The sequence below is a fragment of the Rosa rugosa genome, chromosome 2, assembly GCF_958449725.1.
Source record: "Rosa rugosa chromosome 2, drRosRugo1.1, whole genome shotgun sequence".
Lineage (NCBI taxonomy): Eukaryota > Viridiplantae > Streptophyta > Magnoliopsida > Rosales > Rosaceae > Rosa > Rosa rugosa.
The window spans coordinates 10992527-11064615 of record NC_084821.1 but is presented as its reverse complement, the minus strand read 5'-3'; the positions used below and the strand labels follow the sequence as shown (position 1 = coordinate 11064615).

At 39.3% G+C, this 72089-nt stretch overlaps 3 protein-coding genes and 2 non-coding genes across 5 annotated transcripts; 3 read left to right on the top strand and 2 right to left on the bottom strand.

Annotated features, from left to right (window-relative positions):
- The first annotated feature begins 10079 nt into the window (after positions 1-10079).
- On the top strand, positions 10080-17705 carry LOC133733544 (uncharacterized). Its single transcript, XM_062161171.1, has 10 exons — positions 10080-10626; positions 11439-13835; positions 14032-14161; positions 15129-15217; positions 15778-16022; positions 16146-16232; positions 16319-16418; positions 16541-16748; positions 16862-16982; positions 17269-17705. Exons 1-10 carry the CDS (start codon positions 10519-10521, stop codon positions 17369-17371), a joined length of 3588 nt encoding a protein of 1195 aa, XP_062017155.1. The 5' UTR covers positions 10080-10518; the 3' UTR covers positions 17372-17705.
- A 29820-nt stretch (positions 17706-47525) lies between these two features.
- On the top strand, positions 47526-50598 carry LOC133731932 (protein PMR5-like). Its single transcript, XM_062159382.1, has 5 exons — positions 47526-47952; positions 48055-48226; positions 48562-48740; positions 49049-49207; positions 50054-50598. Exons 1-5 carry the CDS (start codon positions 47645-47647, stop codon positions 50394-50396), a joined length of 1161 nt encoding a protein of 386 aa, XP_062015366.1. The 5' UTR covers positions 47526-47644; the 3' UTR covers positions 50397-50598.
- Positions 50599-50697: 99 nt separating this feature from the next.
- On the bottom strand, positions 50698-50769 carry TRNAH-GUG (transfer RNA histidin (anticodon GUG)). The gene has a single exon. It is a non-coding gene; the product is annotated as a tRNA-His (tRNA).
- A 209-nt stretch (positions 50770-50978) lies between these two features.
- TRNAH-GUG (transfer RNA histidin (anticodon GUG)) lies at positions 50979-51050 on the top strand. The gene has a single exon. It is a non-coding gene; the product is annotated as a tRNA-His (tRNA).
- A 642-nt stretch (positions 51051-51692) lies between these two features.
- LOC133731792 (asparagine synthetase [glutamine-hydrolyzing]) lies at positions 51693-55717 on the bottom strand. Its single transcript, XM_062159200.1, has 13 exons — positions 55387-55717; positions 54855-54993; positions 54649-54744; positions 54235-54376; positions 53926-54116; positions 53647-53808; positions 53476-53556; positions 53156-53377; positions 52912-53046; positions 52742-52822; positions 52552-52638; positions 52328-52435; positions 51693-52230 (listed from the first exon to the last, which is right to left on the bottom strand). Exons 1-13 carry the CDS (start codon positions 55464-55466, stop codon positions 51994-51996), a joined length of 1761 nt encoding a protein of 586 aa, XP_062015184.1. The 5' UTR covers positions 55467-55717; the 3' UTR covers positions 51693-51993.
- Positions 55718-72089: the final 16372 nt, after the last annotated feature.

The window sequence follows — 72089 nt, the reverse complement described above, 5'->3', positions numbered from 1 at the left end:
GAAAACTCAAATGATGATAGCATCTACATAAAAAATAAAATAAAATAAATAACAATTTTTCGACTAGGCAAAATAAAACTACAACACAAAACCCTTAATACAACCACAACCCAAATTATCAAAATGGAAGGCTTGGCTAGCTGACATGATGACCAGATTTGGCTATAGCATCCGCAAGAAAGTTTGCTTCACGTTTGACATGCTTGAATGTGACATTCCCAACTCTATCCGCCAAAATTCTCATATCCTGTAAAAGAGATTGTAACTTCCAAAGGGTTTGATGACAAGCACCCGAAATACTGTCCAGTAGAATTTTAATAAAATAAAATAAATAACAATTACATTTAGGAGAAACTACACCTACCCCCTTGACCAAACTCCAAAACACAAAAAACTCCACTACATTTGTTTTTAGACACTTAAGGACATTTTGTCTTTTCTTCTTATTTGTTATTTACCTTTTCTTCAGTAAAAATTAAAATTGACGGAGCGTAGTGGGCCCATACTTTTGAATTTGTTTGTTTAAACATATTGCAGGTATAAATCTATCCTCTATACTCAAAGGTAAACAGTTATTTTTACTATTCATAATTTCGATTGTCGACAGACTTGAGTTAAATGCTATATGCAGAAATACTATCAAAGAATTGAGAAAAGAAAGAGAAAAGTTGAGAAAATTAAAAGATTTCAGAGAAAATCTTAAAAGAGAAACTCTCGATTACTGGGATATAATTTTTAGGCTTCAAACAAGAATCTATAAAATAGAAAAAGATATTGAAAATCTCTTATATATACTCAAAGAGGAACAAAAACCTCTTGATTATATGAGCATTGGTTAGATCCGCAAATCACTGGTATCAGAGCTTGTAAAATAGCTCAGCAGGGGAATCCCCTATGGGGACAATGTCTGATTTAATAATAGAGAGACTGAATTCTCTATTAAAATCTTCTGATGAAAAATATCAGATCCTGCAGAAAGAGATTTCTAGATATCAAGAACATCTAGAAAAAATTCCTGTTATAATCCACCAATTGGAAAAATTGGAAAACAAACTGGATTATATCAAAGATCTTCCAAAAACGGAAGAAGAAAAGCTAACAAGTGTTAGTAGAAAAATCAATGAACAGCAAAAAACGCTGGATTCTATGAAAAATATACTGAAGGACAAGAAAGTGTCTACAGTAAAACCAAAGAAGGCTAATGGATTCAAACCATTAGAAAGAACAGAAAAGAATCCTGTTCCAAACATGATTTTTCTGGATCCCTCAACTAGTTCTACTAGTATTCGGTATGAAAAGCCGAAAGAAACTCGAGATGTCAATATGATGAGCATCTTTGGGAAAAAGAAAGGAGTACAACTCCTAAATGCTGAAGAATTTGAATACAATGAAATCGAGCATGAGGTAAAAAACGCCTCAATTCCAAAGCTAGATTTCAAACAAATTTACAAAAGGGGAACGTTCGACCTGATGGACAGCCATCATTTCAAATTACTGGAATTTACAACCCCCTCTACAACAGGAGAAACAGATCTACTACTGATCACTCCTGCAGAAGTTGCCCGAGCAAAAGCAAAAAATTATCAATTTATGCATATTGGAGCAGTCCAAGTAGGCATAAAACTTTTAGCTCGAGAAGGTATAAACTGTTCAGTTCTATGTGTCTTACAAGACAATAGACTAACAGATTTTCAAGCTAGTCTTTTGGGAACCCTTGAAGCATCTCTATGCAACCAAGTGGCATATTTCAACTGCTTCCCCAACTTCTCAACAAGCTTGAAAGATGCAGCCCACTGTCTCCGACTGAGAGTCAAGACAGATGGCATATCTATGAAAAATGATATGCAAGAATTGGTAATAGTATACAGGATATACTATAAACTGATGAGTACTACAGTAGAGCCAAAGACAAGGATATCAAACATCCCTGGTCTTACTACTGGATTCCTCACCAGCCAAAAGAACCATTCACAGCAGATCCACAAGGTTACTTGGAATGAAGTAACGTTTCCTATTGAATGGAAATTATCTGGTCCAAAGCTACCAGCAGAAAGTGCAAAAGCTAAAATTTATGAAAGTAGAAAGACTGGAGAAATCAGTCTAAATTTTGACAATCACAGAAAAAGTGATGTCTGTCCTGAGAATATCAGGATAAACAAAAATCTTCTCAGAAGAAATTACAGCACTAGAGAAACTAGTGTTAGTGGTACAAAATACTCTGAAGAACCATCAGAGTCTATCACTGAAGAAGAACTAGAAACTGATCTAAACAGACCAGTCAATATGTTTAGAGCGCAAAAGCTCTATGATCTTTATGAAGAAGCAGAATTCTGCGAAAATCCTGAAAGATTAGAAAAACTAATCGAAGAAATGAAAAACTTCAATCCAGGAAAGGAAAGAAAACTCCTTCCCTACCAAGATATTGAAATGGAAGAAGGAGAAAGCTCCAAAACTTCAATCACCAGAGAAAAGGGAAAAGTGAAACTCCCTATACAGAAGGCCCCTACGGGCAGAAATGGAGAAAGAAATTCTCAAAGGTTTGTCCCAGAGGACAAGATACCCAGAGTACCAATTTCCAACTATGGTATCTGGCTAGATTTAGATAAAGCTCTAGACAAGAGAAAAACTCTTGACCAATGGGTAGACAGCCTGATGATGGCATCTGCACTAACCCTTGGAAAATTTGAAGCTCCTGATCTTCAGATGTACTTTGAAACTACTCTCACAGGAGTAGCTAAGAAGTATTACTATTCTTTCAAAGAAACAGCCAGAGGAAAAGAATGGCTAGAAGAAATCAAAACTTCAAAATCTCCGTATGATTTTGCAGCACCACTGTACGATCAGTTCTGTGGAGATCTTGCAAATATGAGTGAAAAGGCTAGAGAAACGGCCAAATCAAATATTTATGCTCTCAAAATTTGTGACATGAGATATTTTGAAGAATACTTGAATGAATTTCAAGAATATTACTGTACAATTGGTGAACTAGAAAATACTGATCTAGTCAACCTGTTGCACAGGAAACTCCCTGAACCATGGAGAACAGCTGTGCGAGAAAGCATAGCAGAAAAATCAATTGAAAGATTTTCAGTTGGAGGAATTGCCGACAGAATCCGGCAACTATTGAAGGAACAATGCAAAGCCAATCTTAGAGCTAAGATGGCCAAGAAACAACTCAAAGGAGTTGAAAATTTCTGTTATGGAATACTGGATATGCCAACCAACTGGGGATGTCATGAATCCAAGTCCTACAGAAAAAAGAAAGAAAAATATTACTCTAAAAAATTCAAAAAGAGTAATCAAAGAAAGAATTGGAAATTCAAGAGAAGTTCCAATTACAAGAAACCACAGGAAGAAAATCCTAAAAAGAAATTCTTCAAGAAAAAGAAGAATACTCATCAGCATAAACAACAACCCAGCAAGGAAGCTTGCAGATGTTGGTTATGTAAAGCTGAAGGGCACTATGCCAATGAATGCCCAGAAAAGGGTAAAAGATCTACTAAAGCTCTGTTAGCTCTGTTCGAGGAATACGAGCCTATAGTAGAAATAGCTAACATGAAGGGCTACGAAGTAGCCTATTCTGATGATGAAGAAGACGACAGGTCAGTTTACTCTGCCTGGTCAGAAGAAGAAGATTCATCTGAGTCTGAGACAGATTCTGAAGTAGAGTACTTCGAATCCAGACAAATGAATGTTTTGAAAATCAAAAACTGGGATGAGAGCAAGACAGAATCCTTAATGTCTTCTTATCAGGTGAACCCTGGTACATTCGTTTGTGACTACTGCTTATGTCACGAAAAGAATGGTCTCCCTATGTTTTGTGAAGAGTCAAAAAAGACTTATCACAAAGAATGCTTCATAGCTGAAGCAAGAAGAAAAACCAAGAATGGTCTTGTCAGCCAACTGGTTGAACAAGAATATGAAGAATATTTCTCTGAACAAAAGGAGAAAGAAGTAGAAACTCTGTTCCAAGAAATTATGGAACCATCTTCCTTAAAAATAAAGGAAGAAATCATCAAAGAAGAAAAAATCGATGAAGACATTGAATTGGTTGAAATACCAGAAAACGTAGAAATGGTGAAACCACCAGAAACTGTTCAAGAATGTAAACCATTCATTCCAAAAGAACAAGCTCCAGAAAATGAGCTTCAGCAATCGAAAGTCGTCTCTACAAGTAGATACAGCAACTACATAGAGATTGGACTAACGGATCAGGATTTACAGTTGCAAAGAGATTTGCAATTCCAGAAAAACTCTGGAAAGAAGAAAAGAAAATAGCTACTGGTGTTACTTTTGATAGAAGCCATCTCACCATGAATAAAGTAGCAAAAAATGTTCATATCACCATTGGTGGAGGAACATTTACCATCCATAACGTTTGGCAATCTGAAGGCCAAGGCGCAGATTTCTTGTTGGGTAATGATTTCATTCTCCAACAGAGATTTATTCAGGATGAAGAAGCAATAGGCTTCAGAAAAGGAGAACGGGTGTTCTGGGCTGATAGGCTTATTCAGGCCAAAAGTATTGTAGGTCCAAACTTTACTACCCAATATCAGAGGTCGCAACAGAATAGTGGTGATCTTACCCCCTACAAACCCAAATTTGAACCCATACTCCAAATCAAACAACAAGAAGAATTACTTGTTGAAGAATCTTCTGAAGAAGAAGAAGAAGCAGAAATTAGTGAAGAAGAAGAAGCTAGTTTCATTCATGAGCATAACCTCAAGCACTTTCAGAATAAGCTTGAGTCTCAAAAAATTCACACTCTTGAAAAAATCAAGAAACTACTTGAGTAGAACACAGATGTAGACCCTCAGAAGTTTTGGGAAAAAGACCCAATGGTCTGTGAATTAAGATTGCATGACATGAATGCCATCTGTCATGTCAAAGCCATTCCTCAATACAAAGAGGAAGACCAAAAAGAATTCAGAAAAGATATTGAAGATCTCCTGAACAAGAGATTAATTCAACCTTCCACTAGCCCTCATCATGCTCCAGCATTCTACGTGAGAAATCATGCAGAAAATCTAAGAGGAAAAGCTAGAATGGTGATTGACTACAGAGATGTCAACAAAAAGACTGTCAAAGACGGTTATCAAATTGCTCAAGTAAGAGTACTGATCAACCAGCTCAGAGGAGCTAAAGTCTTTTCAAAATTCGATGCAAAGTCGGGTTTTTGGCAGGTCAAGATGCATCCTGAGAGTGTACCTCTCACTGCATTTGGAACACCTCAAGGACATTACGAATAGTTAGTAATGCCTTTTGGTCTAAAGCAAGCTCCCTCCATCTTCCAGAGAAAAATGGATAATATCTTCAAACATGTTGCGGAGTTCTGCGTCGTCTACATAGATGACATTCTGGTCTTCTCCAAAAACAGAGAAGAACACATGAAACACCTCCATGAGGTTGTAAAGCTGATAGTTCAGCATGGAATTATCCTAGGTGAAAAGAAAATCTTCTTTATCCTTGATGAAGTTGATTTCCTAGGAATAAATATCAAGAATTGAGTGATAAAACTCCAACCTCATATCCTTGAGAAAATCTGGAAATTCCCAGATAAAATTCTTGATGCCAAAAGTCTAGAGAGATTCCTTGGTGTCATAAATTATGGGAGAGATTTCATCCCCAAGATCTCAGGGTTAACAGCAATGTTATCTCCTAAAACGAGTTCCAAAAGAAAATGGAACTTCACAGAAGATGATGAAAAAACTGTGAAGCAGATAAAAAATCTCTGCAAAAACCTCCATCCTCTTCAACAACCAGAAGAGAATGATGAGATTATCCTCCAAACAGATGCGAGTGATAATTACTGGTCCGGTGTAGTTCTGGCGAAAGCGCCTGGAACTAACATTGAAAAGATCTGCAAATTTTGTAGTGGCAAGTTCAGCCCTGCAGAACTAAATTATCCCACAGGGGAAAAAGAAATTTTGGCTGTTAAGAAAACAATTTTAAATTCTCCAGCTTTCCTTGGAAAACCCTTTACTGTCCGCACCGATTGTGCCAGAGTAAAGAATTTCAAAAATTTCAAACTTGATAAAGCTGCTGACAGAGGAAGACTAGCAAACTGGCAATTATTCCTTAACCAATACGATTATGTTGTTGAATTAATTGCAGGAAACAAGAACTATCTTCCAGACGCCTTAACAAGAGAATTAGCCATGTTCAGCAAAAGAAATGATGACGACGACGAAGGTCGCAATCCCAGAAGCAGAAGAGCTGGGAAAGAACATGAAACCAATGAGGATCCCAAAGAAAAAATCCTCAAGAGATTCCTGCTAAGTCCGAAAGGCTTAGCCACAACTGATCAATCCCAGGGTAAAGGATTGACTAGCCCATCTCAAACGGCAGACGGTAAAGGCTCATCAAGACCGTTGACGGCTGTTGCTTTGCCAAAAAGCAAACCCACTCCAACTGGAGTAATAAATGTTTTCAATTATGAACTTCGAACTTTCGATACTCCTGTGTTCAGAACTGGCAGGAGATTAGCTTACCACCAGAAAGCAATTCTGGATAATCTTTTATTTGCCTTTCAGGAAAGAAGCAGTGGTCTAATGTTTCCAGCCCTATTTGCATTAGCTGAAGAACTATACGAGAATGCTAGACCACAGTTCGAAGAATTACAGCAGAGTGCTGTCAAGAAAGAAAAAATTCACTTTCTAGAAGATCCTGAAAGTGCTAGGGTCCCTATCATAGCACTCAAAGAATCAGACTGGCATGAATTCCACTGTCTGATAGGAAGTCATAATTCTGAAGATCGTATTCCTCCAACCCTCTTCATCATAGCAGGACCTTATGTTGGAAGATACCTGGTAAATGTTCAGAGTGAACATCCACAAGAACACAAGCTTTGGCTTGTTGAAAATGGTTTTGTCCATAATCTGTGGACTAAGACCAATGATGATCTTAAAGGCTTGCCTCCAATCCTTGTCAACACAGTCAAGAACATAAGAAAAAATGACTGTACTCTTCGTTTGAATTTCAGATCCACCCCCCCAGAATGGATCAAAAAGGCAAATGGTGAGGTTGAATATATTCCTCCATATCATTATGTGAGAATTATTCAAAGACAATAGCTTCAACCTGCCTGTGTTGGGTACAATGGCCAACCAAACTCAAGTATCCCTTGGATGAAAGCCATGGCCCTAGAGTATATCAAGAAGATCATCTCTGAAGATATCAACAATACCTTCCTGGCAGCAGGAGAAAAAACTATTATCACTGCTTACGATCATCCTGACGTAGTCAGCAGTGACCTGTTCCTATCTCTCACCAGAAAAGAGATAGACTCGACAATGGCATGCATGCAATGGGTGGAAAAACTTGAAATTGACAACCACTACAAGATGTATGTTGATACAGATGTCGAGGACAACGCAACAACCGGCAGAATGGCCCAAGCAGACAACAACTCCTTTGTCTTTGGCCAGCATTCAGAAACAGACGAGAATATGTAAAGTCACGGGTGAGAATAGTATCAAAAGTTGCAACTGTTGTCTTTAAGACTTTTGCTTAAAGTCACCTTTTGCTTTTCATAAAGGGAAGTAAAAAACACTTCACCTCTCACCTACTAAAGCTTTTGCTTTTCCCTGTCCGACCTCCATCATCAGGAGCACTCAGAAAAGCGAAAGATCACGGAGTTGTGCTGTATATTTTTGTATTTTGAATTCCAGTTTGAGTTCCGCTCTCTATATAAAGAGCTTTAGTTTTCATTTGTAAGGCATTCGAAAAACGGAAACATCAGTCCGATATTCGAAAAATTTCCATATCAGTTTTAGATTCTAAAATTGAGAAAGACTCAGAGTCTCTCAAACAAGAAAGCCATAGTAGCAGTGTGCTCTTCCCTTCCTGTTTAGTGTGAAGCAGTGTGCTTTCATTACAAGTAAGTATCTGTAATCACTCTTATGGATAGCTAAACAGCTTTTTAGCTGTTTACCCAAGAGTGAGGCTCTGGATTCTGTATCTAAAGTTTATGTTTGAATAAATAAATTCAGTTTGTGCCCAGTACCCTATCACAAAAATATTTTGCTGTTTTTACATTTATGTGTTTAACAGTAGCAGTTAGTAAGCAGTAGCAGTCATTCTATTTTGCTATAAAAAACTGAACCCTTTATCATCCTAAGGCAGCAGTGATTCCACCCTGTTAGTAGCCGCTTAGACAGGAAGTCGTTAGGCGAAATTGTGGCATGTTGAAGGCTAGTTCTTAGGCTGATACTGTGTTTAGTCTGGAAAAGTAAAACATGAGCTGATACTGTGTAGGAGCTAATACTGTGTAAAAAGTTAAAAAGATAAAAGGAGAATAGTGTGTGTCCTTAATTGTATAAGGGAAAAGGTTGTGGACTTTGTTGTCAAAAAACTTGTTGTCTGGTAGTACTTTGTAGTTAACCCTTACATTTACGGGCTTTCATAAAACAGAATTAAAGACTAAACTTATTTGGATTTTCTGAAAATGGGCTCAAATTTGGTCATTTGGACTATGGGTCATCAAGTGATTTTACATACATGTCCAATACCCACATTCCTATCCTATACGAGGCGAGGTGGTCCGCCATCGTCTTCCAAGACAAAGTTAGCAAAATGATACCAGAATGAAGGAGATTTCTTTATCTTCGCAAATGCCGCAGGACAATCCTGCCAGGTTAGCAAAATTAGCTGAGCTTTAATCATGTGCCCTATGTCCTGGTGGTGGTAGTGGTATTCCAGTGATATGAACTGTGATGATGAAATGGACTGAAGGTTGGTGTTTACGGTTATGAGAATGATTAGTGGTGATTTTTGAAGGGAGCATAAAAGTGGGTTTTGGTTGGTTTTGACTTAATTTGGTGGAGCGTTCTGAAGCTAATAAACTGTGATCTTTTCTCTGATATATTTGAAGAAATATTTGCGTATGAAAAGACATGTTATATTCAAGCTTTAGGGTTGGCTAGCTCTAGTGGTTAGGATTAAGATACGGCAGTCCTCCATTAAAACGTAAGATATGTTATATGTACTTTGAAGAGTACTACATACTTAATTCGCCCTAACTCTTGTACGATTCAATGCATTATGTATATGATTTTCTTTGGTCATATTAAGAGAAGGAGTTGATTAGTTTGAAACGGAAAACGATCGACTTGGTTGATAACTTGGTACGTATAACCTAAAAATGTGAGCAAATTAAGAACTTTCTCCATATACAGTTGCTTGATAATTAGATAAGTTAATTTGCATATTATAGTGAAGGCCGGCCTGCAGTCATAGGGCAAATAGGACATGTTGGCCTGTAGTCATCAAGGTCCATATATTCATTAAAAGCACAGCCTTTTTAATTAAGTCGTTGATAAGGTTTTAGCTCTAGCTAATTCCTATCTTTCTTTTTCTTTTTGGTCAAGTAGCTACCTAGTCCTTACATAATTTCTTTTCGGTTACTAATTTAAGAGAAGCCCCATTTGATAAAAAATAAAAATAATAATAAAACTAAGAACAAGCCCAAATAATAGGATTATAGATAAGATTACAACGGATGTTTCTACAACTATTGCCAGGTGACTGATTCAACAGTTCAAAGCTTATTTGGCAGCAAATTATAATATCAATTTCTACTACAGGATTAGGGTATTAATTTTGGACTGGTAAAAATCGTTTTAACATGACTACCAAGAGGAGTTACTTGTTCAAGATGGTTGGAATGTGCAGCAGTTCATGCCAATTGTGTCTATACACGAATGAAACAGAAGGCATAACTTTTTTTTTGGTCCGAGGATAAATTTCTCCTCTTCCTTTTATGCACCCTCATCAAATAACTTTAAAGCACATTTAGAGAAGAAAGAAAGTAATTCAGTCACACGTAAAAAGAAAGAGAAAGTCACACAACTTTCATATTGTTTAGAAATAATATATTTATGAATTGAGATAAAACATGATAATTGTGATTATAGAATTGAAGCTATGAAATTGAAAAAGATTTTCCCCACACTAGAATATTAAACAGAGTGATACAACAATTATTATACACCTTTAGTTTAGGAAACGTTTTCCCCCAAAAATTGATTCTTCCATTAAACTCGCAATGACCTCTTAGAAACTTTCCCATTCAACACCTCCCTTTCTGTTTCTCTGTACTTCATCCAATCACCATTCAAGACGGAATCAACGGCCCAAAATCCACCGCGAGAATCCCACATCCCAAACCCAACCTGAAACTTGGACGACACGCCGAATCAAACAGAGGATCAGAAACAGAGGGAAACAGAATGGGACGAAAGTATGCTGTTTGCGGATAGTGTCAGTCTCTGGGTCTGTTTGATGAGACCTTGAGAGTCTGTTTCTTGACACCAAAGTCATTCAAAAAATTTGAAACCCTTTTTTTATGTCCTTTTAATATTTTGTTGGATAAATAAAAGCTATTTGAACTTTTTATAAGCCCAACAGAGAGAGAGAGAGAGAGAGAGTCAATTACTTCCCTTCCATACCGCTCACATCCCAAATTAATTCCCTAAAACCTCAAACGTCACAGCTCTCTGAGACTCTGGCTGGATTTCAATGGCGGTGGCCATGGCCCTTGAAGAAGAACAGGGCCGGCGTGTTAATAAGAGAAACCATAATTTGAGAAAAAATCAAGGGAAGTTACTTTTTGGTGCCAAAGTTGAGGTAATGCAGCTTTCTCTCTGTGTTTTTCATTCTGTTTTTGTCAGAAAGGTTGAATCTTTGGCCTGTGATTGTTGGGAATTTTGGATTTTCTGTAGGGGGTTTTGTGATTTTTGGTTCCAGAATGTTGGGTTTTGTTTGAATTGAATATAGTTGCTTACTTTAGTGTGTCAATATACATCACTCCTGTAAATCATGCGTGAGAATTTTATAGCAGCTGAAGTTTTGATAGTATAAAATCTATTCATAGCGCATTGGCTGGGAAGAGTGATTGAAAATGGCTGTTGTATACTTCTGTACTTGCTTTACAAAACAAGTTCTTTCATTCCTATATTGAAATTATTGAGAACTTATTTTCACGGTTTGGCAGTATATCTGAGAGCATTTTGTCACTTCTGTGCTGTCATATCATCTGTGTTTTTATCGGAAATTTACATCGTCCGGTACAATTGGTAATCGGATTTTAGATAAATAATATATATGTGGTTTAAGTGTGTGCAGCTGGGTTTGTCTTTTTTGTTATTAAACTTGGGTTGTTTTACTTTTTTCCAATTTAGCTTCTTCTGTGATCATGGTTTATTATTCTGTTTCTTTCTGTGTTTCAAGTTACAGGCTTTAATGATCTCTGGGTTCAAATTTGACAATTTTGTTATGGGGTTAATGTAAAACTAGCCTTTGCGGTTTCGAACGTGCGAAAAGTCGTTTCTACTGCACATGTACTAAATTAACTGTCTGCATTTGACCACAAACAATGAATGCAGTGAAGAAGAAGGTTTTTATGTTCATTAGGAAATTAAAGTTCTTAATTTTTGCAGGTGAGGAGTAAAGAAGAAGGGTTTCAGGGCTCGTGGCACCCTGGGACTGTCACTGCATGCACCAAAGGTTGTCGTAAAGTAGAATACGATCATATTCTTTGTGATGATGAGTCTGCTAATCTTGTGGATGCTGTTTATGTTTCTCCCATATTGGATGGCATTGATTCTGTAACTGATGAGCAGAGTAATTACCATCGCGGAAGTATAAGGCCAAAGCCGCCTAAGATTGAGGTAGGGGCATGGGGTCTTCCCTATGGAATCTGTGTGGATGTGTATCATCAGGATGCATGGTGGGAAGGTGTGGTTTTTGATCATGAAGATGGTTTAGAAAAGAGGAAGATCTTCTTTCCGGATTTGGGAGATGAACTAACAACTGGAATTGACACTTTAAGAATTACTCAGGACTGGGATGAGGTTACAGAGAATTGGCAGCGACGTGGGACTTGGATATTTCTTGAGTTGATTGAACAATATGAGCAAGAGAGGTACATTGCTGTCTCTGTGAAGCAAGTTTGGTATGATGTTCGATTAAAAGAGGGCTTTGAGAAGGTCAGGCAGTGGACTTCTCCAATGAGATATCTATGGGAGGAGCTGGTGTTGGAGGTCATTGATGATAACTTAAGCATCACCGCGGATGAACTTTTTCAGGTGTTAGAAGTGTCAGGATGCTTGTCAAGAGGATTCCAGGTAGAGTTTGAGTCAGCTCAATGTGTCTTAGATGCTGATATGAATTCTAAATCATATACCACACACTCTCTTGCTATTGTACCTGTTGGCAACACATTGGATAGTAATTTGTTAGTTGATCATGATGATTTTATGAAGAATGTATTGGACTGTAGGGCTGGGATTGCTGATGAACAAAGTGAAGGTTTGTCGATCATTGAAAGGACCTCCCGACAAAACTTCAATGGAACTTCTTCTGCCAAATCTGATATTAGCAGTGATGGAATTTGTGTTACTAAATCCAAAGGCAGAAGAACAGCAAATTGGCTACCTGTGGAACTTCATAAAGAGTCTTGCCCTAGTGCTGTTGATAAGTACTTGGGTAAGGGACGGCTGCCTTCAGGGGAGTTACAAACAGCTGTTAGGAAGCATCTTTTATATTTGGGTTGGAAAGTAGAGTATATGATAGATAAGGGCAGAATGAGATACCGGTACTTGTCGCCTGATGGAGAACCCGAATACTCTCTTATTAAAGTGTGCAGTAACTTGAGAAAGTCCTCGAAAGATTCACAATTTGCAATCTCTCAAGATGCACCTCAGTGTTTGCATGGTTCACCTGGACAGCTTCTTGTCACTGAAGAACCACAAGAGATTCAGCATCCTAATTATTGTCCTCAACAGGTAGCGTCTCCTTTTTCCAATTCCAAGTTACATCCTGAGGTATTTATTTACAAACCCGAATATTGCCCTCAAGCAGTTGTGGCATATGTAGACTCTCCCATAAGGGGACCCAGAAGTTTGAGAGTAAAAACAATGCGGTCTAAAGCAAAGAAGCACCTCTCTGCTGTGGGGTGGGAGTTCTACTACTCAGAAATAAGATCATCAAATAGCTTGCGCTTCAAATCTCCCAAAGGAAATGTATACAACTCACTTCTGGATGCCTGCAAAGTCTGTATGGATGAAGAAAATTCTGAAAGAAGACCTGCTGAATGCAGGTATGTCATTGACGAAGACGAGGCCCACTTAATTAAGAAAAAAATATTTTCTGTAGCAAATAGAAAATGCAAAAGGAATAGAATTCGTAGCTTGTTAAACAGTGGACCTCACTTGCTTCACGAATGCCCAAAGGATCAATGTGCTAACCCTCCAAAGTTGAAAAGGCGAAAGGCATCTGCATCTTCCTCTGGGTTTAGAAATGGTTCTGGTGTTAGTCAGCCAACTCGTGTGCTCAGGTCAAGCAAACGAGTCCAGGAAGTGGTTACTCCTACTTCCACACACCAGAATCCCCGCACTGTCTTATCTTGGTTGATAGACAATAATGTGGTTTTGCCAAGGGAAAAAGTACATTATTGTAGCAGAAAGGGTGGTCCTTCAATGGCAGAAGGGAAAATAAGTAGAGAGGGGATCAAGTGCAGCTGTTGCCAAAAGGTGTTTACTCTTAGCTGCTTTGAGAGTCATGCTGGCTTCAATGAGACTCATGCTGGCTGCAGTAACCACAGACCTGCTTCCAATATTTTTCTGGATGATGGTAGGTCTCTCTTGGATTGCCAGATGCAAATTATACTTGAAAGAAGGAAGAGGACTTGTAGAACAGAACCACGCCATAGGATGAAGGGAAATCGAGTTCGAGGCGAGAGTGATTACATATGTACTGTGTGTCACTATGGTGGTGATTTAATCTTATGTGACGAATGTCCGTCATCATTTCACAAGAGTTGCGTTGGGTTGAAGGTAGCTTGTTTGTCTTTGAGTCTGCCTAGTATACTTCTCTGTTCTTTGATTTTTCTTCTTCCTTTTTTTTTTCCCTATATCAATCCTTATTTTTCTTATATTTCTTTTCTCATTCCTCAGAACTTATTATACTTTTGACTATCACAAGTTTGAGATTCTTTACTTCACTTCATCTCAATTTGTCTTTCCTCTACAGGATGTTCCAGATGGTGAGTGGTTCTGTCCATCTTGCTGTTGTGGATTATGTGGCCAAAGAAAACTCAAAGAAGACAAAGAACCTATTATGCATTCTGATTTTCTCACATGTGGTCAATGCGAGCACAAATGTAGGTTCCTTTTCATCTGTTCTATTCATACCAAAGTTTATAAGGTTTTTTTTTTCTTTCTCTTTTTTCTTGTAAATTCTGCTAGCTAGTGTTACGTCAACCTATTGCTGTCTTTTTAGACTAGAATTATATTATCTTTTAGTATAAGAAAGGATAATACTTTTGCTTATATAATATTTTTGCACGCGTCCCGTGGACACAGCTTAGAAAGCCACAAAACATAGGTATATACAGACGAAACCAGAAGAAAGAAATGCTAGGTTCCCATCTTTTTATTTTTTGGTACGCAAGGTTGATTTTACCATTAATTTGTTTAACTTTTGACCTCAAGGAATGTTGAAATTGTTTAATCTTTGAATTGCATTTAGTTTTCAATCTATTTGTTAAGTTGGTTACTCGCTATGGAACATTTGCAAATCTAAGAAATTTAAGCCTTCGATTAAAGAGTTTGTTTTGTCAGATTGAACATTGAAGTTAGAATTCTAGTTTGGAGTTCCAGAGTTGTTTTGTTCATAAGTTACTAGTTATATGATATATATTGAGTTGCACACTAAGAGTTCAATGACTTTTTGCATGCATTTGTGTGTTATGAATAGATACTGACGGGGTTAGTTGACCTTCTATTCTTCAAAGTTTGTTTAGAGATCTATTTGTTATGCAGTGAATAACGTCAAATTATTGTCGACATTTTGAATCAATTGCAAATGAAGAGATATGATTTTGATATGATTACATAGCTGAGAACTCATGGTTAATGCTGAGAGAGCATCAAATTTGCTACATTTTAGAATTCTTTAGCCAAAGGGAGTAGTGTAGGTAATGTGCACATTTATTTTGAATGATGTGACCATGATTAGTGACACAATTATCTGGCATGCGGTTGGCGGCTAATAATAACACAAAAAACTCATTGTAAGTGGGTAATTTATAGAGTTTCTAATTTTTTTTTTTTTTCCAAATGGTGTAGATCACACTGGGTGCTTGAGAAAAGGAGGTGTGGATATGTCGGAAAGTGATTCAAAAGGAAATTGGTTTTGCAGCAAGAATTGTAAAAAGGTATGCCAAACATGTCATTAATATCTGATAGTTTACTGTGGAATTTATTTCCTTTTGTCTCAGCTTAATTTGCAAAATGAAAATTCCTGAAGCATAATCAAGAGAGTGGAAACTCTATTGGAAACTGCTGTTACAATGGTTGATAATTTCTGAAAAATCTGGATATAATATATTGACAATATCAGAAGCACAATGTAACTTTATGAAAACAAAATATATCACCTAATAAACATAGGCCAAATCAGATCGTGGCATAATTTTTGTAAGTGGCAGGTTGATGCTGTCGCATCCAGCACACATAATCCTCCTACGTATATGATATGACCTAAGCATAATCAAGAGATAGTAACTGCATGTTGGCATTCTAAAAATGTACAGCTAGCAGCTAAAAGATTGATGGTCGTATATATGCATAATTATATATGATATCTGTCAGATTTTTTGCTGTGAGGGATCTTTTCTTTCCTAAATTATAAATTAGCTTCTTGTCTATTCCTTTTTTCTTTTCTTTTTTCTCCTTCATGTTGATGATGTTGGATATGACTGTTTCAAACTTTCAGATATCTTTGGGCCTCCACAAGCTTTTAGGGAAACAATTTCCAGCGGGTGTTGGCAATTTAACTTGGTCACTTCTGAAGTCCATGAAATCTGATAGTGATGATGCTACTGAACCTGACAATGATGCCATAACGGAGAGTTTTAGCAGGCTTAGTATTGCCCTTGATGTGATGCACGAGTGTTTTGAGCCTGTTAAGGAACCTCTTACCAGGAGAGATCTTGCAGAAGATATCATCTTCAGTAGAGGGTAAGAAATGCATACCATCATTTCACTTCTTTGCGAGCATTACTAGTTAAAATGCTGCTGTTGGGTTTGAGGATCTATTTAATTATTAATTACTCTCTAAGACCGAGTTCTGAAATGTTGCAGGTCAAATCTCAATCGCTTGAACTTTCAAGGGTTCTATACCGTGCTATTGGAAAGAAATGATGAGCTAATCACTGTGGCTACTGTAAGGTGAGCTTTATTCAGCTTCTTTTGGAAACTGATGAGAACTGTATACCAAATATTTTGTTTCTTAGTTGCTATTTTGTTGTTTAAAGGATCTACGGAAAGAAGGTGGCCGAAGTACCTCTTGTTGCTACCAGATTTCAATATCGTCGACTTGGAATGTGTCGTGTGTTGATGAATTTACTTGAAAAGGTAATGTACCAAGTGTTCCTGCTATTTGTTGCCACTCTTGGATCTGTTACATACTTACATCCGTAACTTACATTCTTGATTACATTGTCGATTCTTATTATTGTCTACATATCTTCTTGCAGATGCTTATGGATTTAGGTGTGGAGAGATTGGTTTTGCCCGCTGTCCCCAGTGTGCTAAACACATGGACTACCGCATTTGGGTTTTCAAGAATGACAGAGTCTGAGAGGCTACAGTTTCTGGATCATACTTTCCTGGATTTTCAGGATACCATTATGTGTCAGAAACTTTTAATGAAGATCTCTCCAGCTGAACCAAGCCTGTTGAAAGGTATCTTATGTTCGTGAACTTTTTTCCCTTTCTTTTTGGCACTCTTTTTGGCATGTAGTGGTAGAAGATAAGCTGTACACTAACTATGCTAACTGTAACATGTGATTTTGCAGGAACACAGCCTAATATTTCTGGAAGTGGTGATAATATTGATCTTGATGGGTCCAGTTCTGTCTCTGAAGTGTGTCAACTGGAAAAAACAGAGGATAGCCAAACCGTATTCCAGGGACTTGAGTATGTCTCACTTCTTCCTACTATAAATTTAGAAGATGGAAATGAATACAAGAACCCTCATTGCATTAATCATCATGACCAAAATTCATTAGAGTAGCTCAGATGGGTGGTCAGACAGAAAAATTTATGCATTCAGTTTGAAATTAAAGCAGTTAGGAGAAATTACTATACACTGAAAAGAAACTGGAAAATCACCCTATAAAATACCCTATCATTATATGTAGTTTACTTTCCAACTTTAAGTTACGCGCCTAAGTTCGGCCATAATTTTGTTGTTCCACTACAGAAGTGCTGCAGGGAAAAGGAGAGCATGCGTTGATAAGAACTGTCCAGAGTTCAAGCAGTACAAGCGAATGAGGAAATCAAATTTGGCTGCCATAGTTATTTAGACAGTAAACATTTAGAAGACAGGAGAGCTCATTTGCTGTAGTTACCTATGGCTGCCTGTATTCATTTTTCTTAAGTTAGCTCATAATTTAGAAGGGGAAGGTGTAAGATGTATGTTTCATGCATAAAGGGGTCCTTTGTCAATGAAATGTTGGGTAATGCAGTTGGGATCAGTCTTCAGAAAGTTGGAAGAAAATTTGCAAGCCATTTGTGTTTCAAATTCAAGTAAAGCAGTACAATTAGAAAGAGTATGAAGATATACTCCGGCTATAATTCAAATAAACTTGGCAGTACGAACAGTACAAAGAGCAATAGCATGAAGATATACTGTGCATATGATCATGATGCCTATTTTGGTTATAACATCTGGGAGGAAGACAAAGAAGGGAAGAGTGAACTAGATACGAAGAGAAAGTTAGTTTCAAATAATAAATGGAATTTAACTTCATGGAATAATCTAACATCATCTTGTGCATGAAATGTTAAAAATTGGACTAAAATTTAAATAAAATCTATTTGTTCAATCATATTTTGAAATTCTCAATACTCATTTTCCAAAAATCAGTTGATCTAGAACTTTCATTCAGTTTGCAAAACAATGCATTTTGAGCAAAGAAACTGACGAGGTAGATTCAAAATTTTGAGGCATTTAATAGTGAAAAGTAAGCTATGCCATGTATAGTCCATTAATTCAAAAGTTTGATCCACTAAAAACTTCTTATTTGAGTTAGTTAGATTAAAATTTTTAGAGAAGTTAACGCTCCAATCACGCTTGTTACTACACTTCTAAAATAGCAAAATCATTACAAGTAAATACATCCAAAGAGACAGAAAGTAGCTCCTAATGACGTCTACAGTTTTAGTGCATTAAATAATCTAATAAACTATCTTCACGTTACAATTTATTTTTATTTTTTAATTACATATTCATTTAAAAAAATAAAAAATTATAGATCTAAAAAATATGCATTATTTTTTTAGCGGAATACTATAAAACGAAGTAAACAAATAATGACCTATCCCTAAAGGCACGACATAAATAAGTCACTGACATAGCAAATCTCACCTGCTCATTCCGATGAAGGCACAACTGTAAAAATAGAGGATCACGATCCCTATAAAAGATAAAACAGAGAACTCAGAACTTCAAATCTAGTTGCTCACCTAATGCTCAAACTTGGAGGTGGGAGCTGGGGTTCTCCAACTCCAGCCACCTTAGCTACATGCCTACAAGAAGAACCATAATTAGAAAAACGTTTCGGACCCAAAAGTTCTCCACCAAAATGGGTACAGACTTAAGGAGGAGTTATAGGCCCATCATCAAAAGAAATTGACTTAGCATCCTTGGGTGGACTATCCCTCAAATTCCTTGGAGACACGTCTAAATCCAACCCAACCGAAGAATTTCTAATCGAATCAGGAAAGGGAGGAGAAACAAAAGTAGCTCCTACAAGGTTAAAAGCTTTTTTTTTTTTTTTTGAGTGAAAGAAACAGAAATTTCATTGCATGCAAAGATAAAAAAAAAAAAATAGAGCTATATCCCTCAACTTTACACCAAAAGTCATTTGTGCTTTTGAATTTCTAATTTGATCACATTTGCCTCTGTACTCTTCAATTTGATCGGTTATTGCCAACTCTTAACTAATCCATCAATTTCTTCCTATAATGTTGTCCAATCAAATTAGTTTTTAGCTTTCAATCATGCAAGAAACACCAATTACATGGCCAAGGCTAAAAATTGTCTGAGTGGAATTGCATCGTCAATAATTTATGAAGAAATTGATAAATTAGTTTACTAATGGCAATGATTGATTATATTGGAGAGTGTAAGAGCATATATGATCAAATTAGAAGGTCGAGAGCATAAACGATTTTAGGTGTAAAATTCAAGGAGATAAAATAAATTTAGCTCAAAAATAATAATGATAAAGACACAATAGAAAGCCACTACATAAATAATTGCCCATTCTCATCCAGCGTCAGCAAAATAAATAATATTTTGGCTAGTTTGGGTACGTGTGTGTGTGTGTGTGTGATATTAAGAAAAATTGAAGTGTCTTTAAAAATTACATATAGCAACTAAAAGGAACAAAGTTGCTCATCTAATGGACAGTTTTTTAAGGACTGTAAATGACAAGTGAGCCTGACAATGCATAAAGCAACTAATATTTTACTAAGAACAAAGTTGCTCATCTGATGAACAGTTTTTTAGGGACTGTAAGAGATAAGTGAGTCTGACAGCTAAAAATAAATGCATAAACCAACTAAAATGAATAGAGCTACTCATCTAAGAGACAATATTTTAGAGACTATAAGGGATAAGTGAGTCGAACGGTTGAGAATAAATACACAGTTTTAAGTTGTCATAATTTTAGGCTTTGAATTGAACTTGTCTCTCATTGTCCCTTAGGTAAAGTATTCCTAAATTCCCTTTAGACAAAAAGTAATATATGGGCATCTATATGAACACGAACAAAGGATTAAGAGAAAAGTAATGCTAACCCTTCTTTTTACAATTTCCTTTTTGCTATACTACTTTCGAATGAACATTTCTGCAAGAAGTTAACCAAACTGAACATCATTGCATGGTACTTATATCCAAAGTGGTGTAGAGTGAAATTTAGTCTTTCTTAGCTCAGCAAGAGTTTCACCCATACTAGTTTTTGATATAAAAAATAAATAAAAAAACATGATTTTATGGCAGTAGGTCTCCAATATGTGAAATTGGCGATGTATATTTAAAAAAGCATATATAAATGTCTTCTCATAACTTCAAAAATTTCATGCATATTTCGAGAAACATGTAATGCAATACAAATAAGAATATGGTTTTGTTGAATAAGCTTTATGCATGTACAGACTTTAGGGTTATATCACAGTGGGATCTGATTGTTTGAAGGAATAAGGATTTTAGGAAAACAAAGATAGGGAATTAAGAAAGTAATAGGATAAAATTAGAGCTAAAATTATTTTACCTCTCTCAACTTTACACTAAAAGTCGTTTGTGCTCTCGAATGTCTAATTTGATCGCATGTGCACTTATACTCTCTAATTTGATCGATTATAGTCAATCCTAACTAATCCATCAATTTCTTCTTATAATGTTGCCCACTCAAACTGGCTTTTGGCCTTCAATCATGTAAGGAACACACCAATGACATTGCCAAGACTAAAAATTGACTCTGAATGGACTTGCATCATCACCAATTTATAAAGACATTGATGAATTAGTTAACTAATGACTATGATTGATTATATTGGAGAGTATAAGGGCATATGTGATCAAATTAGAAGTTCGGGGGCACAAACGACTTTAGGTGTAAAGTTCAAGATTATAAAGTGAATTTAGCTTATAAAACTACTAGCATCAAACCAACAAGGTTTCTAGGCATTGCACATAGAGACCATATGCACCATAGATTTTATGAAAAAGAGGATAGGGAATTAAGAAAGTAATATGATAAAATTACTAGCATCACATCAGTAGGTTTTCTAGGCATTACACTAAGGTGATGTTTGTTTCACAGGACTATCATCCTTCACCTTAATTTCTATAACAGTCCCGGACTCTTATAACGTGGCTTATTTCTATAAGAGTCCTGATCCATGTTTGGTGCTCCAACTGACAATAAGAAAGAACAAAACACAGAAGCAAGAAGAACACCAGAATAAGCCTTGATTGGTGGAGTTGAAAACTAACAGAGGAGAACCAACTCAATTAATGATTAATCAAGCCTTGAGTAGTGATAGCCAACGAAACCTTAGTAAACAAACAATAGCTTAGATCGTGCATTCAAAACCCAACTTACCAGATAGCTCGTTCTCGCACTTTTCGATCAGGGTAGGTCCTTTAATGGCGCGATTGAACTTGGAGCGGCTGAAAGGCTCGAGCTTGGGAATGTAGGCTGGGTTTCTGGAAGAGCAACGAACAGAGGAATAAGCCATTTTTTTAGGCTGAGCTTCTCCATGAGAATTGAAGAGAAGAGGAGATGAAGAGGGACAAGAACGAAGCAAGAGCAAAAAACAGAGACAAATCTCAACATTGAACAAAAACCAGTTCTTAAACCCAGAAAAAAAAAAAAAAAAAAAAAAAGCACAAACGTGAAATTGATCACAAATCTTACCAGGTCAAGCACCAAATTGATCAAAATTCTCAGCAGATCAAGCTACCCAGACGCCAAATCCTTAAACTAGTTACAACCCATAAACAAATCATCTATAATACAAGAGATAGAGAAAGAAGAAGGTAGAGGGTTGAAGGGGAGAGTGAAAAATAATCAGTGCAAAGAGAGAGAGAGCATGAAATTGAACCCGAACTCCCGAAGAGCAAAAGAATGGAATGAGAGAGAATGATGAGGTTGAGGCGAAGCAGATCCAGCGAGAATGGATTTCAGCGTCTACAACACCAGCTTCCACAATCCCGTGCGTTTTGGCGTCACTATCGTAGACGGTGTGGGCTGTGTTTTGGGGACTGCAGAGTCTCATTTAACACAGTCCCGGTTGTTGCCAAACACGGGCTACCTTGTGTTATGATACCCAGTCCCGTCCAATCCCGCCCAGTCCCTTATGACAAACACGCCCTAAAGGCCTTAGGCATCACACCTATAGTTGAGTTGTATTGCAGCGAGTTCTGATTTTAATACAATATAAATTTTATGAAAACAGGAATGGAGAATTAAGAAATTTATAGGATAAAACCAATAGCATCACACTCAGGTTGGATTGCATCACAGAAACCTAAAGTGAAGTAAATCCTTTCAAATAATCAATCTGCAAGAACAACATGACATATATACATACTAGCAGTCGACAAACACGATGTATGTGCAATTTAAAAGCCTCGATATCATTCATGTATCAAGGGGAAATAAAATAAATAAATCGTCAAGGACTAGCTGTTATGGGGTTATGAAAACAAACCGTCAGACGTCAGTCTTCCACACTATCCCCAGCATAGTTATTTGTAGTATGCCCCACTGCTAACTTCTACTTCAATCAACCTAAAACAAACAAAGAGCAACAAATAGATTTTTAGAGTAGGCCAATACAAATCTAAAAAAAAAAAAAAAGGTTAACAAATTGCTTGAAACAATGACGGAGCTAGGATTTTAGAATGAGGTGGGCTAAAAAATTATTTTAATAAAGGGAAAAATGCACCAACAGTGTCTGGACACTGCGAGGACTGTCAAAATAATACCTGAACTTTCAAACGTATCAATGTAATACCTGGACTCATATTTTCGTATCAACGTAGTACCTACGACCAAATTCCGTCACGGAAACGTTAAATTTTGCACGTGCGACGCACGTGAGGCCGAAAATGAGGGCAAAAAGACCTATTTACCCTCAAAAGTTTTTTTTTTCCTGTCTTTCTTTATTTCTTTCTTTCTTTCTTCTTTTTTATTTATTTCTTTCTTTCTTCTTCTTCTTCTTCGGAGTTCTTCCCCGACGGCGCGAGTACGCCTTATTGTTGGACTGGTGTTGTGCTTGGGTTCTATGTGCTAGGTTCAGTGTTCAATTCATGGTGTTGAGGGCTCCAATGGCGGCCTGGAGAGGTTGTTTCGTTGTGGGAGATGAAGGTAAGTGGGTCGAAGGGCTAAGAGGAGTATGGGATCAGATCGGATCACCATGGCTGCCGGAGTGGGATCTGGTTGCCGGTTCGATCGGGTTTGGAGACGGTAAGGCACCGGGGGTGACGTTTGGTGGGGGTGGCTCTAGATTGGGTTCGGTGGGCGTTCGATTACGGCGGCGGCAGCTTGCAGTGACGGCGGCAGCATTACCAATGGTTTGGACAGGTTGCTGTTTCAATCTTCCATGGCCCCTGCTGTTGGGTCTAGCTACTGTTTCGATCTGGTATGCGGATTGTTGGAGAGAGACGCTCCAGATCGGGTTGGGTGGGCGGTGTTGGTGGTGGTGTACTGGCGGTGGCTGTTCAAGGGCGGTGGCGACCTGTGGAGGCGGGAGCAACGATAACAAAGAATGGAGGTGTTGAAGAGGTCATCGATCTCGTGGCGGAAGCTGATAAGGCAGCGGGTCTCCTCCTGGATCCAATGCTCGGCTGCTTCTTCAGGGTGCGGACCTCGCCGCAGCTGCTGGTATTGCCACCAATTGAGGCAGACTGCCACCAATCAAGAACATGAACAATTGAGAATATGAACATGAAGAAATGTTAGGTTCATACTTATTGGATTGGGATTTTGATCTTGAAAAAATTTTGCTTTTTTGCTGGGTTGAGAAGATGAACATGAAAAAATGTAATCATCTTTTATTTTAAAGGGAAAAATGCTGAAGAGGACGAGGGTGAAGAAGAAGAGGGCCATGAGGAAGAAGAAGGGTTTCGCCGGAGATCGAGAAAGGGAATGGGCTCGATGGGCGCGGCGGTGGTGTTGGTTGAACTGATCGACTGGTGTGGTCTGGTGTTGGTTGCGGTGGTGTTGGCGAGGAGAGAAGGAGAGTGAGAGGAGAGAGAGAAGAAATAAGAAATTTCTTCTTCTTTTTTTTCTTTTTTTTTAATAAAAATGTGTAATAAGACAATTTTACCCTTAAATTTAACGGAGCCGTGACGGAATTTGGTCGTAGGTACTACGTTGATACGAAAATATGAGTCCAGGTATCACATTGATACGTTTGAAAGTTCAGGTATATATTATTTTGACAGTCCTCGCAGTGTCCGGACACTGTTGGTGCATTTTTCCGTTTAATAAAAGTGCACTAAACTTTTTATAAATTTTTTACAAGTAAACTGTTTTATTTTATTTTTTTTAAATTTTTTTTTAGTAAAAGAGGTCACCCTTTATGAAATTCAACAAGCAATACAAAAATGATCCACCCCTATGAGCCGACAAAAAGAATCGTTCGATAGAAACTATTATAAAGTTACCCCTAACTAAAAGAGCAAACAAACTAGTAATCTCTTATCACACCCACTTTTTAGGATTAAACCCAAAACAAAGAAAAGCATAGCCCCGAAGAAGATTAAAATACCCCAATGGGGACAACAAGGTCTCTCTTTTCTTTGCGATCTCTCCCGCTCAATGCAAGAAAAAAAATAGACCCATCATCCTTTTATGAAAAAGAATGGAGGCCCAAAACTGAAGTAAAAAGTGTCTTCAACTTCTTGGGCCCAAATTAAAACCCTAATAGCCCAATACCAGACCCAACCAAAATAGCCAGTGCAAACCCTAGATGAGAAAATAGTCATGTCGCCGCTACTAGACACCATTTGCCGGAATAAGTCGCCTATGCTTTCACCACCACTAAAAGCACCCTCTTGGAGGCCGCCACCAACAAGCATCCTAGGTAGAAGTGGATCCAATTCCCGCAGAGGAGAGCAAGCTCCACCACCAACCTCGAAACCTAATTCTAGGCCAACATCAACCGTTCCCACCAGAGAAGAATTGGGATCACCACCAATCCCTTTGTCCTCTATAGAAATTGACCGATCCCAGCCCAGCCAGAAACCGCCATCGCCATGCATAAAGTCCCCGACACCGATGCTTGCCTTCGTAGTCTTCAACGAACCTGCAACCCGATCCCAAGCCCAGATCGACTCCATGTCAGTCGCCAAACCACCATTGTTATGAGCACAAACCGCGATCACAACAAAGAGAATAAGGCCACAACCAACAAACAACAGACATCGTCGAGCGAGCCCCGCTACACCAAGATACAACCAAGATGAAAGTGAAGATACCCCCTTCTTGGTTGAGAATACAAGGCCGCCACCAGTCAAACCTAGTCGTCGCCGCGAACTTTCTCTCACGGGAGTCAAAGAGAAAGACATGCCCAAAATCCATGAATTAAACCACATCATAGATTAAACACATATCAAATAATCAAATAGCTAACTGATCCAAAAAAATCAACATTATAATGTTTGATAGAAATTTGATAACAAAAGTCTACGACAAAAGAACATACCTACTCAAATTATACCATGTGCACTTGACTAGAAGCAAAATCTTTAATTATTGAATCTATATCAAAATTCTCGGCCAACTTTTTTCAATGTGGGCAATCATGTCATCGGCCAAGAAGTCATTCTCCATCTTGTTGCACAATGTTGTTTCGATATGTTTCATAGCGGAAAATGTTCTTTCTGTAGTTGCTGTAGAAACCTGCAAAGTCAAAATAAGATAAATAAACTTATCAATCATTTATATCTCTGTGATCTTTTTGTTTCAAAAAAATCCTCAACACAACTCAGAAAGAGTAGTCACATTCTTTACCGCATCATGATCAGGTACATCAAACTCATAAATGATTTACTCGCTTCTCAAAAGAAATAACATATATCTGACCAAAAAAGAAAAGAAATGACATATGGGCTAAGTTTAGAATGGGTGAGATACTTTTTAATAATTTTTAAACTAAAATTAAGCTACAAATTAATGTTTTTTCAAAATTTGGTGTGGGCTCTTGCCCACCAGAGCCCTTGTATAGCTATGCCCTTGGCTTGAAAAAAAAAAAAAAAAAAAACATATAGAGTATTTTGCAATTTGGCATATTGAATTGAAACGATTGAAAGAGAGAGAAAGGGCCGGGATAATTGGCTAACATGAACTTTTGAAAGATAGACCGAATGGATTCCAGCACCATATATCCCTGGATCTTTAATTAGCTATAAACATGTTGATATAATTACATTCCTCTAACAAAAAACAAAACATTGAATTTTGTATGATCAACATAATGAATGAAAGAAAGAGTTCAGTCTCCAACATAGACATAACTTTGGGAAAAGATAGAGATAATTTTTTAGATTACCCCAATATTTAAGATAGACGAACGTGGGGGGATAGCAGTTGAGATTCTTTCAGTTTAGAGATATGAAGTATTTCATACTTACATTTACAAATGTGACAACAAAATTTGTTGTTATTGTGGTAATGACCGTAACGTTAGTCATATTCTATGCAATCTTAGTTCTATTAGTGGTAATTAAACCACCTACGACCTTGTTACATATTTTTGATCAAGTTTATTGTCAATGATGTAATTTTGATTTAATTATATGTAAATAGTGTAAACAAATGTGGTAACTTTGATCTCAATGTTGTAATTTTGTTTCATATAAATTGTAATTTTTATTCAGATAGATGTAAAATCAGTGTATGATAAATATCACAGTATCATAGTCTGTCTCGAGAGATATATATCATGTTGGGGGGGGGGGGGGGGGGGGAGCAATTTGAACTCTATCTAAACATGGGAAGAAGGGAGGTTGTGTTGATAGGGAGAAAAAAAAACTTTTTCCTTCTCTTTTTTGTTTTCCCTATCAAACGGAAGTGTATTTTTACAATTTTTATCCCAAGAGATTAAAAGTTATCAAAAATATTCTAATATTTGAGGGTTATTTTGATACATTTTTTCAATTTTAACTGACAATGCATCTTCTAATACAGAGAAAGAAGCTATGATAAAACAACCTAATAAAATTGTCATAGTAAAAAACCTACTAATTCTACATTAGAAGAATAGAAGAAAACCTGAAGAAATCTGGGATAATTCAAGAACAACTAGGTTAAAACAACTCTAATAAAATTGTAATAGTAAAAAACCTACTTATTCTACATTAGAAGAAAACCTAAAGAAATCGGAAAGTAAATCATAATAATATCAGCCCTTTAAACTTTTCCAAACAAAGCAAAAACCCAGTACGGCCCATATATGCCAAATCATGTCGACATTGATTTTTTTTTTTTTTTTTTTTTTACAAGACCTAACATAAACCTCGGTTGTCTTCCACCTGTGTTCCTCATCAATAATCCTATTACCTAATGGTCGATTATGCACAATTCAATTTACGTCCTTTGCCTCGGTAAGTATCAAGAGAGCACTCAAACACACAACCAATACTTCGGCAGCCGAGTCTACCCTTGACTTCAAACAATCCAATAAAACAAAGTAGTAAAGACAGTAAGACACCAAACAAAACGCAATAGCAAAAGCAAGGAGCCTAATATGACAAAACTAATACGAAGGATAATCATACAAACAACTATTAAACTCACATCTTTAATATAAAGGGTGACCCACTGACCCCTAGCCAAGTCTACACTGTGTTGGTGAATGAGCTTTACTAGAGGAAGCCATATCATTTTTCACTTCTTTTAGTTTGGTTATTTGTACATTTATAACTCGTTAATGTAATCAGGCAGCATATAAATTAATTAAAAATGTGTATTTATTTCCTACATTTAATGTCTGGGTTGAGTATGAACTTGGTTGTCCGATGTACAAATATCGGATGTATTATAATTTTCTATCAATAAATTTATTTTTGTTTGGCAAAAAAAAAAAAAAAACTTATAAGCCCAAATCATTATTACACCTATCAACAGACTCACATTGTCTTAGGTCTAATCGAAAAACATTGAATCTAGTGATCCGAAAGCCCAAAGTAAGAATGACGTTAAACCTAATTATTTGTCTTCTGCGACCATGAAAATCGAATTGCTTGAGATCTAATGATCCTAATCTAAATCAGTTCTCTATTGTCACTATCTTTTTGTTTCAAAGTCGAAGAGTCTTAGACTAATTTATCTTTTCATCCTCCTATTTTTTATAGTCATATACTCATAGAGACATAACTTCATAGGAATCTGATATCCGACTACTAATTAATTCCATATACGGGGAAAAAGAAGGGAGTTCTTTATTTTCATTAATTTGAAAACATAATTTTGCTTCAATATGTGTATATTGACTAATACCTAAATTTTGCTTTTTAGATTATAGTAATTAAAAAATAATTATGAAGATATACCCTAATGCACCCGTATATCTAAATAACTGAAATATCATGTACCAGTACTGCATTCCAGTAATGGAACAACCTGTGGTCTAGGTAACACTGATCTCAAGTGATCCATAACGCATAATAACAACACCTAACAAACTCAATCCAAATGAGTTTATATTTGATGAAGATATTCAAAAGGCATCTAAAGATATCGCAATAAAATTCTTTAAATTAGAATTGAAATAGATCCAAAAGGAAATAATTAAAATCTATAGAAAAGGTGATACTCAATCTGAACATGACATATGTTCTATCAGAACTCATTGGCGATGGGTGATTTATTTTATTTTATTTTCAAGGGATTTTTTAATTTATATTTTTTTCAAAGGAGTGTTCCTTGTTTTTTTTTAGGAGCACCGTTTGGTGCTGTTCTGAACTCACTCAACAGCCCCATTCATCCAAAATCAACAAACGAACGTTTCAACTAAAAACCAACTAATTTAAATTTGAAGAAAAGAATTAAACGCACCCATAATGTATGAAAAATACTATTCTAATATATAGATTAAAAAAATTGATTAAGAAAGTAAAAGAGAGATTCAAAAAACCTGGTTCTGAGACCTTGAGATGCAAACCACTCGTGAAATCTTACAAGATGTAGGATCCCCTTTAGCAAAAGATATGTCATCTAAGAGGAGAAAGGGAAGACTTATTTTGGTACAAGACTACTTTTATTTATAGAATTCTTAGGAGTATTCCAACAGATTAGCTAAATCTTATTTTTACTTAAAATATAATAATTTTGAGCTTGTTTTAGGGAATCAGAAACTGAGAGAAATTCGCTGTGTATTCTCATTGATAATAGGGGCCTCTTTATATAGAGGATTACAATACATAGAATATCAATCGTACAAGGAAAGTAATCGTACATTGAATAAGAATCTAGATCCTTCTAATTTAACCCTATTACCACTAGGTCAAGTAACCTAGAGTTTGGGCCAAACACAAATAGAGATATCCTTAAACACTCCCCCTTGTGTTGTCCAAACGCGGTGCTTCTCTCGTTGCCTCGTTAAAAACCTTGCCGAGTAACAAAAATCCAGTGGGACAAAAATAACCTCGGTCGAAGGGGAAAAATAGCACAACACACCCTTCACGTTTCGAGGTGAACATATAAACATCTCCCCCTGATGTCTGCGCCTCCCCCTGATGACTACGATCATGGGAGTTCAGATAATTTCCGCAAGCCAATTCTTGCCACATGTTTCTCGAACGTGGATTTGGGCAATGACTTAGTAAACAAGTCTGCCTCATTGTCCTCAAATCGAACCTGGTTCACTTTGATCTTGAGGAGCTCATGTTGTTGCTGATTATAGAAGAGTTTGGGCGATATATGCTTGGTGTTGTCGCCTTTGATGTAGCCTTGCTTCATTTGTTCAATGCAAGCAGCATTATCCTCATATATGCTCGTTGGCTCATCTGTTGTAGACTTCAAACCACAATTGCTTCGAACATGCGTAACTGTGAATCCAATCCATATACATTCACGAACCACTTTGTGAAGAGCAATAATCTCTGCATTGTTCGAAGATATAGCGACTAGGGTATGTTCTGTAGACCTCCAAGATATCACAGTCTTTCCCCATGGTGAACACTTAACCATCTTGGGAATGACCTTTGTGTGTGTCAGAGAGATACCCAACATCAGCAAAACCTTCCAAAACACATGTCGTTTTGGGATGGGGATAGTGGACGTAGGCCAGTGTTGGCGGCGTTCCTGGTGTGTGATGGGTCCGAATCCATCATCTCTTTGTAGGGATAGAACAAGCCCATATCAATCATACATCTCAAGTATCGAAAGATATCCAATGGCGTCGCGTTGACGCAGAGCTATAACTAGCTAACAAGTTCACAACATATGAGATGTCCGGTCTTGTGCATTTAGCTAAGTACAATAATGCGCCTATTGTACTCAAGTAAGGCACTCCTGCCTCTAGCACATCTTCATTATCATCCTTCGAACGAAGAGGATCATTTTCAGGATCAATACTACGAACGATTATGGGGGTGCTTGAAGGTTTGACCTTGTCAAAATGCCTAAGCATCTATCAACACGATGCTCAAGCTCCAAACCGAGACATAATCGTGTTCTCCCAAAATCCTTCATCTCAAACTCGGATTTCAAGTGTTCAGCAGTTTCCCTTAGCTCTTTAAGGGCTTCTAATGAAGATCATGTCCAACATGAACCGCGATAGAATTCGAAACTTGTTATGGAAACGCGTGGGCATATCCCTTCCCAATCAAGTAGTCACTTTAGTGAGTGTTTCAATCTTATTGTAAACGCGCTCCGTGGTCTAGAGCCACTTGAATTGGGTAGATGAAGTTCACCATGAACCTTCATGTATATTCCGTATCTAGATCCCCATAGAGATACGTAGTGACCACATTTGTAATCTGCATGTTCAGTTATTCGGAAACTACCAAACTGACAAGGTAGTGGAGTGCAATGACATCCATTACGAGAGAATATGTCTCATCGTAGTCGATTCCAGGGCGTTTTGTGAGAAGCCTTGCGCCATAAGGCGAGATTGCCATCTCTTTTTCTCATCACGCTTTCTAACGAAGACCCATTAGTCAATAGGTTTTATGTTAGGAGGTGTTGGCATCACTAGCTCGAAAACCTTCCTCTTCGTTAGAGAATCCATCTTAACCTGGATCGCATCTTTCCATTTAGGCCAAATTTCTATACGTTGGCATTCATTCATCAACGGAGTGTGGTTCGATATCATCAGACTCAACAAACTCATGAGCAACGAAATGCGCAACTACATAATCAATTATGATGGATTTTATATCCCACGTCTCATGTACACTAGTGTAAGTTTCATAGAGCTCTATATTCTCAGGAATAGGTTCTGACGTTGAGGCGTCCCCCAACGATAACCATAACCCGGAAGATGCTCATGAGACGGATTTTGAGTGTCGATGATCCAAGGATTGGTTTGTGCCAAGGTATCCTTCGAACCCACGGGCCTCCCACGCATCCTAGCTGGGGCCATGGCCTGTAACGCCAGAGTGCCACTCTCTTTGGCGTTGGCGCCATGCCTACCTCCGTGTAGGGTGGCGCTACGTCCTCTCGTAGGGACGTCCTTCCTTGCAGGCATGTTTGCAGCATATTTGTGTGATCTCGTCAGTTTAATAGGGATCAAGATGAGACATAGTGGGGACAGACCACGACAATTCCTATCGTTCCTGCTGAACATCTGTGTTCTTATCTCCCCCTAACGACGGGAAGACTGTTTTATCAAAGTGACATCCGCAAATCTAGCGGTAAGGAGATCGCCTTGCAAGGGCATTAAGTGGCGGACGATTGTTGGAGTCTCAAATCTAACTGAGTTGCCCATTTGTCTGTAAGGACCTATCATAATGCGCTGTGGCGGCGCAATGGACACATAAATGGCTCACTCAAATGTGCGTAAGTACAAAATACTTGTACCCAGTCACTAGCTGTAACGTAGAGGTACATTGAGTGGCGGTAGGTTGTAGACGAATTAGCATAGCTGCATGCGATATTGCATCACCTCAAGCGGATATAAGGAGAGTGGTGCGCATTACCAATGTCCGGACTATCATCGTAGTCGTTTCCGCGAGGCCAATTGGGTGTGTACATGGGAATATGATGTCCAACATCAATCCCAATGCAATAACCATCGAAAGTTTTCGATGTAAACTCTCTAGCATAGTCAAATCCAATTGACTAGTATGATTCGGGGAGTGGACCCGTTGTCATATGATATGTGCTATGAGTGTAGCATAAGCAGCATTACAAGTGGACAATGGCACAACACGTGACCAGCGTGTTTGCGTGTCAACCAACATCATGAGATATTTAAACGTCCGCAAGTTGGTTGAATCAGTCCATAGAATCCCCATGGATTTGATGTAAGAATAGAATGAGTATTTTCATATCCTTTGCGTAGGACGGTCTCAGTCCTAATTTCCCGAAGGAACTGGCTTTGCAAAATGAGCGAGAGGCCTTAGAAGCAACCAATGAAGATTTTGGTTGGGCCTGAGCGTCTGTAGCGCTATTAGAAGGAAAATGTGTGACTACATCTCCCATCATGGTGTTGGAGCCATGGAAATTAGCATGTATGGCGTCATGGCCACTAGGAGGAACAACCATGGCGTTATGCTCATGGTTGGCGCCTTTTATGGCGTCATCAGATTCTTGCTTCGTTTTGCTCAAAAGGATGGATGTCCGTGTGAAGTATTTAGTAAACTGATCATCATATCATGACCAGGATGACCTATCCTGTCGTGACAAAGTCAATATGTGTCTAAATCCAAGAGATCTTCTCTCATAACTTTATTGGATTTAATAGCTCGAATAGTGACATAGAGTCCACTAGAGAGACACATAAACTTCTCTAAGATGCGCCTTTGTTCGCAATCGTTAGAGGTATTGCAAAGGAACTCATCTCCGTTCTCTACATGCGTTTTCGCATGGAATCCGTTGGCTATTCATAGGGCAATTTTCCCTAAGAGCATAGAGAGTTTCTGTGACAGTAATCAAGGTGTCATTTGGCAATGGGAACTTGGGCTATTCCATGTCCTTGAATTAATATTGATGGCCCAGCCATCGTAGTCACAAAGTAATATGCTCAGGATCCAAATTGAGTCATAATGAAAAGAACTCGAAATTTTATTCATAAGCCAACGGAGTACATCATTGTTTCTTTGATCAAAGAAAATCTAATCCAATAAACTAGTTAATGCAAAACAATGGTAGTCGTCTAACTCCTTTCGGTAATTCCAATGTAAATGTGACCAGGTGAGTAGAGAGATGTCGGTGGAGCAAAGCTCGCTTAAGTACTACTTATCTCAAAACCTTCATAGCCATCACACTTACATTGAGTATGCCTACTTTGAAGAAAGACTAATATCATTGGCATCTACTACAAAAGTAATATGGCAATTGCCTACATCTCATGGAAAATAAAAAGACTTAATCAAAATCGCCAGTTTCTGGGTCTTGATCCATGTAGTCTTCCACCCTTAGATCGAGATCGCCATCTTCATCTTCTTGTTCCATGTAATTTGCTTCCCTTGCTTCATGATACGTCTTGTATGCGTTTGCAACATTCTGGGGTGCTTTACATGCTTTGGCCCAATGTTCAGTTGATCCACATCGAAAACAAACATCATTATGGTCAGGCTTTCTTGATCGAGGCGCCTTTGGGGCGCGATTTGGACGACCATTGCTCTTGATGGCGTTACCATCTTGGTCGGAGGATCCACCTCTCTCTCTCTTCACACGTTGACCTCCACGGTTCCGTGCACGCCTCTCTGGGCGATTTCCTTCCTCGTTAGGGCGAGAATATGGACCAGAACGTCCAGAATTGTCCTTACTCTTAGGCTTTCGCTCCTTGCGTCCTCCCTTGGGGGCGCGACTATAGTTAGACTCCGGAATTGACTTGGTTCCCACGGGTCTAGAGTTATAGTTCTTCACAAGTATGTTGTCGTGCTCTTCAGCTACGTTCATGGCGCCAATGAGCTCATGAAACCTTGTGATACGTCCTGCTTTCACATCAATATGATAATTCTTTGAAATCATCAGGGCAGAGACGGGGAAGATAGAGAGAGTCTTCTCGATCAACATCGTATCAGTTATGGCTTGGCCACAAAACTCCATCAGAGACTTGATACGAAGAGCTTCCGAGTTATAATCAAGCACGGACTTGAAATCACAAAAGCGGAGGCTATGCCATCGCACTTCTAAATCAGGAAGCAGGGAGTCACGAACGTTGCCAAATCGCTGCTCAAGTTCTACCCATAGCTTTTTTGGGTCTTCCTCATTGAGGTATTCACTTTGGAGCGCGTCATTCATGTGCCTTGTCATGAGAATTATGGCCTTAGCTTTATTTGCTTCGAAAGCACGAGCTTGCTCTATAGAGAGCACATTCTGACTAGGCTCTTGGATGGTTTCTAGAAGTCCATCAGCCTTAAGATGTTGGCGCACATCTCGGACCCACCTATGGTATCCTGCGCCAGTTGTCTCTAGTGGAATAAAGTTCAACTTGTTCAGGTAACTCATCCTGAAAAACAACACAAGATTAGGATTAGTTTCGGAGCGAAAAAGGCTACCACGAAAAACTATTAAATTTCTGAGCGTAGTCGCTTCCAAGAAAATCTGATTCCAAGAGGGGTTTTGGATTAGATCAAAACAACGATGTATGTGGTCGATCGTTTTATTCTCAACAAACTCTAAGTTTGGAGGACTCTACAAGCTCCAAGCTTGGAGTGAGCACGAACCCCCACAGTTCGGCTATTGGTCTCCCCTATGAAGAAGAAAGGGGGTAGGAGAAGGGGTGTTAGAAGTCCCCGAGAAAAAGAAGAAGAAATTGAAAAACTTCAAAAACGGAAACTTTTAGAAAAGTTTACCTTGAAAAGATGCCGGAATTCTTGACCGGAAAAGATGACGGAGGTGGCCGGAGGTCGCCGGAAACTGGTGGCCAGAGCTAGGCAGGGGCTGTGCAGGTGGTGTGTGGAGGCTGTGCAGGGGCTGTGCAGGGCTGGCAGGCAGATGCTCGGCAGGTGCTAGGCAGCTGTCGGCAGATGCAGGCACAGGGGTGCGCAGGTCTCGGCAGGTGCTCGGCAGGGGCTATGCGAAGCTTTCGGCAGATGTCGACAGGGGCAGGCACAAGGGTGCGCAGGGTTCGGCAGTTGTCTCGGCAGGTGCTCGGCAGGGCTTGCAGGGGCAGGCACAAGGCAGGGGCCGGTCCGATTTTTCCGATAGCCGGTTCAGGGGTTTTCCGGCCGGTTCCGGTGGTTCCGTCGCCGGTTCTGGGCTCCTTGGGAATAGGGCTTCGATAAGTGGGGCGGTGGTTGCAGGATTTTGAAGGTTACGAAATTAGGGTTTTCAGGGTTAGAGCTTCGTGCTGATAACGTGTTTTAGGGAATCAGAAACTGAGAGAAATTCGTTGTGTATTCTCATTGATAATAAGGGCCTATTTATATAGAGGATTACAATACATAGAATATCAATCGTACAAGGAAAGTAATCGTACATTGAATAGGAATCTAGATCCTTCTAATTTAACCCTATTACCACTTGGTCAAGTAACCTAGAGTTTGGGCCAAACACAAATAGAGATATCCTTAAACAGAGCTAAATTTATTTACCTCGAACTTTACAATCAAAATCGTTTGCGCCCATAGACAATTAGATCACATGTGTTCCTTGTATTTTCTAATTTGATCAATCACAGCCAACTCTTAACAAATCTATCAATTTATTCATAAATTGCTGTAGCGAGCACATTTAAACTAGTTTTTGATGATGTGTCACCCAAGAAACACACAATTTAAGTGGTTGATGGCTACAAACCCTAGGTTGTCTTCGTGGTGGATGGATGTGATCCATATGTAAGTGGGCCTTGGTTAATTTGATCCATATGCATATGGGACTCGGTCCGGTTGAGTAATGGGTTTGAACTTTTTTAATTTATTTTTCATTTTGTAAGAACCCCTTTTCTCATAGAGAAGGAGTTCGACGTTACTGAAGTTTGAGAAATATCACTAAAGATACTCGCATATCTTGTGTCATTAGATTTTAACCATGGGTTTTGTAGGGTACGTAGTTTTGGATGAGCTTCATCGTTTTCAAAAAAGTTGAATTGCTTAGGTAATGACTCTTCTATTAGCCCCAAATGGATGGGTCGTTATATTTAATATCATTGATCAATAAATGAGTTGACATGATTGTAGAATTAGATTGTAGAATTAGTTTTAAAAAAAATCTGTCAACTAATTCTACAATCATGTCAACTTATTCATTAATCAACGATATTACATATAATGACCCATCCCTGTGGTTATGATTGATGGTTATGATCGATCAAATTAGAGAGTATAAGGGCATATGCGATCAAATTAGAAAAATAAAGGCACAAATGATTTTAGGTGTAAAGGTTAGGGAGCTAAAATGAATTTAACTCGGTGATTTCTCTTAATTTTCACTCCAATAGATTACTTAATAAATTTAATATTTTTTTTTCAGTGACCAGCCATAAACAATAATATATTTAAATTTAGCTAAATTTTAAGTAACATTATTGAAGTGAAGGGTCGAGTCCGAATGGATAAGGGTACAGATGAGCTTGGGTAACAGGAGGGAGGGGAGGGAGGGAGAGAGAGAGAGAGAGAGAGTTGCCAGTAGCAGTTTTTATAATTTTTGTTATTTTTAGTATCAGATTGCTAAGGTGGGTAGATTAACTTGAACATAAGTCATTTTGTGGTACCTAAACTATCAGAAGACACATGTAAATGACATTTTTTTTTTATCATTTTCCATTTTCAAAAATGATTAGCTAAAATAGATTTTAGAAGTATATTTGAATAAAATAAAAAGATTATATAAGACCGCTAGAGTTGCTAACTTCCCTTGCTTTATAAAGAGACAAAAATGTGAACAGTTCCTACCCTTGAATTCTGATTAACTCCATTGATCGATTCTTTTCATTTTGGACTTATGGTAAGTTTCACTCTTTTTCATTCGAGATAGTGATCATACGATAGTGTTCAACGTATGAATCTTTCTCTTTTGTTTTCCTACTCGGGTAGAAGTCGATCGGGAGTTGTTGTTTAAATGTTGAATCAACTTTGTTCTGTTCATAGATAGCCAAAACTGTTGGATTAGGGAAAAGCTAATGATGTTGAAAGATTTCAATTTTTAGGTAGCTGGCTGCCCATGAATAACTAGACATACACTTGCAAGTTGCTAACTCTATCATATTTGATAGGAGCAAACACTTGTGTTTGCAAGTTTAAATATCATTAATTAATCATGTTTCTTTTATATGAAGAGTGTCTCCTTTCACAATTGAGCGAAACTCTAAGACCTAGGTTCCCGCCTAGCTTCTAGGGTTTTTGGATACGTCGCACGCGGCGGAGAAGAAGAAGACGTCAAGCCTTCTTTGCGACAATGAACATCCTGATCTGGAATTGTCAAGGAATAGTGAATAGCAGGACTCGTCATGCACTCAAACTTCTCATCTAGAAACACCAGGCACATGTAGTCTTTCTTAGTGAAACCCATTGTACCAAACAACAACACCAAACTCTTCCCAAGGCGGTAGGGCTACCAAATATTGCTCACTTTGATCATGTTGAGCGATCTGGTGGTCTTGCACTCTTGTGGGACGATACCGTGTCTGTTTCTGTAAGGATGGTGAATTATTTCTATATCGATGCCGACGTGAAGGGACCGTCAGATGTCCAATGGCGTTTTACAGGTTTTTACGGCCACCCTGAAACGGGACAACACCATTTATCTTGGGATCTCCTCCGTTCCTTGGCTCGTGGGTCGACGGTGAAGTGGGTGGTTGCAGGTGATTTTAATGAAATTCTAGAGCTAGGGGAGAAATCCAGTGGGAGAATTCGGAGTCTCCAACAAATGGGCGCTTTCCGTCAGGCCCTTCTGGATTGTAATCTTGCAGATTTAGGGGCTGCAGGGGGACTCTTTACTTGGAGTGATGCCCATACAAAAGAGAGTCTTGATAAGGGAGTTTGCTCACCAGCCTGGCTTTCAGAGTTTGGCTTCTCCAGGATTGTTAATCTATATCCAAGCAGATCTGATCATGTGCCTTTGCTGTTGGAAGTAAGGAAGGAACAACCGGTCAATGTACGCGGTCGACAGAGATTTAGGTTTGAAGAGATGTGGTGTTCGCATGAATCCTTTTCACAAGCAGTAGAGGAAGCATGGGCGGTGCCTCAAGATGGCGGACCGATGGTTCAACTTTGTCGAAAAGTTAAGGATACAGGAAGCTTTCTTTTAGCCTGGGATCAGACCACTTTTAAAGGGCGCAGAGAAGAATTGGAGGCAGTACGTAGGCAGTTGGATGTGATTCTCCAGAAACCATTTGATCCTGCTGATCAAGTTGAAAAGCTTCGCTTATCCCAACATTTGAATGAACTAATGACTATGGATGAAACCTTTTGGAGGCAACAATCTCGAGCCATTTGGCTCAAGGACGGGGATAGGAATTCTAAGCCCTAAAGTTACGGATGGTATGAACCAGTCTCTGTTGGTGCCATATAGTGCTGAAGAGGTGAAGCAGGCCCTCTTTCAGATGCATCCTTCTAAGGCACCTGGCCCGGACGGTATGTCACCCTTCTTCTTCCAGAAATATTGGGACCTAGTGGGGGTGGAAGTTAGTAGGGTAGTCATCTCTTTCTTGACTACTAAAGAGATGCCTCATGACTTAAACTTCACTCACGTGGTGCTTATTCCAAAGGTGAAGGAAGTTCAGTATATGTCTCAATGGCGCCCAATTGCTTTGTGCAATGTTATTTATAAAATAGCTTCAAAAGTTTTGGCCAACCGGCTTAAGACTTTCCTCCCGGATATTATTTCCCCACAGCAGAGTGCATTCGTCCCGGACAGATTGATTTCAGACAATACTTTGGTTGCATCTGAGTTAGCCCATTATATGCATCATCTGCGTAGAGGACATGAAGGTTTTATGGCTCTTAAATTAGATATTAGCAAGGCATATGACAGGTTGGAATGGGACTTTTTGCAGAAGATCATGCTTAAAATGGGGTTTGCTGCACAGTGGGTGGATCTCATATTGTTTTGTTTATCTACTGTCAGGTATTCTTTCTTAATTAATGGTATCCCGAAAGGTTTTGTTACACCACACCGTGGATTACGACAGGGCGATCCAATTTCGCCATATCTTTTCCTACTTGTTGCAGAAGGACTTTCTGCTCTTATCTCTCAGTCTGTTGCTAGCGGACAATGGCAAGGGTTGCGCATATGTGATGGTGCTCCTTCTATCAGCCATATTCTATTTGCTGATGATAGTATGCTATATTCTAATGCTTCTCCCCAGGATTGTATTGTGATTCGGAACATTCTAAATATCTATGAAAGGGCATCGGGGAAACAAATCAATCTACAGAAGAGTAATGTGGTCTTTAGTGGTAGTGTTCTTCCCCATTTGAGACAATCGTTGGCAGATACTCTTGGAGTTCAGTTAGTGGAGAAACATGAGAAATACTTAGGGATTCCGACCCTTGTGGGACGTTCCAAGCATAACACTTTCGCTTACATCAAAGACAATTTGTCTAAAAAACTCACTGGTTGGCGTTCTAAATTGTTAAGTGCAGCTGGGCATGAGGTTCTGATTAAGGTAATTGCTCAGGCTATGCCTCTCTATACTACGAACTGCTACTTGCTTCCTCAGTATTTAATTCAAGAGCTCCACCAACTTTGTGCCCAATTTTGGTGGGGAAGCTCGGCCGAGAAGAGAGGTATGCATTGGCGTGTTTGGGATGAGCTTTGTAAACCTAAAGCTATGGGAGGTATGGGTTTTCGACATTTATTTGCCTTCAACTTAGCCATGCTGGCTAAGCAGGGGTGGAGAATCATTCAAAACACACAATCGTTACCTTCCAAACTGCTGAAAACAATTTACTTCCCTCATTGTAACTTTTGGGAAGCAGAGTTGGGTTCGTCTCCCTCGTATGCATGGCGGAGTATAGTACAAGGTCGAGATATTTTACGAGCTGGTATTCGACGGCATATTGGGGATGGCAGGTCTACTAACATTTGGAATGATCCCTGGTTATTGGGTGAAGACTTGCAGCCTTTCTATAATCTGAGGGTTCAGCTAGTCTCTGAGCTACTATCTTCTCCGGGTATGTGGAATCAGGCTTTACTTTCTGAGTTGTTCCCTCCAGATATTGTGCAGAAGATTTTAGCTTTGCCTCTTAGTGTCCGGGTTCATGATGATCGCTGGATTTGGACTGGTGATAAGCAGGGTGTCTTCACTGTTAAATCAACGTACCATTTGGCAAGGAGTAGAGTCTTGGACGAGTCTCCAGGACCACCCAATCCTAGTGCCATGCTTTGGAAGCAACTTTGGAAGGCTCCTGTTCCCGGTAAAGTTAAGATATGTGTTTGGAGAGCGGCTTCAAATATTCTTCCCACACGCAGTAGGCTCAGTGAACGTGGTATTGATATAGATACCCAATGTCCTTTATGTGATGAAGAAGTTGAATCCCCTCTTCATGCTCTTCGTAATTGCAGTCATGCAGCTTCGTTTCTTCAATTGGCTCAAATTCAATCTTCAGCTCCGGCCTCAAGTATTATTGATTGGTTAGCCTCCTCCTTTTCCCAATCTTCCACTACTTTTGCTACATTGTTGATGATTATTTGGGCTAATGGAGAAATCGGAATGCAAAAGTGTGGGATGGTGAGGTCAAAATGGCCTCAGAAGCTGTCCCAATTACGTTAGGTTGGTGGGAGGAATATAAGACCACTCATACTGGAGTTCGAGGGCCAAGATCGGTGAGGAACGAGTCGTGGAAGAAACCTCCTGTTGGTTTGGTCAAGCTTAATGTTGATGCTGCCTTTGATAGTGCTACGGGGTATACTGGAGTTGGGGGGGTCTTTCGAGACTTCAATGGTTCTTGTCTTGGAGGATTCCGGCACTCCGTCAGGTTTTCAAACTCGGCGAGGCATGGAGAGCTTCTTGCCTGGTTGCATGGGGTCGAACTGGCTATTGTCCATCACTTTGTTCCATTGATGGTGGAAACGGATTGCCCAGATTTGGTCAATGCCGTTGGGTCTGCTAGTTTGGATTGGTCTGAGTTAGGTTTTCTGATGCATGATTTAAAGGAATTGTTGAGGGCTGCTTATTCTGCCCAGGTTCGCTACGTCCACTGAAGTGCAAACAGGGTTGCCCATACTCTAGCTCAAGAAGCCAAGCTTGGTTCTTTCTCTTCGAATTTCTTTCATGTCTCTCCTCCAAGTGTAGAGGAAATTATAATCTCTGAATGTAATGACATTTGAAGTCAATGAAGTTTATTCATTCCCCTCAAAACAAAAACAAAAAAGAGTGTCTCCTTTCACCATCCGTCCATCTTCAACCAAATTCTTGCAAGTTGCTAATTGCCCAATATAACGATGTGTTTTACAATGCTTCAGAGTTTAGACTATTGAATCTTCCGATATGTAGGTGAGTTGTGTTCTGTTGGTAAGTTATTATTCCAACATTGTAAAGGTCATAGGTTCAATTCTCACTAACATATGTAGGAGTGGGGTGGGCTAAGGGTTAAAAAAAAAAAAAAAATCTTCCGATATGTGAACCATATGATTAGATAATATTGAAAGCATTCACTAATTTATTAGCTCACATATTTGGACTTTCAATACTCATGGATCATTATAAAACTTACTTTATGATACACAATTGTACACAAAATAAACATAATTTAGGTTACATCAGAATCATCTATGAGTTGAACCGTTGAAGTCTCAGAATCAAATGGAACTAGTTCTTGCTTATTTAGATATGCAAACAAGACTTGTGCTTTAAACTACTCGAGGAAGAAAACCTCACTTCGATAAAGGCTAAGATTCCACAGCTCCTTTTCTTCTCGTTGAAAAACTTGGTCATTCACACTGTGATGGTCAATGTGGTAACCCCTCTAGAAAATAATCAAAAACCTTGGGAAGCTTACAAAACAACCATCGGAATCTTCCTTTCCTCCTATAATGGAAGGGAGAATGAGCTGCTTTGCTATGCAGCTGTCATAATGTTAGTATAGGAACTTGTATGTTGGCATTCCCTTTATACAAAACTAGAGAGTTCTAGCTTAAGAGTATGTTTGAGAAGAATGATCTTAACAATTGGAATTGAGGTTCATGGCTTGAAACACAAGACAAGATCCTACTGACTCGTATGGAAGGTCTGGTAAGGTTCATTCATTACATTGTGCATGATTGAGGTCCAAGATTGTTAGCTGTGCTTCAATCCTGAAGTGGTCTATTTAGTATTCTCACCTTGTACGTTGTCTAGGTGTATGGGTTTTTAAAAGGAATGTCATATCAAGTGGTTCTGTCAGTGTTTAATTCTCTGATTTGGACATCTATTGTTTAGAGCACATATCTCCTTTTATTAGGATAAAATCAGTTCTTATTGCATATTATATTTTAGGGAAATTTGTTTCCTATTAGGTGTCAATTTACTTTTATTGGTATTTATCACACCCTAATTGTTTTAGGGGGAGTCTACTCTTGACGCATATATATGTTCTGCATTAGGTTTCTTTTCTTCAAGTTTTGCACGATAGAAAAGTTCTTTAATTTGTTTCATAAGGCAAAGCTGTGTCTTGATCATTAATTCATTCAAGAATTCATTTATACATCATCCATATCATTCTTATGTCTTGGAAGTCCTACGAGTTCAGTTAGAAGTCAAGCACGTACAATCAAGAATTGAAGAGTGACAAGTTGAGACGTGTGAAGCGCAACTAGAGGCATTAGCAAATTGATGTGGAGTAGTTCAACCGGCTAGAATGAGTTTAGCTAGAGGTAACCGAGTCCAAAGTTATCCGAGAGGTTGTAAGTCTACTTTGTAATTTGACTACTATCTCATAGTGTGTGCTTGAGCACTTGGCCTTCAAGAGTTAAGGCCACGCAGTTGTTTACCTCACCTTGAGGATTTTTACTGCGTAAACAATTCCTGTGTTTTTGCTCATTTTGTTTTCTATTCTTCTGTGTTGACTGATTACTTAAAGTTTTGATTTAATCTATTTTCGTTCATTAGGGATAGCAAGCTTTTTTCAATCCAGAAAATTATTTGCACTTATGAGTGACTTGCCTATTCACACCCCCCCCCCCCCAGGCCATTCTAGTACTTTCACATAAAAGCATTATCTTTATATCTTAAGAACTTAAAAAGGACTCATTGTACATTGCAACCCAATATTTAACATGAGCTAATAGCATTTTATCCGAACTAGGGTGTTTCCCGAAGAATTAATTTTTGTAGCAAACAAGGTGTCATCACTTGTACAATCTATCCTAAACCCTAAAATTTGAATCTTATCAATTCACACAATTTGAATAAGAATAATGCTAGGTGAATAAACTTTTTGGGTACTAAATGTATCATATCTTATGTGGCACAACCACGTCAATTATTGAAATTTTGTGATAGGTTGAACTTTCTGCTATATCAGTTGCCACATAAGATAGGATGCAGGTGGCACTCTAAAAGGTGGCACAACCAAGTCAATAAATGAAATTTTGTGATAGGTTGAACTTTCTGCTATATTAGCTGCCACATAAGGTGGGATGCAGGTGACACCCTAAAAGGTGGTTCACCTAACATTACTCTTTGAATAAAATTTTATTTTATTTTAAATAAAAATTTAAATTTTTAGATAATAATGCATTGTGTTAACAACTGGATACCTTTGGCCTCGTTTGCACAACGGAAGGGAAATCAATTCCTTTGTCTTTCCAAAAGTAAAAATCTAAGAGACAATAGTGAGTACCACGAGATTTTCTCTCACCCTAGTTCTCTCCCAAACCCTAGCTATCGGCCTCCTTGCAGCTTCCCCTCTACAGCCTCCCTCCCACGCCTCCTCATGGCTTCCTTAGACGCCGTTACCGCTAGCTTTGCTGCCTCCTTGGCTCTTGCTGAGGGTGGTCAAGCCCCAGATCTTGGAAAAATTGGGGGAGGTCCTATGAAGAAATCTTTTCTTCTCGGGAACCCTCTCACTTGCCGACCTGTGGATTCTGCCACTTTCAAGTCTCACTTCCTGCGAACTTGGATGGTGGAAAGGGAATTTAGGGTTCAGGGAAAAATCCTATTCTCCTTCGAATCAGCCCGAGACCGGAATAAGGTTCTCAAAGGTGGAGTTTGGTGCTTTGATCATGCTCCAGTCTACCTGGAGGAGTACGACGGAGCTCTACCCATTGCTGAAGTTTCAATGAAGCATGTTCGAATCTGGGCTAGGGTTTCGGGTATCCCCCCACTCTATGAAGAGCCTGATAACCTTGTCCTCATTGGGAATCTCTTGGGGGGTTTCCTGGACTATGACAAGAAGGAGTTTCGAATAGGATCTATGCGCATCTTCTTCCTGCATGACATCTCCAAGCCCATTCTCTTTGAGCGTGTTAGCCCTACGAATAAGGGCAAAGGAAAGCTCTAAGCTTCCCGTGTCGATACCTAGCATTTGATTCCAGTCTAGAACTATTTAGGTTTAGTTTCTCTGATTGTACACCAATTGAGGTCCTTGGCAATTAGGGTTACTCTAGAAAGGGTTTAGATAGTTGTTAGATTGTCTCCTTATGGCTAGGTCAAAAATTTGTGCTCAAGTTGTTCCCCAATGAGGGTTACCTGTTATGTGCTTAACAGCTTAGACCATCTAGGTTTTCATTTGGTGTAAGACAGCATATGATGTACGTGCCTTCTGGCCATGGATAAGTAATGAAATTATCTACTTCTCAAAAAAAAAAAAAAAAAAAAATCCTTTGTCTTTCCAATTCCTATCAGGTTTCATTTCCTATGTTTGGTAAAGCAGGGAAAACATTTAGAAATGACCATTTGATTTCATTTCTAGTGTTTGGTTGTTGCAGGAAAGGAAAGCAAAAATATATCAATGTTTCAATAATACCATTGTATTTTAAAAATAAAAATAACATCATGGAAATTCAAAAGTATATCAATTTTGGCTATAGCACATATGAGCAGGAATATTGTAGTCTAAAATTTTTGTAATAAATGCTGGGAAAGGAGAAGAGAAAATCAATCATATGGGTTGATCTTCCCCCTATTATCCTATCTGTCAGGAAAAGACTTCCAAAGTTTATGCCTACCAAACAAAGGAAAGGAATGACTTTTCTTTCCTAATTTCTCAAATCCATGAACTAAACATGACCAAAGAGTAAAGAATGTAAAGCATAATTAACTTTGACTTCATTATGAGGAAATGAGTCATAATAAAGAGAAGCCAAAGAGAGTTTCACATTCTCTTACAAAGCTTTTGTTATGATCAAAACCCAATTCATTCTTGCCAAAAAAAAAAAACCCAATTCATGAATCATGATGGTGAATGTGATTTGAATGGTGATAAGTGCATGAGAGGCTTGCACCTTTATTATTATTTTTTTTTTTCACAGAGCATATTGTAGCAAAGCAAACTAGAACGATGTTCTATGTAGATCTTGGTAAGTAAAGCAAAGAATATCTACCTAGCTTTTCTAGGAGTAGCACCTCTTTCCTACGAAAGGTGCTCCTTTTATAATTGATGGAGATAAGAATCCAACTTTGAGGCGCCGAGACACAACATATAGAACTGACCTCACACCCTTGATCACATAACATTGAGATGGTTGAGATGGTACCAACTTGGGTTGGGATGACCTCACACCCAACAGTAGCTGCCTCCTCCAAGGCTCCAACATAAGGAACTGCAGAGTAATGAGATTGGACCTTACCACACAACCTTGGCCAGTTGGACCCTACCCCTGAATTTGACACTTCCCTCAAGTTTTTGTAATTTTTTTTTTTTTTAAATTGAATAATTCTCCTCTAAATTTGTTCACATACTGAAGAGACTAGAAAATGAATTTTTTTTATCATAAAAAATATAACCATTAATTGATAATAAAAAATGTTACAAACATTGGAATCGTTATTAATCGATTTCACAAGTCATTCCTGCCCATACACAATACAAGCAAAGACAGATTGCTCATTTAGAGCAAGTGAGCAAACTTAGCAACACAATGAGCTGCAGAGTTGCATTTATGGGGTTGGATTGTTGGAAGATTACTGTGTGGTAGTTTCTGAAAATATGATACTCGATAGTTGATGCATGAGAAATGAATACTCTAATGGAATGATAAATCATTTCAACTAATTTATTTCTTATAATAATGAGAATATGAATACCAACATGTGACTTCTTTCACTATTAATATCTAGGACAGTAAACTCGAGAGAAATAATGTTATAGTGCAAATAATGTTGCAGTGGCTACTAGCTAGACCATAAGATTTTAGTGTAATTTCTATTCTCAACACATTTTGCTACACTATCATTTCTATGACTTTAGCAATGCCCTTTTCTTAATCCTAATTCAAATTTTCAAGATAAAACTACAATGTTGCACACAAAAATTCTGAAAAAAAATATGTCAAACCCTAATCTCTCTCTAGCAGCGCTCCTTCTCGCGATCACTCTAACGCTGCTCTCTTGTGGCGGCGACACGCACAGCAGTTCCGACTGGCTTGAAACTTCCGGACATTTCAGTCCAATCTTCCCACGGGTTGGTGAATCGCTTCACCCTTTTGAACCCTCATATTCATCTCTTCCTCTACCCTTCCATTTGTCTGGGGATGGTGGCAGAGATGACCCAAGTGGAGTGGCGGTTTGGCCGAGAAAAATCAAGTTGCAGATGGGCTTTGATGATGCACAACGCGACGCTATTACCTCGAGATCGATTATGGCCACAACCTCGAGATCGACGCAAGGTGCTCTCTTGTCGGTGCTATGGGGGTTATGTACGGCGATGGTGGCCAGCAATAATTGGCCGGCATGGATGGAGATGGCAGCGGTGATGAACTGCATAGTCGGGTCTTTCTGCGAATTTCGGGTTTGGATGCTCGGCATTTGGCCTCCTCTGGTATTGCAGAGGGGTGATTGGCTTCTTGTTGGGTCAGGGCTTGAAGGTCGGCGGCGCTGGATCAGAAATGGATTGATGCAGTTGGTGGAGGAACTGCAGAAGAGGCGGTCGGTGATTGTCGCGTGTGGCGTCGAAGGACCCAAAGAGGGCTGGGTGTCCAGATCAGATTTGGCCAATATTTTGGGCTTACTGGGGGCCCAACTCAGAAACCATAATTTGGGTCTGATTTCTCCATGGGGCTGGATAACATGGAATTGGGCTCAACTGCCAAAGGAATCCTTGGAAGCATATGAGCCGAAGCGGAAGCACAAACGACCTTTGGGCTCCAACAATCTGAATCCACAAACCAAGGGTACTACTGATGTTGTGTTTAAATCTCCTAGCCCTAACTTTCAGGGCAAGGAAAAAATGTAGTTTTTGTTTGCATTTGCCTATAACTATGTCCTAGTTATATCATAGTTGATAGGCTTGCTTTAATAAGTGAGCACTGAATGTCTAATGAGTGGTCTAGCACTATATACCATGTGTTACCTCCACAACCTTTTGTCTATCTTTGAATGGTAGCGGAGGGGTATGTAATGACCATTCTGGCTTGAGCTTTTAGTAATACAATCATTGATGGATTAATTCAAAAAAAAAAAAAAACTGCATTTTAATTTGTTTTTTGGCGAAGAATTTTTTTTGGCCCCAGTTGGACTTGCAGACAATCTCACAGGAGGTGTTAGATTTCCAGTAAGAAAAAAGGGGAAGTGTCATGCTCATGCTTCAGGGGTCCAAATCAGCCTTCACCAAAGACCACAGTCACCTCACGTGAACCAATCTCAGCAAACCTCCATATACCCAAATCATATCCAAACAAAACAAGCACCCACCTTTTTTTTTAATTTTTTTTTTTTATATAAGACCTCAAGCAGCACCAAAGATTTCAACTTTAATTTTAAAATTGCAGTAGCTTATAGCTCCATTCTCTCTCTCTCTCTCCCTCTTTCTCTGTTTCTTCTTTTCGACAGAAAAGCATCTTCACCACCCAATACCCTCTACAATGGCCCTTTTGTGTTGCTTAGCTATTCTTTGTCTAGCTCTGGTTCAATCTTCCCACTCTGCTGTGATAATGAGCATGAGGAACCACCACAAAACCCACCACTATAGCTCAGGGCCAATGATCCACACCAACCAAACCACTTGTGCAATGTTTGCAGGCACTTGGGTCCAAGATGACTCTTACCCAATGTACCAATCTTCTGAGTGCCCTTTAATCATAGACCCTGAGTTCAATTGCCAAATGTATGGGCGCCCAGATTCTGAGTACCTCAAATATAGATGGAGACCCCTCAATTGTGAACTCCCAAGGTAAACTAGTACTCAAACTGGTTTTTGCTGAGATGGGTTCTTGTTTGTTTTTTTTGCTTAATGATGATGACTCTTTCTTTAGCATTTTGTTGTTCTTGGTAGGTTCAATGGGGTTGAGTTTTTGCTCAGAATGAAAGGGAAAACAGTGATGTTTGTAGGTGATTCACTTGGGAGGAATCAATGGGAGTCTTTGGTTTGCTTGATATACTCTGCAGCTCCCCAAACCCAAACCCAAATGGTGAAAGGAGATCCACTCTCAACATTCAACTTCTTGGTAAGTCTCTCATTTTTATTGCATTGCTTATTCTGGGTTTTGGTAGGTTTGCATTTTCATCAAACACTTCAGGAGCAACGAATTTCAAGACCCATTTTTTATTAAATGCAGAATTTCTGTTTTCTTTTCGTTTCTTCAACAATGCTTTGAACGGACCAAAAGAATCGATAGGGACTGTTTGCAGGGACCCAAAGGGTTCAATTTGTTGATTACAGCAGGATAGGCTGGATAGCACCCCATCATGTTTCTTGTCTACAAAAAGTCATGACTTAGGGAATGAGAGAATCATGCCGACCCAAACAGTCCCTTATTTGGGTTTTGCTACAATAATGCAGGACTATGGTGTAACCCTGCAATACTACCGAGCTCCATATCTGGTGGACATTGATATGATGGAAGGAAAGAGAGTTCTGAGGCTTGAGGACATATCGGAGAACAGCAATGCGTGGCGTTCCGCCGATGTGCTGTCGTTTAACACCGGTCACTGGTGGAGTCACACAGGAGGTCTCCAAGGGTGAGCAAAGATTTTGTCGTTTAACATAAAGTGATCGTCGACACATACACAATTTCATCTTTGCATCCAAAATCAGTTGACAGTCAAACATGTCACATAAATAGTCAGAAAAAACATGATGTCTCATAGATATTTGTTGACATAACATGTCGCATGGTAAATATTATTTCTTCACATTTTGGCATGATTCTCTCATGTCCTTTATCGGTGAATAATTCTTATTAGATGTAATAAGTGATTGAATTATGTTTGTGGCGATAGTAGTATTTCACCTTTGACCATGTTTTTGGGACCTTGGTAACGTGTAGGTGGGATTACATGGAATCAGGAGGAAAATATTACAAAGATATGGATCGTTTGGCTGCTTTGGAGAAAGGAATGAGAACCTGGGCAAATTGGGTCGACAAAAACATCGATACCACAAGGACCCGAGTTTTCTTTCTCTCCATATCTCCCACACATTACAAGTGAGTTCCGCTTTCTCTCTCTCTCTCTCTCTCAAATTATTGTGTAGGTTGATATTCCAGGCTTCATTCATTAGTCATTACATGTGTTGGGGGTTCTGCCAGCTCCAAGCACCAAAAAATCACTCCATTTCTATATGTACTTTTCGATCTGCGAGTTGATAAGGTTGACCAAATATCAATTTTCTATTTTAGACATTAGAGTAAATGGTACTGGGTACATTATTATTATTGGAGTAAAGCCTCAACTACTTGCTGAGTTGAAATCATAAAACAATTATACACATTTGTTTAGGGAAGAAATTGTAGTGCGGCAAACACATGCAATGTTCCGAGAATTAGGAAGAAAGAGCACTGGTTTTGTCGGTCGGTGGCAATCTTCAAAGATGACAAAACTGGCCATGTATTCGTAAACAGAGAAAGAGGACCACGTCTCTCCAATCAAGGCCTTCATTATGTTGACATAACAAAGCTGGCTATTAGAGTACTAGTTTGTAGAATATCACATGTTAGCTTGATTTTTATGTCTAAATGTCTTCGCTCTATTTTGCTCAGATAATCTGTCGAACATATTTTCTTACAGAGTTAAACAAAAGAGGAAAAAACATGTACATATGGTCAGTAACTTAAAGGGTATATATATTGAAATGCTGCAATGGATTTTAGTGGAATTTTTTCTTTCTTGACATGCAATTTGGCTTGGTATGTTGTCAGACTATTAATTTCATTCATTTATTTATGAGGTTGGCACTTAATGTGATCAAGATTCACTAGTAATAGAAAATCACCCTGTACTTTTATCATGAATTTGAGTACATGGCTAACCTCAATGACATGATAAATTGACAGCCCAAATGAATGGAATGGGGGAGCAACACCTACAACCACCAAGAACTGCTATGGAGAAACATCACCGATGACAGTGAGTGGGATAACTTATCCGGGGACGACATATCCAGACCAGATGAGAGTGATGGACAGTGTGATCCGAGAAATGCGCAACCCTGCATTTCTGCTAGACATTACAATGCTTTCAGAGCTCAGAAAAGATGGGCACCCTTCAATCTACAGCGGGGATTTGAGTCCTGCACAGAGAGCGAATCCTCAACGTTCAGCTGATTGTAGCCATTGGTGCCTTCCTGGATTGCCAGACACTTGGAACCAACTGTTTTACACTACCTTGCTCTTCTAAATGGATAGTCCTCTCTAACAAGTAATATAGGATTTAGTTATGATAATGATTTAGGAGGTGCTAATTTGCATCTTTACAATAATCTGTAAAGTAATGCTTAATATATTGCTGGAGTAGTGAGGAAAAATAAGGTTTTGTTTTCCTCATTATTTTTCCAATTATGGAACTATTACTAATCAAAAATCTTCAATTATTGCTGCAATTTTTCATGTTTAAGCGATTTTTTTGGCCATCTTACCCAAAATTCGCCAAATGGTAATGAAAATTACCAGGAAAAGATCGAAAAAAGTAATGAACAATCTGTGGCTGCTGGGATTCGAGCCCAGGTCTCCACGGCCACAACGTGGAATTCTCACCACTAAACTACAGCCACAGTGTTGAGTGATGTACACACCAGTTTTTAAGAATTAGTTTCGTAAATCCTTTGTGCTCTTTTAGACCTTTAAGAAAATACATGTTTGGCTTTAATTGACTAATTCTCTTCCTATATGGAATAGGCGAATGTCATCTACTCATCTAGGTTGAAAGATGAAAATACAAGCACCGAGTATTACAGCCGTCGAGCACAAAAAGTGCAACAAAGTGGCTGTAGTTTAGTGGTGAGAATTCCACGTTGTGGCCGTGGAGACCTGGGCTCGAATCCCAGCAGCCACACCTTAGTTTTCGTTTTTGTTTCTTTTACTGGTTTAGTTAGTCATGATCCTGGGCTTGGTTCAATACCAGACTACCATTTTACACTGGTTCGGTTAGTCATAATCCTGGGCTTGGTTCGGTCAGTCATAATCCTGGGCTTGGTTCAATACCATACTACCATTTTACACTGGTTCTGTTAGTCATAATCCTGGGCTTGGTTCGGTCAGTCATAATCCTGGGCTTGGTTCAATACCAGACTACCATTTTACACTGGTTTGGTTTGTCATAATCCTGGGCTTGGTTCAATACCAAACTACCATTCCTGTTAATTTAGGAACATGGAATACTTGAAATTAACATAAGAGGAAACAGACGCATCCTATCACTTGTTCTTGCTAATTTTCCTGGTTGTGATATTAAGCATAATTATAGGAAAAAGAACAAAGTGGCACATCACTTGGCTGGTTGGGCGCTTCGTTCTAAAGTTTTTTCTGCTTTCACTTCTCCACCTAGCTTTTTGGTGAATTTGTTGATTTCTGATTGTCCTTAATCCCGAATCATTCAAGTGTTTATGGTTCTCCTCAAAAAAAAAAAAAAAAAAATCATAGTAAATACTACTGCAGAAGAAAACATCTCCAACTGAAGTGCATAAAGGAAGACATAGAAGGAGAATATTCACCGTTTCACACTGTTAAATCTTAAAAACATCTCCAACATTTAGATAGATAAAACACACACCGAAAACTCGGTTCAGCAAAATACAAGAAGATGATAAAAAAAAAACACAACAGCTTAATCCACCATAGAGGGGATGATACAGTTTCAACAACTTTTACACAGTCCCTATAACTTTTATACATTAAGCATAATCATCATAAAGTCTTTTAATTCTGTGAACACAGACCCTCGAATCTGCAGGGCATACCCTCAAATTTGCAGATGTTTGGGTGTTCAGCAGGGCACACTAGCTCGCAATCGCAACTCCTTGGGCACTTGTTTTCATGTGCGGAACATTTTCAATGATTTCAGGCCCAAGTCCACTCGGAACAGCTGCTTGATTCTCATAAGCCGAGTTGTGGACTCCAAGGGCAGCCCTGCCAGATGGGTCAAGATTCTTAGACCACTCAGCATCCCACTCAATAGCCGTGGCTGTGCTGCAGGCCACACTTGGTCCTCCTGGGACAGTCTGCCTAGCCGAGTTCTGCCAAAATCGGATAATAAGCATAACAGGTTAGCTCCCTAACTAGTATGCTTGTCATAAACATAAATGATGATCATGAAAACTAGCAAACAATTACCTGTGGGAAGAACCTCTCGAAAATCATCCTATAGTAGTAGCCTTCCTTAGTAGTGGGAGTGTTGTGTGGGAAGATATGTGCAGCATTTTGCATCATCTTATCATTGACCTGAAATTATAGGTTTCAGGTTAATAAGTGGCCAAGTGGATCCAAGACCTTTTATAAATTCTTAATGAAAATGAAGAATTCCAACAAAGGGTCAAGAAGAATAGACAGATGCTTACATGTAGAGCAGCATGGGCTTTCAGGCCATCAATCCAACTGTATCCAACACCGTCACTGAATTGTTCTTTCTGTCTATAAAGAATGTGCTGCAGACATGAAAAAAATTCGTTAGTTTCAAGAGACAACATGATATGGAAGTTAGGAGTTATTCGCAATACTAATAGCTAAAGTAGCAGAAGGTATACATACCTTTGGCAGATAAGGCTTCTCCTCATCATCAAATGCCTTCCTGAGGACCCATTTCTCAATCCTGCCTTCATCCTTTTTGATCTGAAATTGAAAGCCATGTGATTAGTATTTGCTTTAAAAGTCGAATTATGCTGTAAAATATTCCCAATTTTTTCACTCTTATTTCTTACCAGCTTGAACTCTGGATCAATGCTCATTGCAACATTAATAAACTCTTTGTCCAAGAAAGGGACTCGAGCTTCTAAGCCCCAAGCAGATGTTGATTTGTTTGCCCTAAGGCAATCGTACATATGCAGTGCCTTGATCTGCATCCAACAAAAGAAAAACTCCCTGTTATCTCTTTCCTTTCCAACTCCAGGTCCCAAGGGTAGGTAGCTAAACTAAATGGAAATTAATTTTAAAAAATGACAGTACCTTTCTGCAAGTTTCGCGGTGAAACTCTTCCTTGTTGGGTGCTTTGTGGAAGTAGAGATATCCACCAAAAATCTCATCAGAGCCCTCACCAGAAATCACCATCTTGACCCCCAAAGACTTGATCTTACGTGACATAAGAAACATAGGGGTGCTGGCTCGAATAGTGGTAACATCGTATGTTTCAACATGGTAAATAACTTCCTCTATGGCATCAATTCCATCCTATCACATGCCACATGCAAATGGTTTAGCATTTCAGCTACTGATTTACATAGAAGGAAAATGAAATTCTTTGGCTAAAACAAGTTTTGTATAGATACCTGAACAGTAAAATGAAACTCATGGTGAACTGTTCCCAAATAGTCTGCAACTTCTTTTCCAGCCTTCAAATCTGGGGAACCCTGTTAAGCATATAAAGAGACTAGTTTAGGAACCGAGAAGCGCCAATAAACCATATTGTAAATCTTCACCCTTAGTACTATAGATCTCACCTCCAATCCAACACAGAAAGAATGGAGTTGTGCTCCCCATTGCTTGGCCGCCTTTGTGCCTGCCAGGTGACGAGCAGTGATAGAGGCAACCAAAGATGAATCTAAGCCTCCAGATAGAAGAACTCCAAAAGGCACATCAGTCATCAGCCTTTTGATCACAGCCTGCAGGTATTACCCTCAACATGTAAGCTTAATTACAAATTTCTCTTTGACATGTACAAGTAACACAGCAACCTATCAAAATAAATTCTAATATGAGTTGCAAGTGAAGAAATTTACGCTTTCAAAGGCACGCCTCAGAACAAGAGGATCATATGGCGTAGATGGAATGGACTCTGTGAACCATTGGGGGTTGTACCACCTCTTTAGTCCACCTGTTTTGCTTGAGTACAGGTGACCAGGTGGAAAGGACTCGAAGTGTTCACAATCATCATTCAATCCTTTCAGTTCTGATGAAATCCAAATTGAGCCTGGATTTTGAAAAAATTAAAAAGATTATTTTTTTTGTATCACGCACACATACATATTCAAGACAAAACCAAAAGGAGCAATTGCATCAAAAACAGGGCTTTTGCTTATGAAACATACCATCAAGACTCCAGCCCATGTAGAGGGAAGTGATTCCAATAGCATCACGAGCAACAATGAAGCTGTTGTCCCGGGTATCCAGCAGCACAAAAGAGAACATGCCATCAAGCATGTCCACGAAGTTCTCCCCATACTCTTCATACTAAAACAGATAACAGAAACAGTTAGAACAATATTTTACTAATGCAACCAACATGTACATGTCCCTCACGCAAATTCAACATCTCAAAATCTGATCATCGTCAAAACTGATATAGAGGCTTAAACATAGATCAAGAAACACAATTAATACACGCAAATTCAGACTTTTTTTTTTTTTTTTTTAATCACCAAATAAAATCGATCTTGCTTTGGTTTTGTATCAAACAAGTTGGTACAAATCAGTGTGGAAAAAAAATCGTCTAGGTGCCTCACCAGATGGGCAATGACATCACAATCACTGCCGGTTCGGAACTTGTGATTCGGCAGACGCTTCCTCAGTTCTTCATGGTTGTAAATCTCTCCATTGACCTGATGGATTATCAGCACAGACCCTTCATCAATAATTGAGTTCTTAACAGAAACCAAGTTAGAACCATACAAATTAATCTTTATTTACAAAAATAGTGAGGCATGCATACCGTGACAACAACTGACTTGTCTTCATTAAACAGAGGTTGATCTCCAGAAGCAGGATCAATAATTGCCAGCCTCTGATGGGCCAAGAAACAATCACCATGCTGATACAGACCACTCCAATCTGGACCCCGGTGCTTCAACCTGTCCAGTAAAAATGCAAGGTCATTTCCGTAATTTCACAACTTTCTGGTTAACAGTTTCTTTTCCCCACTTAAGTCTAATCATTGTTACCCATAAATCTCTTTGATAAAAACACATTATCACATGTTGTGGTCCCCCGTAAACATCATATCAAAAGGTATAATTTGAACAAGCACTAATTGTCACCAGGAATTTGTACTGTGACAATCAGGTCATATCTTGTTTTATTTATTGCTAATACAGATGACTATGAACATTTCCCTTTGTTGAGAAACCAGATCATCGTCAACAACAACAAAAACAAATGGTCTCTACGAAATTTATCAACATGCATGCATGAGTAATTTCGTTAAAAGCTAGAAAAACGTAGATAACTTCGGTTCTCCCATGTACCTGCGAGAAAGCTCGAGAACCCTGACCCTTTTGGCCTGAGAGTCATCGGAGCAACCCAGAACGGCAAGTATTCCACACATTGTTTGAAAGTCTAACAAACCCGGAAACTCAGAAACCCGAGAAAAGAACAGGGAGATGAAGAATAGTGGAGAACAAACCCAAGAAGAGAGGAAATAAGGGCAAGTGTTTGGTTTCCGAAGGCGGAGCTCAGAGGTTTTTGCAGTGGAAGTAAGAGGCAACAAAACGTCAGGGGCTGAAAATTCTGGTCACCGAACACGTAGAGGAGGGTTTGATTCGGGTTTTGAAGGAGTAAGTACTCCAAGTCTCAGGCCACATATTTATAGAATTAGGGACTCTCTATCCCCCGGAGATTGTGGGCCCTACGGAAAAAGCATCATACCACCAAGCGGCGACGTTTTTTCTGTTTCTGTTCACGTTGAACAATTATCTAGTGTTTATCGTCCTCATTGTCTCCGAGGGACCCGCCGCTCCTGCCGTCTCCGTCAATGACACGTGGTTCGTCGTTCTTTCTTCAATTTTTAGAAGACCCTCCTAATTTCATGGTGAGGTTTATCCTCTTTTTTTTTTTTTTTTTTTTTCACGGATTGTTTTACTTTTTTTTCTTTTTTCTTTTTCTTTTTTAAGAAACGGTTTGTTTTACCTTGGAGCTGTAATTAGTAACCGAGGACATTGTCGGTGTTTTGATGTACCGCATACGTTACTAATGATTCAATGTTAAAATCTTATCTACAAAGAGCATCTTTAACTGATTTTGTAACGAGAAATTAAGATACAGTTATTAATTTATCTCCTACCGTTGATCTTATCCATTTTAAAGATCCATACGGTTAAATCAGATAAGTTTTCCTTACATGTTGCTTTGAGAAAGGTCGGGTGTGTGTGGGTTGAAGATTTTGTGATATATTATACAAAGTCTCAAAATTTACTCATCTCTTTAACTTTTAATGGTGGATTTTATAATATTTTTGAATTAACGATTTGCTCCACTAGATTTTTTTTGTTGACAGAAATTGCTTCACTAGATTACTAATTTATAGCAATTTAATAAAGGCATTTGAGTTTTATTTTTGGATACCATTTGAGTTTCATGATCTATTGATGAGAATCTCTATTTAAACAAAGTAAAAAAACATATTCGAACTTAAATTTTTTACCGATATTAATGATCTGAAGACTATATTGAGGGTCAATACAATTTACAATCTACTTAGAAGGGTGTATGGTATTTGGATTTGTGTGAATCTTTTTTTATTACCCTAGAAATAGTCCAAGTCAATGTTGTGCATTTTTTAAACCATCCACGTATCTATTACTAGGATGCTTGACGTGGCATTGTTCGAGTGAGGAAAATGAGTGGAATAATGTCGAATAGAGCTTATCCTATAGGCCCATGCCTACAGTCATGTTGATAATGACCAAAGAAAAACAGATCATAATGTTGCAACTATGAACCATCTGTTGATTAAAAGGTTTCATAATAAAAGCTTATTAAGTAGCTTAAGTAAATTAAAGTTAATCAACTTTTAATGAAGATGAAGATAACTTGGTAAGAAAAAAGTAAAAATGCAGGATGGTTAAAACTCAAAATAGTATCTGAACAATTGCAAAAGATTTCTTTTGGTACCTACAAATTTTTTTTTCTTACTCCAAATGATTCCTCAAGTATTGCATTATTACTAATTATAGTATTTTTGTTAACTTTTCCGTTAAAGTCACCTACGTGGTATGTATTTAGATTTTAGGTAAAAACTCTAAATAGTACCTGAACTATTGCAAAATGTATTTGGTACCTATAATTTATTTTTTACCCCAAATGGTACCTCAAGTATCACGCTGTTACTATTGTGTTACAAGTAGATTAAAATAATACAAACTGCAGTCATTATCCACTACTGATAGCACAATTCAAGCAATCATGCCTAAATATATCTTCCATACATCTAACAAGGAGTTGTACCATCTCTGGTAACACCACGAGGCTAGGAAAGATGGTCATGTGACCAAGGAGACACCAAATTCGATAGAGAGCCACATCAGTGGTCGAAGGGACGTTGGTATGCCTAACCGGGTAAATAGCTCAAATCCTATGAACAAAGTACTTTGTTGGAGTCAACACTGCCTCCTAAAGGGTGAATACACATGATGATTTCGGTCGTAATCCGTCATCACTTGGAGAACCAAGTATTGCTCTTTTACTAAATATAGTACTTCTGTTAGCTTTCTCGTTAAAGTAGCTTACATGACATGTATTCGTGTTATGTTTTGGGTTTTAAGTGTGTGTGATCAGTATCTATCCAATGTATCATGTGTTCTATAGCTTAGGTTTATGATCAATATGTACTGGATTAGTATGAATCATATATTTGCTCATCTACATATTGATCATAATAGCTTGGCTGCCTTTTTTAAAAACAAGTGGCAGAACATATGATACATATTGATCACAAATCTAAGATAAACAAACTCCAAACATATGATACATACTAATCCAGTACATATTGATCATAAATTTAAGCTACAGAACATATGATACATATTCATCATAATTTTCTAAGATATATATAAAGGGAAAATTTTAAGAACATTCCACGATACCTAGCTTTCAAAACCTGACCCAAATTTGGTACCAGTCGCTCTGTTAGTTTGTGTGCTTTTCATCAAATTTATAAGGAAAAATCTGTCGCTTCAAGGATTAATGAAAAAAAAAAAAACCAAAGCAGAAGCTAAAAGAGCACCAATTCAAGTCACTCTCCTAACAACACAACCAAGCAACTCAGTTAAGTCTCAAAACCGCTAGAAACCCAATTCAAATTTCAAAAACCCAAGACTACCCAGAAAGCAAAAACAACCGTAATTCAAGCATTATAAGCAAAACCCAATCCAAATTTCACAAATTCAAGACTACCCATTAACCAAAGACCAAGGCTTTCCTCACCAAGCACTCGAAACCCGACCTGATTTTCATATTATTAACAACGGATATCACTTCCTCTCCTCACTCCATGTGGCAAGCCACCATGGATTTCCTCACCGCGGCCAACAAAAAGTCTACCGGAGAGAGTTGGTTTTGCTCTTCCTCCAAGCTCTTCTTGGCCTCTTTGCAACAGTCGCCACAACCAACTTCCCTCGTCACCATTATGAGCCCCTCATCTCTCTGGGTTGTGATATTGGGTTTGAATTATGAAACCCAGCAAGGCTTTTAGTTGGGAGTGAAGAGTGGAGAGGGTTTAAATATGTGATTTGGTCAGAAGGTTGCTTTGACTTGCATTTGAAATCGATTTGGGTTCTTTCTGTGCATGTGGTATTGGCAGCTGGAAGAAGATTTGCATGACATTTCGGGGCCGTTGAGCTTTCAGAACAACATATAGCCGAAAAAGGTGGCATGAGTCGAAAAATCCTATCAGGTTAGGTCAGAGGTGGGTAACTGGGTTTTGCTCAAACTTTTGACTTTTGTATGGGAACTGTGGAGAAAGATTGAGAATTTGATGATGGCTTGAATATTGTAGAATAGAAGCTTTATTATTTGTATCTCTGGATTTGGTTCAAAATAGATGGCAACCAGATCGCCATCTCTAAACTCATCTCTTTCAGCTGTGACACCATACAAAGGCCTAACTTTCCCAAGGAAAGGTTAGGAGGTGAGTTAGGAACGCGCGTCACGCGCCTAGGTAAACAGGAAAAACCGAGGAAGTGTGTTCCTCTCCCGGCCGAACACGGCAGGCGATCCCGCCGCTGCGTTCCGGTCCGGGAGAGGATTGATGGTTCAGAGGAGGAGTAGGCTTTCAGGGCAGCGGTGTGGTCCAGGGAGGGTGGTGGTTTCTCCGTGGTCGGGCAGCACAGATCGCTCTCGATCTGTCCTTCTCGGTTCCGGGGCGGAGGCTGCGTTGCAGCAGCGACGTTCTTCGGTGTTCCGGTGGAGGTTTCTGGTGGCATCGATCCTACATGGTTTGGGGCTGTGGCGATTCAGATCGGATCTGTCTCCGATTTGGTCTGGGTTCGTCTGGTGGTTGGTTGTCTGGTGTAGGGGCTGGCTATGGCGCGACAGGGCGGTGCTGCGACGGATGGCTTCGGCGCGGTGGCTTGTTGCTGTGTGGCGGCGTTTTGATGGCGATGGGACTTGCCGGAGGCGGGTGTGGCTGGTTGCAGCGCGTGGCTTTTGCGGGGGAGAATGGGTTTTGGACCGGGCCAATGTTCTTGGGCCTTGTTGGAGTTTTTTGATTGTTTTCAATTTGGTTTGCTGTTGTGTGTTTACTGTTGTTTCATGGTTGCAAATAAGTCCCCCCTCTGTTGAGCGGGGGTTTGGGTGTTTCCGTGCTGAGTCGATGCCATTGTTATGGTGTCTTGGCCGGTTCGGTCTTGTTTTGTTTGGTGTGTTATTTCATTCTCAGGATCGCAATTTATATCTTGGTGGTCAAAGTAATGGGGAGAAGCTCCCGCACATGGTCTGGCGGTATTGGGTCATGGTGCTTGAGAGAGGGGCTGTCTTCTTGAGGTTGGCTGCGGGGATGTGCGTTGTCTCTTGGGGGAGTATGGAGGTTGTGCCATTGACATGGTGTTTTTTCCGGGGACTATTTGGTTTACTATCGATGTTCTCTTGCTGTCAACGTGATTGTCACTTGTTCATGCACGTGGTCTGGTTGGTTTGGGACACGGTGCGGTTGGTGGATAGGTGGTTGTTTGTTATGTTGGATGCAGGGTCTTATCGTGACTCTCGGAAGTGGTCTCATATTGTAGCCCGAGGTGAGGGCGTTTGGTGGTTAGAGTTTGGGTCCTTTGACCTGATGGTCTCTGTAACCGCGGTTCTTGGGGTTTTTCTGGGGTTGTGCGCGACTCATCTCTCATTCGACCTGTGGATGAGGATGGTGTTGCGGCTTTTCACACCCGTACTTTGTAGTCTGTTTGTTTGGTGTTGAATAAAGGACTATGTTTTCTTCTCAAAAAAAAAAAGGCCTAACTTTCCCTTTGAGAGAGAGAGAGAGAGAGAGAAAAAAAACCAAGTAGAATAATAGCGTAGGGTTAACAATGTTATTGACGATAAGTACTAAATTTGGGTTGGGTTTTGAAAGCCAGGTTCCATTGTGATATCTTAGAAAGTAAAATAACTGATATTCGGAGTGGGTCATTTGTCATGGATTGTTCTTGGAATTTTCACAAACTTAAAATTCAAAACATGTTTAGTAGGCCACTTTAACGAGAAAGCTAACGAAAGTACTATATTTAGTAACGGCGCAATACTAGATGTACCATTTGGGGTAAAAAAAATTATAGGTGCCAAAATATTACATTTTGCAATAGTTTATGTACCATTTGAAATTTTATCCAAAAAAAATACATGCACGTACGGAAAAGTTAACGGAAGTACTTTTTTGATAACGGTAATACTTAAGGTATCAATTGAGGAAGAAAAAAAAAATTATATGTATCCAAAATTACCTCTCGCAATAGTTCAGATACTATTTGAAGTTTTTACCTTAAAATATTGCAAATCCTCATTTAGTATCTCTCTTTTATTTTTCTAATAGCTAATTAGCTCATCATTATCAATCTCTTCCATTTTGATTTAGATATTCAAAGTAATATATATATATATATACAGATCCTATCCAGAGCGGAGCTCCACTTTGAAATTAACGTGTGAAGTTCGAGTTTTGGGTCACTTTTCGGTCACATATCCACATCTCGACCGTTCAGTTTTTAGGTACTAGTGTATAGATCGTCTCTGCAAATTTTCAGCCAAAATGATGATCGTTAAGGTATCTAACTCGCTTAAACCAATGGATATATATATATATATATATATATATACAGATTTTATCCAGAGCGAGGTTAGAGTTTATGGTCACTTTTCGGTCGCATATCCACATCTCAACCGTTCAGTTTTTAGGTACTAATGTATAGATCATCTCTGCAAAATTTCAGCTAAATTGATGGTCGTTAAGGCATTGATAACTGCCTTAAAGCTAGTACGGTTCAGGTTGGACAGATTCAGTTCGTCTATCGATTTAAACGAGTTAGATACCTTAAAGATCATCAATTTGGCTGAAATTTTGCATAGATGATCTATACATTAATACCTAAAAACTGAACGGTTGAGATGTAGATATGTGACCGAAACGTGACTCTAAACCCTAACCTCGCTCTGGATAGGATTTGTATATATATATTATAATATTTAAACATATAGTGGAGATGGTCGATATTACAACTAGAGCAAAATTATACATAATAACTCATCATTTATGAATGTGAAAAAAAAAAGTCAATACTCTAATCGTTTTCATCTATACTATTATTTAAAAAGGGGTGTTGTTAGCCAAAACTAAAAAAAATATGCTGAAATATCAATGAACTTTAGGTTTGATAATGATGAGCTAATTAGCTACTGAAAAAATAAAAAAGAGACTACTAATGAGGAATTGAAAATTAGAAAAAGTAAAAAAAAAATTGTGAAACAGAAAAATACACGTGGAAAAAACTATTTACTCCATGAAAAACTATCTATATTCTACTTAAAAAAAAAATACAAAATACAAAAAACAAAATTAAAAAAAAAAAGAAAACATAATCTACTTTCTCTAGAGATAAACTAAAAATAGAATAGAATGAAAATACCTAGAGGGCTTGCTGCTAGGGTTGGGAGAGAGCTGTCCTCGACCTCTCTATATCTCTCTCCATCCTCGATGGAGAATTGTTCCGGTATCGTCTTCGATATCGGCTCCTTCGCGCTCGACTTCTATTGTGCCCGGTATCAGATCGTGGTTTGCATCATGGCCTGTGGTAACCTCTTCTTCTCAGATTCTTTCTGATTGTGTTTCTGTTCAATGGGGAGTAGCAGATGCTACGCTGCCTTCCCGGTTAGGGACGGCACCGAGAGTCCGGAGCCTTAGGCCAATCCGAGCGCGGTTGAAGTCGGCATGCGGCATTGGGTTGGTGGCGGAATGGCTGAGTGAGTGGATCGAGAGGGGCCGTTGTTTCACCATGCTTTCTAGTGCAGTAGTGAGGCGATTGTCGGGAATCGCTGGGTTTTGTTGTGCCCTAGATCGAGGGGGTGATCCGGCAACAGGGGGTGAGCGTCACAGTGTTTGGGCTCTGGGCAGGATTTTCGTCACGGCTGGTGGCGGCGGTTGGCGTCGAGTTGGTGGGGCCGAGATGATCCTTATCCGATCAAGGGAGGAGGAGCAACAATCAGAGCCGAGGTCAGGGAAGGTCTGGGTGCCCAAAGAGTTTTTGGGAGCCCAAAGGAGAAATCTGTGGGCCTGGGCCTCAGTTTTGTTGGACTGCTGTAAGGTTTTTGGTTGGGCCTTCCTTCTTGGGGCTTTGCAACTGATGTATGAGGCCGATGATGTTAGGGTTCGCATCTGGGATCCGGGAGACGTTTTATGGGCCCTAAATTTTTCTGCATTTTGGATCTGCTTCTTTGGTTACTCAGGTAGAAGATTGCTCTCTATTCGGCGTATTTTTTTTAGTAGAGTAGGCAAGGTCGGTCACACTACCGTCAGTCACCTTGATAGAAGATTACCCTCTATTCGACGTATATCTTTGCGTGGAAGTATGGTTGACCGTACTATTGGTACCGTTTTTTTTTTTTTTTGAAAGAAGGGAGGTGCGGCTGCCCTCAAGCCTCGATTAAAGAAACTATTGAATACAAGGGGGGACATTGAGCCTAAACCCCTGATTACAATAAACATCTAGAGAACATCCTGAAATACTATCATGAGTCTCTACTAAGCAACTGTATTCAACAAGCACCAACTAGCAAAGAGCACTCTACTGGCGACTCTATTTGCTTTGACACAGCGGTGACACAACGGAAAGATAACTCGATCTGTAACTCGATTACAGCATAACATAATTTCCATACACACAGCTTTCCCATCATGTTGTCACTGGAAAATACATCCAGTGACACATAGTTTCACCCTGTCACTAGGAGGCATAACATAATTTGACCGTACTATTGGTACCGTTTTTTTTTTTTTTGAAAGAAGGGAGGTGCGGCTGCCCTCAAGCCTCGATTAAAGAAACTATTGAATACAAGGGGGGACATTGAGCCTAAACCCCTGATTACAATAAACATCTAGAGAACATCCTGAAATACTATCATGAGTCTCTACTAAGCAACTGTATTCAACAAGCACCAACTAGCAAAGAGCACTCTACTGGCGACTCTATTTGCTTTGACACAGCGGTGACACAACGGAAAGATAACTCGATCTGTAACTCGATTACAGCATAACATAATTTCCATACACACAGCTTTCCCATCATGTTGTCACTGGAAAATACATCCAGTGACACATAGTTTCACCCTGTCACTAGGAGGCAGCGACCATTTGACCAAGCAAGGAACTCGCCGCCTACCTAGAGCAGACAAGGCACATTGAGTGCAGACACAAGCACAAGGCCCGACTAACCCTACCCAAGTAGTGTAGGGACTTATTTCACGCCAGAATTCTGTCCGGATTCTTCTTAAATAGCTCGGATTCTGTCCGGGGCTTCATCAAATGCTTAATTGCATCCCTTATTACCCTTATTAAGTTTTATTTCTGATGCTTTATTGCATCTAGTATTGGTCTTGTTATTTCATATGTTGATGTAGTTTCTACATCTATAAGTTGTAATTTTTCGTATGATTATTATTAATAAAGTGGTTGACTATTACTCTAATAAATAAAAAAATAAAAAAGTATCCACTTTCTGCCGATAACTACCTCTATGTACAAAAAACTTTCTATCTCTTTGTTTTTCTTCTTAAATAATTTTCACTATATTTTTTTCTAATGAAAAAATTTTCTTGCACATGGAGAGCATGTGGTTGCGGACTAATGTTCTTTAATATAGCACAAAGATAACATATAGTACAAACTATGGATCAAAGCCAGACAAGATAAGAAATATTATCCTGAAGCCTTTTTTTTTTTTTTTTTGAGAAAATTGTCAACTTATTCATACTTCAGTGAAATTACACATAGTGACCCACCCCAGTAGGGTTGTCAAAATGAGACGTGACCTAAGCAATTCAACATTTTTAGCTAAACAATGAAGCTCTTCCAAAACTACCCTGCACTACCTATGATGAAATCGAATGTGCATAGAGATTGTGGGTACTTTTGACGACAATACTCAAACCTGGGTCGCATTTGGTACCATCTCAAAAGAAGAGTAGCACCACCATCACTTGCCGCCACGGCTCCACCACATGAGAATCCAAAGCCTCATCTGATACCACCTCCTCAAAATCCTCTTCTCTCAAAGCCTAATACTTCATATGCTACATTCTATAAAAACAAATAAATAAAATTGAGTCTCAAGAGAGACACTCTTTTTCCACCGGTATAACATGAGAGTCTAAACTCTAAACTATCCAAAAGGAGACCAAATAAGCGATAAACTTGAGCTAATACAGACAAGGTAATAAACTCTCCAAAACCACCAAATGTGGAAGCATATCAATGAAACTATAAATGGAAAATACAACCGAACTCAATGATGTGGTACATGATAAGGGAGGATTCATGAGTTTTAAGAGAGATTTGTAGAGAAAGGTGGACAAAAGCAACATGGAGGCATGGTAGCTGATTGACTAGTTTGAGATTGAGATCCATCGTTTTATTTAGTTTTTGTTGTAGAGAAACTGAAATTGAGAGGAAATTGCTGTGTATTCTCATTGATAATAGGGGCCTCTTTATATAGAGGATTACAATGCATAGAATCTCAATCGTACAAGGAAAGTAATCGTACATTGAATAGGAATCTAGATCCTTCTAATTTAACCCTATTACCACTAGGTCAAGTAACCTAGAGTTTAGGCCAAACACATAAAAGAGATTTCCTTAAACTCTCCCCCTTGTGTTGCCCAAACGCGGTGCTTCTCTCGTTGCCTCGTTAAAAACCTTGCCGAGTAACAAAAACCCAGTGTGACAAAAATAACCTCGGTCGAAGGGGAAAAAGAGCACAACACACCCTTCACGTTTCGAGACCATACATGTAGACATCTCCCCCTGATGTCTGCATCTCCCCTTGATGACTACGGTCATGGGAGTTCGGGTAACTTCCGTAAACGATGCTACCAACATGTCTCTCGAAAGTGGAATTTAGGCAATGACTTAGTGAGCAAGTCTGCCACACTGTCCTCAGATTGAACCTAGTTCACTTTGATCTCGAGGAGAGTCTGTTGTTGCTGATTATGCTTGGTGTTATCGCTTTTGATGTAGCCTCGCCTCATTTGTTCAAAACAAGTAGCATTATCCTAAATGCTCGTAGGCTCATCTGTGGTAGACTTCAAACCACAATTGTTCGAACATGCGTAATTATGGATCCAATCCATATACATTCACGAACCACTTCGTGAAAAGCAATGATCTCTGCATTGTTCGAAGATATAGCGACTAGGGTCTATTCTGTAGACCTCCAAGATATCACGGTCTTTTCCCATGGTGAACACTTAACCGGATTGGGAATGACCTTTGTGTGGGTCAGAGAGATACCCAATATCAGCAAAACCTTCCAAAACACATGTCGTTTTGGGATGGGGTTAGTGGACGCAGGCCAGTGTTGGCTGCGTTCCTGGTGTGTGATGGGTCCGAATCCATCATCTCTTTATAGGGATAGAACAAGCCCATATCAATCGTACATCTCAAGTACTGAAGGATATCTTTTACACCAATCTAATGGCGTCACGTTGGCGCAGAGCTATATCTTAGCTAACAAGTTCATGGTAAATGAGATGTACGGTCTTGTGCATTGAGCTAGGTACAATAATGCGCCTATTGTACTTAACTAGGGCATTTCTGCCCCTAGCGCATCTTCGTCATCATCCTTCGAACGAAGAGGATCCTTTTTAGGATCAAGACTACGAACGATCATGGGGGTGCTTGAAGGTTTGACCTTGTCAAAATGCCTAAGCATCTATCAACACGATGCTCAAGTTCCAAACCGAGACATAATCGTGTTCTCCCAAAATCCTTCATCTCAAACTCGGATTTCAAGTGTTCAGCGGTTTCCCATAACTCTTTAAGGGCTTCTAATGAAGATCATGTCCAACAAGAACTGCGATAGAATCCGAAACTTGTTATGGAAACGTGTGGGCATATCCCTTCCCAATCAAGTAGTCACTCTTAGTGAGCGTTTCAACCTCTTTGTAAAACGTGCTCCGTGGTTTAGAGCCACTTGACTTGGGTAAATGAAGTTCACCATGAACCTTCATGTACATTCCGTATCTAGATCCCCATAGAGATACGTAGTGACCACATTTGTAAGCTGCATGATCAGTTATTTGGAAACTACCAAACTGACAAGGAAGTGGAGTGTAGTGACATCCATTACGAGAGAATATGTCTCATCGTAGTCGATTCCAGGGCGTTTTGTGAGAAGCCTTGTGCCATAAGGCGAGATTGCCATCTCTTTTTCTCATCACGCTTTCTAACGAAGACCCATTAGTCAATAGGTTTTATGTCAGGAGGTGTTGGCATCACTGGCTCAAAAACCTTCCTCTTCGTTAGAGAATCCAACTTAACCTGGATCGCATCTTTCCATTTAGGCCAGATTTCTCTACGTTGGCATTCATTCATCAACGGAGCGTGGTTCGATATCATCTGACTCAACAAACTCATGCGCAACGAAATGCGCAACTACATCATCAATTATGATGGAGTTTCTATCCCACGTCTCATGTACACTAGTGTAAGTTTCATAGAGCTCTATATTCTCAGGAATAGGTTTTGACGTTGAGGCGTCCCCCAACGATAACCATAACCCGGAAGATACTCATGAGACGGATTTTGAGTGTCGATGATCCAAGGATTGGTTTGTGCCAGGGTATCATTCGAACCCACGGGCCTCCCACGCATCCTAGCTGGGGCCATAGCCTGTAAAGCCAGAGTGCCACTCTCTTTGGCGTTGGCGCCATGCCTACCTCCGTGTAGGGTGGCGCTACGTCCTCTCGTAGGGACGTCCTTCCTTGCAGGCATGTTTGCAGCATATTTGTGTGATCTCGTCACTTTAATAGGGATCGAGATGAGACATAGTGGAGACAGACTACGACAATTCCTGTCGTTCCTGTTGAACATCTGTGTTCTTTTCTCCCCCTAACGACGGGAAGACTGTCTCATCAAAGCGACAACCCGCAAATCTAGCGGTAATGAGATCGCCTTGCAAGGGCCTTAAGTGGCGGACGATTGTTGGAGTCTTAAATCTAACGTAGTTGCCCATTCGTCTGTAAGGACCCATCATAGAGCGCTGTGGCGGCGCAATTGACACTTAAATGGCTCACTCAAATATGCGTAAGTACCATACTTGTACCCAGTCACTAGCTGTAACGCGGAGGTACATTGAGTGGCGGTGGGTCGTTGACGAATTAGCATAGCTGCATGCGATATTGCATTACCCCAAGCGGATATAAGGAGATTGGTGCGCATTACCAATGTCCGGACTACCATCGTAGTCGTTTCCGCAAGACCATTTGGGTGTGTACATGGGAATATGATGTCCAACATCAGTCCCAATGCAATAACCATCGAAGGTCTTCAATGTAAACTCTCTAGCATAGTCAAATTCAATTGACTGAATAGGATGATCTGGGGAGTGAGCCCGTTGTCATATGATATGTGCTAGGAGTGGAGCATAAGCAGCATTTATAGGTGGACAATGGCACAACACGGGACCAGCGTGTTTGCGTGTCAACCAACATCATGAAATATTTAAACGTCCGCAGGTTGGTTGAAACAGTCCACAGAATCCCTACGGATTCTATGTAAGAACAGAATGAGTATTTTCATATCCTTTGCATAGGACGGTCTCAGTCCTAATTTCCCGAAGGAACAGGCTTTGCAAAATGAGCGAGGGGCCTTAGAAGCAACCAATGAGGATTTTGGTTGGGCCTGAGTGTCTGTAGCGCTATTAGAAGCAAAATGTGTGACTACATCTCCCATCATGGCGATGGAGCCATGGAAATTAGCATGTATGGCGTCATGGCCACTAGGAGGAACAACCATGGCGTTATGCTCATGGTTGGTGTCTTTTATGGCGTCATTAGATTCTTGCTTCGTTTTGCTCAAAAGGATGGATGTTCGTGTGAAGTCTTTAGTAGACGGATCATCATGTCATGACTAGGATGATCTATCATGTCGAGACAAAGCCAATATGTGTCTAAATCCAAGAGATCTTCTCTCATAGCTTTATTTGATTTAATAGCTCGAATAGTGACATAGAGTCCACTAGAGAGACACATAAACTTCTCTAAGATGTGCCTTTGTTCGCAATCGTTAGAGGTATTGCAAAGGAACTCATCTCCGTTCTCTACATGCGTTTTCGCATGGAATCCGTTGGCTATTCATAGGGCAATTTGCCCTAAGAGTGTAGAGAGTTTCTGTGACAGTAATCAAGGTGCCATTTGGCAATGGGAGCTTGGGCTATTCCATGTCCTTGAATTAATATTGATGGCCCAGCCATCATAGTCACAAAGTAATATGCTCAAAATCAAAATTGAGTCATAATGAAAAGAACTCGGAATTTTATTCATAAGCCAACGGAGTACATCATTGTCTCTTAACCATTAGGAGAATCTAATCCAAATGCTAGCTAATGCAAAACAAAGGTAGTCGTTTGACTTCTTTTGGTAACTCCAAAATAAATATGACCAGGTGAGTAGAGAGATGTCGGTGGAGCAAAGCTCGCTTAATTACCACTTATCTCAAAACCTTCCTAGACATCACACTCATTTTGGATGAGCCTATGTGAAGAAAAACTAAACTAATGGCATTTACTACAAAGTATATGGCAATTGCCTATTACATCTCTTGGAAAAATAAAGACTTAAACAGAATTGACGATCTATCGATCCCAGCCAGATTTGTAGTCTTCAACCCTTCATTCTAGATCATCTTCTTGATCTTCTTGTTCCACATAGTGAGCTTCTCTTGCTTCACAATATGCTTTGTAGGCGGTGACAATTTCTTCACGAGCTCTACAAATGTGTGCCCAATGATCAGACACTCCACATCGAGAATATACATCTCTTTGCTCAAACTCCATTGATTGAGGCGCTTTGAAAGCGTCATTTAGATGGCTCTTAGTGTTGGTGGCGCCACCAACATGGCCAGAGGCCTTGCCTCCCTCTCTCTTTCCACGTTTACCTCTTCGGTTCCGTGTTCGCCTATTTTGGTGGTTTTCTTCCCAAGTAGAGCGATTATATGGACCAGAACATCTAGAAGTATCCTTAAGATTAGGGTTTCGTTATTGGCGCATTCTCTTAGGGGCGCGACTATAATTGGATTCCGGAATATGCTCTATTTCCACGGATCTCTAATTATAGTTCTTCACAAGGATGTTGTCATACTTTTCAGCGACATTCATAGCTCCAATGAGCTCATGAAACCTTGTGATTCGTCTTGCAGTAACATCGATTCGATAGTTCTTAGCAACCATCAATGCAGAGACGAGGAAAGTAGAGAGAGTCTTCTCAATCAACATCGCATTTGTGATCTCTTTACCACAGAATTCCATTAAGGATTTAATGCGAAGTGCTTCCGAGTTGTAGTCAAGAACTGACTTGAAATCACAGAAGCGGAGGCTATGTCATATCACTTCTAGGTCAGGAAGCAGGGAGTCACAGACGTTGCCAAATCTATCTTCGAGTGAGAACCACAGCCTTCTGGGGTCTTCTTCATTCATACACTCGTACTGGAGCGAATCATCCATATGACGAGTCATTAGGATGATGGCTTTCACCTTATTTGCCTCTAAGGCTGCTCTATTTGCTTCCAAAGCTTGAGCTTGCTCAACAGTTAGCACGTCCTGGTTAGGCTCGAGAATCGTATCCAAGATTCCATCGGCCTTGAGATGCTGGCGGATATCACGAACTCACTTGTGATATTCAGAGCCAGTTGTTCCCAATGGAGCAAAGTCCAATATGTTCATGTTACTCATCCTGAAAGAGAACAAGAAATTAGGGTTAGTTTCGGAGCGAAAAAGGCTACCACGAAAACAAATAAAATTTCTGAGCGTAATCGCTTCCAAGAAATTAGGAATTTCTGAGCGTAGTCGCTTCCAAGAAATTTGATTCCAAGAGATATTGGATTAGATCGAATGACGTAAGTGGTCGATCATAAATTCTCTACAAACTCTAAGTTTGGAGATCTCAACAAGCTCTAAGCTTGGAGTGAGCACGAACCCCCACAGTTCGGCTTAATTTGGTCTCCCCTATGATGAAGAAAGGGGGGTAGAAGAAGGGAGGTTGCAAGTCCTCGAAATAGGTCGCCGGAAATTTTGACCTGAAAAGTGGTCGGAAAAAGTCGCCGGAAAGTGGTCGGAAAAGTTGCCGGAAATCTGGCTGGCGGTCGTTGACTGTTGACCGTTGACTGCTGACCGAGCTGACGCTGCAGTGGGGTCCGTGCTGACGTGGCAGTGGGGTCCTGATGCTGACGCGGCAGTGGGTCCCTGGGTGCTGACGTGGCAGTGTGGTCTGATGCTGATGTGGCAGTGGGTCCTGGAAGCTAACGTGGCAGTGGGCCTTGTGTCAGTGGGCCTCTGCCTTGGGCTTGGTCTTGGGCTTCTTTTCCTTTCCCCTTATTTTTTTTTTCTTTTCTTCTCTTCTTCTTTTCTGCCTGTTCAAGACGCAGATTCTCAGATGGCCAGTTCAAGTATTTTTAGGCAGGTTTTTGAACTTTTTCTTCCGGTTCCTGAAACTTCAGATCAATGGGCTTTTGCTATCAAAATTTGGTGGAAATTGGAGGTTCGGAAGATGGTGAACCGGTGGAATATTTGCTGCGAGTTGTATGGAGCTTCCGGTGGCCGGTTCAGTAGGTTTCCGGCCGGTTCTTGGTGTTCCGCCGCCGGTTCTGGATTCCTGGAATCGAGTTCTTCAAGGTGTGAGGTGGAGGCAGAAAAGGCTTCAGATTTTGTATTCGGATTCAAGGTTTTTTACCTTCTTGAATCAGGGTTTGGCTATTTGTTTCAAGGTTAGGGCTTCGTGCTGATAACGTGTTGTAGCGAAACTGAAATTGAGAGGAAATTGCTGTGTATTCTCATTGATAATAGGGGCCTCTTTATATAGAGGATTACAATGCATAGAATCTCAATCGTACAAGGAAAGTAATCGTACATTGAATAGGAATCTAGATCCTTCTAATTTAACCCTATTACCACTAGGTCAAGTAACCTAGAGTTTGGGCCAAACACATAAAAGAGATTTCATTAAACAGTTTTATCTTATTATTTTTTGGGCTAAATACTAGTTAGTACCCTGTGGTTTAGGTCCAAAATCAATTCAGTCCCTGGACTTCTAATTTCATCAAAAACACCCCTGCACTTTCAATTTTGATCTAATAGGTCCAATTCGTTAATATTTTGTTATGGGTTCAAGTTATAGTTGGATTATTTGTTGAAAAACTATTTATTTTTAATAGTAGGACTCACTCCTAAATTGACTATGCAGACCACCTCGACACCACATCATAAAACATAGGCCATCTATGAGCCACGTTAACAAGTTAAATAACTCAATTGTCGGAAAACTAACAAATTGGATCTATTAGATCAAAATTGAAAGTGCAGGGGTGTTTTTGATGAAATTAGAAGTTCAGGGACTGAATTGATTTTGGACCTAAACCATAGGGTAGTAATTTGTATTTAGCCCTTATTTTTTTGTCGGTGAGTCGCCTGTTGGTTAGCTAGCCTAACTAACA

Excerpts from the sequence above, each read along its gene's own strand:
- LOC133733544 (XM_062161171.1), top strand. The coding sequence starts at position 10,519 with ATGGCGGTGGCCATGGCCCTTGAAGAAGAACAGGGCCGGCGTGTTAAT. Across the intron at positions 10,627-11,438 it reads TTTTTGGTGCCAAAGTTGAG|GTGAGGAGTAAAGAAGAAGG; the intron begins GTAATGCAGCTT and ends TAATTTTTGCAG. Across the intron at positions 16,233-16,318 it reads ATCACTGTGGCTACTGTAAG|GATCTACGGAAAGAAGGTGG; the intron begins GTGAGCTTTATT and ends TGTTGTTTAAAG.
- LOC133731932 (XM_062159382.1), top strand. The coding sequence starts at position 47,645 with ATGGCCCTTTTGTGTTGCTTAGCTATTCTTTGTCTAGCTCTGGTTCAA. Across the intron at positions 48,741-49,048 it reads CACACAGGAGGTCTCCAAGG|GTGGGATTACATGGAATCAG; the intron begins GTGAGCAAAGAT and ends GGTAACGTGTAG. Across the intron at positions 49,208-50,053 it reads ATATCTCCCACACATTACAA|CCCAAATGAATGGAATGGGG; the intron begins GTGAGTTCCGCT and ends ATAAATTGACAG.
- LOC133731792 (XM_062159200.1), bottom strand. The coding sequence starts at position 55,466 with ATGTGTGGAATACTTGCCGTTCTGGGTTGCTCCGATGACTCTCAGGCC. Across the intron at positions 53,809-53,925 it reads TGAGGCGTGCCTTTGAAAGC|GCTGTGATCAAAAGGCTGAT; the intron begins GTAAATTTCTTC and ends TAATACCTGCAG. Across the intron at positions 52,823-52,911 it reads TTGATCCAGAGTTCAAGCTG|ATCAAAAAGGATGAAGGCAG; the intron begins GTAAGAAATAAG and ends TTTCAATTTCAG.